Source organism: Rhododendron vialii, chromosome 8a (genome assembly GCF_030253575.1).
Source record: "Rhododendron vialii isolate Sample 1 chromosome 8a, ASM3025357v1".
Classification (NCBI taxonomy): Eukaryota; Viridiplantae; Streptophyta; class Magnoliopsida; order Ericales; family Ericaceae; genus Rhododendron; species Rhododendron vialii.
Genome location: NC_080564.1, coordinates 32770399 through 32833179, shown reverse-complemented (window position 1 = coordinate 32833179; position 62781 = coordinate 32770399). Strand labels below are relative to the sequence as shown.

Sequence of the window (62781 nt, the reverse complement as noted above, 5' to 3'; positions counted from 1 at the left end):
CGGAGTTCACTTGCTCACTTTGATAGCATAGAGCATGAAATTCTATTGAAAAACATGATTCTCTTTAAAATATATTCATGTTATGTTTAAGCTTTATGCTATCATTTTGGTGTCATTCTTACTTCTCTTTCAATTTCAATGAAATTCCATGTTATACTTGAGCATAATACTTTGAAAATTTCTCTATTCTGTGTGCTTGATTTTTAGAATGCTTTTGGATGCTTGCATGATCATATTTTATTTGGGCATTTTAGTAAGGGGGAGTCTTGTTGCGAGGGGGAGTAATTAATTGTTGTGTCCCTTTATTTTCTTTTCTTTTAGTCTTTATGCCTTAGTTTAATTTTGGTGTAGGCATTCATTTTATTTACTCCTGTTGTGTTTATAATTCTGAGAGTAAAGGGCCTCCTTAGGGCCTTAGGAGAGCAGGCGCCCTCTCTAGCAGGTTTTAACTTCATTTCCATTTTCGAAAGATTCTGAGAGTGGGGCATTAAGAGGGCATTAAGAGAGCAGTTGCGCTTTTCAGCAGGATTTGGGACTCTCAAACTTCTGAACGTAAGGGCCTTTGTAGGGCCTTAGTAGAGCACTTGCTCACTCTAACAGGTGAATTTTTCATTATTCAGAGAGTTGGGGCAAGAGCCGTTCGATCAGCAACACGTGTTGGTCCCCGTACACACGCGTTTGTTGCTCTTAAAGTTAGTGTGTTTGCAGTGCTCTAGTGGCGCGCCTTCCCCAGCTAATCACAGCCGTCGATTGCGTGACACCTGTCTTGCGTGTACCCCTTTCGTCAGCCGCTCTCCATTATCTTGCGTCACCTGTCCCGTTCCTCCTTCTCGTAGCAGCAGCGAATCCCAGCTCATTAGCTCCCTTCCTCGCGTGTTAACGGCGCCTCTATGGTGCGCTGATATGCCTCCCACATATATACTTCCGGCCAAATTTTTTTTTTATTCATTTGACCCTTATCCACTTTTCACTCTTTTTCCTTGAGATGGCTTTTCCTACCTGAGACAGCAGCTGCCGTTCTTCCTTTGGGTTCCTCATCTAGGGCCTCCCTTCGGCTTTGAGTGATTTATTCACTCTCCGGTACGTAATTTCTTCCCATTCTCGTAGAAAATCTCAGCTTATTTACGGTCATGGCTGGTGGTTCCTCGTCTCGTGCAGCTCCTAACGGACCTAAACCATGGCGACGCCCATCCGAGTCCCGAGTCGGCTACAAGTTCTTTGTTAATGATGCAGCTCGTGCTTCGTATACGGAAACCTATTCTCAAAAAGCTGCAAATCTGTGTGAACGAAATGTTAATCTCTCGGATCTTGACTCCATGGGTTTTGATGCTCAGTTTAAGGCTCGTGGTTGGACTGGTTTGTGTTCTGGTCATGTTTATGCTAATCCTGAAATGGTGCGTGAATTCTTTAGTAATATTGGTGATGTTAACTCTGAGAAGGGGTATTTCTTTACCACGGTGCGCAACGTTAAGCTGCGTTTCTCTATTGAGTCGATTTGTGCGTTGCTCAAAATGCCTCGTGTTTTCGATGCTCAATGGCCTTTTGATACCTCTCTTACTCCTCCTCGCTCCGAAGTCATTCGTGAGCTCACCGATGGCTTGATAACACACATAGATGACATTCCTTCCGGTATCATGTCTCCCCACTATCACATGCTTAACAAAATTGTGTGCTCTCTCATAGAACCAAATGACCATAGTCACGGTGTGAATTTCTCTCGGGCTTGTCTTCTTTATGCTATCGGTCAGGGTTACTCTATTGACTTGGCTTCTAAGATTTGGTGGCAAATCTATGTGTATGCAACTCGTGCTCCGGGCACCGCTGGTCTTCCCTTCCAATCTTTGCTCACTCGGTTCCTGCTTGACAAAGATGTCCCCGAGCTTGATAATGAAATCTCCTTTACTCCTAAGGGTGCTATTTCTTCTAAAACCGCACGTCTCTTAAAAGCTCAAGTAACCTTTTTGGCCAATGCCAAAGCTCCAAAGTTCATTCCCACACCTGAGTATCCTCCTCTTGAAGCTGTTTTTGCTCCTCTCCACCCTCCTCCGGGGTATAATCCACCTTGGAATGTCAATGTTCATGCTCCTGCATGTGACACTCCTTTTTGGCTTGCTCCGACGGCTGTGGAAGCTCCTGCCCCACCAATGGTGGCCTTGGCTCCTCCTCCTCCTCCACCTGAGTGGATGGAGTCTCTCCAAGGTCACTTTGATAAGGTGCATCTGAAGTTGGATGAGTTTGCGACCCATTTTGAGGCTTTTGACACACAGCTTTTAAAGATTGATGACTATAATGCTCAGTTTTCGGGGAGTTTTTCGGGGTTGCGCAATGACATGACTTACTTGGCTACTCAGATCAATGGGATGGCAGCTCAAATCAAGAGGTTGGAAACTCGTTTGGAACTTGATTACTCATCTCCGGCCGATGACATGGAGGCCGATGATGAGGAAGGGTCTGATTCTTGAAGTGCTACCTTGGCTTTCCTCCAAATTTTGGGATACTTCTTTGATTCCCGGGACAAAAAGGGGGAGAAAGATCGGTTGCTTGTGTGGAGAGCCTTTGTGAGGTAGTTTGGTAGTTCGGCGAGGTTCATATTAGTAGCTACTTTATCTATCTTTTTGTTTAGCTCTTGCACGGGCTAGTTCGGCGAGGTTTATATTAGCATCTAGTTTACATATCTTTTTATTTAGCCCTTGCGTGGGCTTGGTACTTAAGTTGGTACGTTTGCTCTGTTGCATGATAGTGCCCATGGTAGGGCATATGGTTTATGTTAATATGCGCGACCGTGGCTAAGGTCGTTTTATCTCTACCTTAAATGCCTATATTGCTCTTTCTCTTCCATTAGCATTGCTTTAAATATGATAGCTTCTCTTGGTAATTTGATTTCCGTTGCGCTAAATCCTTACTGTTGTCATATATCTATGCATGCTTGTTGCTTTGGTTGAGTTATCTTTTGCAGGATCATTTTGATTTATATGGAAGCGTTTGGTTTCTAGGTTGTTAGAGTTTTTAGAAGGTTCTCTAGCATTCTAGAATTTGTTTCCTTGTAATGAGTTTTTGTTGGAACGGTTTTGTCCCGGAAATGCCAAAGGGGGAGATTGTTAATGTAATTGGCGATTTCCGGATGCGACAAACCGTTGGAGTCTGTATTTATTCTTTTTCCATTTGGGTTGGGAGGTGATTTTATTTTGTCTAGATTAGATACTCCGCCCGTTGGTTCAAGAGTTGATCACGAAGGCCGTGCCGTGCATTTTGCTTGGAAAGGTATATGCATCTCATGTGCATTTAGCTTAATATTTTTTCATGCATCATTAAAGCTATTCGGTGTCTTAATCTTTTATGAAATATCATTTATGCACTAACCTTATATTATTGGCCTTGTTTTATTTGAAGGGAAATTTTGTCTAAGGCCTTTTTAAGTGCTTGCGCCTTAATAGCGCCTTAACAGCGCCTTACCAGACTAAGGCCCTTGCACGCGTGTTAAGAGAGCCTTAGTAGTGCCTTAGCCGAGTAAGGCCCTTGTACGCGTGCTAAGAGCGCCTTTAGAGGGCTCTCCAGGATTTTTCTTGCTTGGCCATATATAAGCTTGATTTTCATTTTTCTAGGCAAAGAAGAGATAGAATAGCCCACTTTAGAGAGAGAAAGCATTATCTTCTTTGCTCTTGTGCCTTCATTTGCATTTGGATGAGTTGAATCTAGAATTCACTCATCTTTGTTCAATCTAGAGAAATACTTTAATGATCCGTGTATTCTCTCTAGATTGATTCTTTTGCATAAAAACCTTCACTTTACAAAATCCATACTTTCATGCCTATGATACTACTTGGCCGGATGATACCGGAGCCGTGGTGAATGGAGATCGAGGTGTTGGACTCGTGGTGGCTATGGGATCAAGAAGGAGTTCGGGGAGCTACATCAAAGTGGTGGAGTTAGGATAAGCTTTTGGGGTAAAGTTGTTAATCCTCTCTTAGCACTTTGTAAACCTTTTGATCTATAGCAATTTTGGTAGTTAGGCCGTGGTTTTATGCTTAGGGTGCGATTGACCCTAAGTAGTTTCCACGTATATCTCGGTGTTTGTGTTCTTTAGATTAATTGCCCTTAACTTATATTATTAATTTGGATAGCATTGGCATGGAGTTTGGATAGTAGCTTGAATTGTTGGTTGCTTTAAATTTAAATTGGTCGTCCTATTCACCCCCCTCTAGGACTTTGTAGCGCATTAGATTATTTCAATTTTTTGAACACTCAATTATAATAGTCTTGAACACCCAAGCCCAAAATAATTGAACACCCAACACAAAAATAATTGAACACTGAGCCACAACCCAATTACAACCCAATAATCCAAGCAATTCGTATTTGAACACCTAACGCAATATTACATGCTCACAATCATAGTAAAAAAAAAATTGCAAAAAAAAAAAAGAGAAAAGGAAGAATACATTGGTGTAACTATCATACTCGATCTGCTTTCTCTCTCCATGGTCTATATATTGCGGATAGTCTAAATGTGTTAATTTCTTGTTCATGACATTAACTACTTTTTTTTCCTGTTTGGTTAGCTTATAAAATTAAGTTGAACAATATTCTTTCAAATTTAGGACTATGACAAAAAATCACCTCATATCATCCTAAACATAGCATACTTTTAAAGAGGTCGGCCCCAACTATTATCCACAATTTCTTTCAAAGGGGTATTAATGGATTAAGATGTCGGTTTAATGTTTGCACAAATATTATAACTTGTCTAGAACATAATTAAAATCTTACTCCCTCCATTCTCAAAACACTATCCAATATGCAATACAAGAACTTTAGAAATTTTTTTTTTTTACAAATACATATATGTATATATAAGTTTTCATTTTGCATAGTAGTCTAGTAAATAATTTTCTAAGAATAAATGTTATGTATTTTTTACCGCACTATTCATACTAATGTATGAAATTTGTACATATATTGTTGATTATAGATCAGCTAGTAGAGTTAAGGTAATTTTCTGAACACCCTACTAAAAATTTCTGGAGCCGCCAATGCACCCCGGATCCAAAATACTAATAGAAAATAGTCTTCAGTCTTCTGTTCTTGGACGGAGGGAGAATTGTCTATCATTACATTACTCCATCTAAGAAAACAAAACAGGAGTAGGAACGCATTTTTTCCCGAATCCGTGAATAAGTTAGAAACGGAACCCGTGTGATTTTATCCATCCATTTCGGCAATCAATGGTCTAGATTTTAAACAAACTTTTTCGGGAAAGAGTTAATCTAGACCGTCCAAAACACTCTTGAACGCTTGCGATTCACCTCCATAAAAAACTATTCCCCTTTGTGGAATTGGAAGGCACTGGTGAAATTAACACAGTATCAGAGGGATCGATGACAACAAAGATTAATTCGATCAGGTCAACTAGTTAATGAAAACCTCAGCTTAGGAAGCCACGTTTAGCTGTTACTAATTAGTAATTAGTAATTAAGTACTAATTACTTAGTAGTTAAGAGGCGTAGGCTAGGAAGTTGCGTCACAGCTGCCTAGTAGAAAATATTTAGTGAATCTCAGCCAAAGATTTAGATATGTTTACTAAAACGAGCCAAAAATTTGAGCTTGGCTCAAGCTTTAACGAGACGAATCCTTAATGAGCCGATGTTAGTCATTTTTTAAATGAGTTTCTTTAATGGAGTCAAGCCTCCATTAACGAGGACCTTTTGTTGAAACTCGGCTAGTTTGGTAAAACATGATTCTCCAATCGGAGATGATCCATGTGGCTTAACCGGTCGTGAGTTCCAGAATAATCATCGGGCCCAACCCAAATCATCCGTAAGATACCGTACCATTAAATTTTTGGCTCCCCAACATAAATAAAAAATATACTAAAAGAATTGGAGATCTGTAAAAGTAATTTAGTATAGGATTATACTACTAATTGAGTGGCAAATAAAACAACCATAATTTCTTGCTGACCCTGAAAGTACGGCGATAGAAACAAATCAGTTTTTTTTTTTTTCATCTCGATTAATGTTTAGCCTACTTTTAAAGGGATGGAGAAGGAATACCGCTAAGTGGCATACGGGTGGGGCAAGCTCAAAGAGCATCAACCACCATTCGAAGCACTCACACTCCTGGCGAGAATCGAACCATCACCTTCCATATGAAAGAGATGAGAAAGTGTCATTAGGCTACAACTACAACAAATGTTCCAAGTTACGAAGCTAGCACATGTACTCTATGAAGAGTCTGATATGTATTTCATGAACCACAGCTCAATTAAACCTCTTGTGGTTTAACACTGGAGAGATACTTATTCATGGCGGGACCGTGAATAAGTTCTTTATAGAGGAAATGAATCACGACCGTTCAAAATTTTTTGGGATAGTCACGATACACCTCCGTAACCAGAGTTAACAATTCGAAGAGTTGACATTGCTATTAGCCTTGCAAACTAAATTTCAGATGTCGTACCATTTTGGACTCGAATAAGAGGTCAAATTACAGTGACAAAGCTTAAGCTATTATGCGAAGAGATCCCAACATTATTATTTTAAGAGGTTTTTAAATATTCATCCCGATAAGTTATCCCATGTAAGTATTCATTCCACCCACTTTTTTGAGTTATGTTTTCATCTTTTTACTATGTGAATTACATACCTTACCCTTTTACTATGATATCTATCCATATACATAGAAGTATATTGTTTCCTAATTTTCTTAGATTCAACCATTTTCTAATTAAGTGGGATTCATCCATTTCCTAATTTAGTGGATTTTTTTTGGCCATTCGTTAATCATATTCTAAACTTCTTAGGGGACTTGGGAGAGTGGGATAGAGCTTACGGGGATCGAACCCTACCCATGTGCATGAGAGTATGTAAGGGACGCCAACTACACTCGACTTGCAATTTAGTGGTTTTCAATCACAATAAATTTAATTATGGGAGATAACAAGAGAGGATTTCAAAAATTCATTAAAAAAAAACGAATCCCACCTAGTTTATTTCCTTCTTTACTATTTCATGCTTAATTTGTAAATTCAACCAACATTCATGGTAAATTCGAAACCACACAAACATATTTCATGATTATTTATTCAAATTTCATGGTAAGTTTGCATATGATATGTTAATCTGTTCGGAATTCATGATAGATTTCAAGTTGAAACATGTTTCATGGAATATTTTTGCAAAATTATCATGGAAAATATTTCAAAACATGATGGATATTTAAATCGATCATATTTTTTATAGGTTATTTCTGCAAATTACCATGAAAATTGTTGTCGCTATCCAATATATATATATATATATATATATATAGAGAGAGAGAGAGAGAGAGAGAGAGAGAGAGAGAGAGAGAGAGAGAGAGAGAGAGAGAGAGAGAGAGAGAGAGAGAGAGAGAGAGAGAGAGAGAGAGAGAGAGAGATGAACCATCACCAAAAATGAACCATTAGATTTCTATCCACACCATGCCCAATTTTTAAATAGAAACAATTTCAAATACTCCATTCTCTATGATGTCTAAAAGATACCGTAAAAGAATTTCAGGGATAAGCAAATCATGATGATTGATGTAGAAATTCTCAGTTTGTCTTCGATAACCGCATTTAATTATTATCTTGAAATAGTATAGATCATTCGAGTGCTAGGCTCTTTTGCGGACAATTAATATCGGGGAGCCTTTTTTATTCGGTCTGCAGTCGGGTGACGTGAATTATATTTTAAAATGTGGGGCTGAATGCACCTCACTCTAATACCTTAAAAAAAATAGAGAGAGAACAAGAAGCTGTAGATCTTTTGACTAACTAAATGCATATTTTTGTCATTCCATAGTTGAAACTAATCCAAACTCGATCCGTCCTAGAATTGTGTGTTTGATCAGAGGGCCGGATCAAATATGTCTCAAGGAATGGAGGGAAGAATTTGTAGTGGGAGCTATGCTAAACAGTTGTTTCGGAGTAACCGATTCATCCTTGTGTTCTTGCTAATCACTTCCTCGACTTATGCCGCGTTCTATCTCCAGTACTACTCTCGGTCGTCTCCCAACGGTGAAAACGCAGCTTTCCTTGGCCATGAAAGAATGCCCAAACAAGATGATGATCGTGCAAACGCCGATAAAAAAGAAGAGGATGATCGTGTAAACAAAGCTGTATCCGAAGAGAACAAGCCTGTAATTCCGAAGGATTTAGTTGGTGAATTGAGTAGAAATAGTACTGCTGCTGGATTGATAGTGGGTCCATTTTATTCGACAGAGGACAGGATTCTGGAGAAGAGACCGACGGGAGGCTGCGACGAGAATGGGGATTTTGCAAGGGTGGTTCGGGGGAGGAAGTTCGTAGTGGTAATGCACGAGCTCTCGATGACTGGAGCTCCGATTTCGATGATGGAGTTGGCGACGGAGCTCTTGCTCTGTGAGGCCAACGTTTCTGTAGTTGTTCTTGACAGAGGGGGCGGCTTGATGGTGGAGCTCAAGAGGAGAAAGATCAAAGTTGTCAAAGATAAAGGGATTGTCAGCTTCAAAACTGCTGTGGAGGCTGATCTTGTCATTCCTGGATCAGCCGTCTGTGCTTCTTGGATCGGTGAGAATCCATTTTCTCCATTTTCGTTCATTTTTGTTATCTCGTCGAGATTGTCAACCATAACTAATTGAGGTCTTGGATTCGACTCTTGTTGGCCTTGTGCACTCTCTAATGAGAGATTAAAGGATCGAATTTTTCCGAAGTTAAGTGTTATTATTTCAAGGTCATATTCGGTCTAACCTAGCTTGGTTGTCGGTGGGTTACTCCCACAGGATTGAGGCCAGGAGAGGTCATAATTTTGAGTTGTGTTAACGATGCCTTAAGATCTTGTGCTCCAATTCTCGTCTACTGGTCACTTGCCTTTGCTAGGTCCGGTAGTTGTTATGGCTCTTTTGTTATTTTCGGACTCCGTTACAGATCTGGAGTCCAGGGCCGACTCTACATGGTTTCCAGGGGATTCAAGTGGATCCTCTCGATTCAAAAAATATACTGACAATTTTGTATTTCTTTTATATAATTGTATTTTTTTCTCGATATTATCAGCACTAAATCATTCAAACAGTCAAAGTAAGTGAAAAATCAAAATGTATATATATGTGCATTCAACATAGAGCTTTGTATACAAAAATTTCTTTATTTTGTCACGAACTAAAATTTTGGAGTCGCCGCTTCTAGAGTTCATATGCTCACGCCTAAGGGAAGGTTGTAACTTGCGCTCGCCCTTCCTCCATCCTTTTTATTAACAAAATTGATGTGTAGTTGTAAACCTTGTAAAGTGGTGTCCTGTCATTATAGGGAATGATTTTGTGTCCCCGGTCATTTTGGGGACACCGTAACTTTTGGCATAACAAAACCATTATGAGTATAACCAAAACCCATTATGAGTATAACCAAAACCATTATGAGCATAACAGAATCATAGTAAGGCATAACTTGTTTGTTATGCAGTGGTTGGGTTTTGTTATGCCTTGATTGGTTTTTTGGATATTTCTTGGTTATGCCTTGTTTGGGTTCTGTTATGATTGTAATGGGTTTTAGTTATGCTCATAATGGTGAAGTTATGCCAAAAATTACGGTGTCCCCATACCTGATTGAGCATTGTCATGGTTGCAGAGCAATATAGGGCCCGTTTCCCGGGAAGCCAAAGCGAAAATATTGCGTGGTGGATAATGGAGAACCTAAGGCAGTACTACGAAATGTCGAGACATGTTCTAAACAGAGTGAAAATGTTGATATTTCTGATTGAACCACAATCCAAAGAGTGGCTAGCTTGGTGCGCAGAAGACAAGATCAACCTCGATTCTCAAAAGATTTTGGTGGCTCCCCTCTCCGTAAATGACGAACTGGCTTCCGTAGCAGGGTTTTCTTCTTCATCAGACACTTCATCTTCTTCTGGCCCTGAAGTTATGCTTGACAAGAGAAAGGAGTTGAGAAAGGCAGTTAGGGAAGAGATGGGATTGAAAGACAGTGATGTGGTTGTGATGTGTTTGGGGAGCATTAATGGTGTAAAAGGCCAGCTTTTGTTTCTTGAATCTGCTGCTCAAATGGTGGATGGAAAAGAACTTTCTAGGTATGATTCTGGCTCACTGTTTGCATGCTTCTTTTCTAGAATAACAACGTGCACTCTCCTCACAATCACAACTTAGAAATCAATGTGTTACTCCCTCTGTCCTATATTGCTCGTCCACTGGGAGAAACATAAATTTTGAAGGGGACATGCAATTTTTAATGCATGTGTTTCTTAAAAGAAAAGTCAACATAACAGAAGTGGTATCTGAGAGTGACCCTGATGCTGTGATCTTTGACAGAGAAGCCAACATAACAGAAGTGGTATCTGAGAGTGAAGGAGTACTGCAGGAACAGACACTCAAAATTCTTATCGGTTCGCTTTGGTCTAGGAGCACTGATTGGGGTTATCTCGAAGCAATGCTCAGAATTATATATCAGCATCCAAACCTATCCAAGTTGGTGTTGTGGACTCCAACAGCTACACGAGTTGCTGCACTTTACACTGCCGCAGATGTTTATGTAACCAACTCCCAGGTAATGGGGTTCTTCCTAGTTTTTACATTTGCACAATGGTGATGATATACATTGGATGATCATTTTGTAACTTTTGTCGGTCTCAAGTAAATTGCCCTTAACGCATCAGTAGAATAGACCCCAGGCTTTCACATACTTTTATACACATCTACCGGAGTCTCGCTCAAGGATAGTTGAGCCGTCTTTCACCCTGATGCTCACCATTATTATTTTTTTCTCACCTATTACATCTCTATTTTTTCTCTCACATCTCTCTTCCCCATTTTCATGGGTCATATATGGCTACTTATAGGCCCAAAGAATCCCAATTTCCATACGGTTATTAAACTACACACACATCAGAGCACAATAGATAGCTCATTTCTACTGGAGCATCCAAATGAATCCAGAGGCTAAACCAATTATATATAGAGCTGAACTTTTTATGTCTTCGATTTTATCTTTGGACAAGTAGATAAAATGCACTTTATCGTCTCTGTTAACTAATAGTGGACTGAACAGGAGAACGTTGGGGAAACATTTGGTAGAGTGACGATTGAAGCAATGGCATTTGGTTTACCGGTACAATTCCAACCCTACTCAGTTTCACCGTTGTTTCTCATCCTTGTGTTTATATAATAAATCACGATATTAAAATACGAAAGTCGTATCTTTTTTCTGTTGTAATTCTTCAAGAGCGCGTGTGCTACAGGTCTTAGGAACTGATGCTGGGGGCACAAAAGATATTGTTGAACATAACAAAACGGGTCTCCTACATCCCCTGGGGCGCGAGGGCAATCAAGTTCTTGCTCAGAATCTTCAATTTTTGCTTGAAAACCCTACAGCGCGGCAGGAGATGGGGGCGAGGGGAAGAGAAAAGGTAGAGAAGATGTACCTGAAACGTCACATGCTTGAGAAATTAGCAGGTGGTATATCCAAATGCATGACCACAATCTAAGTGTCTAATTGCTATGAACCATGGATACTGGTACACATCTATTATGCAGTTACGGATTCATGTATACATGGGTAACACATATTCATTTGATATGAACCTGGAAAAGAGTTGTGTTTGATCTGTTTGAACACAAGCCGTTTGAGATGCTCTTACAAATGCACCAAAGTCACTTCGTAGCAAATGATTTCATCTGTACTTTTACTTTTGGGGATTTTTTTTGGAAAATTATAATGCCACGAGCATTTTCTCTAATGCCACGAACATTTATTGCTCTGGCTTGTAGAATGACTGACTTGTCCTATTGTGATCCCAAAACGAGCCCATACCCCTCTCTCTCTCTGGCTGAACTTCTCACTCTTTCTTTCTCATGCCAAAAATGGCAAAAGTTGCAGAGAAATTGAATTTTTCCACTCGAACACGGAATCTCCCTCTCTCTCACCGATAAAATCACAGAGCCAACTACACTTTCGCTCTCTCTCCTCAAACACACTTTCAAATCTCTCACCCTTGTTCTTTAACAAATTTACCACTTGATTATTTTCCGGTCTTAGCATAATAAATAACTTGGAGAAATAGACCCATAAAACAGAGCATTAGGAACTCAAACTATTAATCAAAAATCAAAAGATCAGATGAATATCTACACGGAAATGAACTCTTAATACATCAACAACTCAAGTTCCTAGGCCATGAACACATTAATATACTCTCGTAATATATTTCTAAAACAACTTTTACCATGGTCTTGACCAAAAAAAAAAATCTTGACACAAAAAAACTTTTACCATGGTCATGTTGTTAAAGAGAAATGCACGGACTGAACGAAGAAATCGAGCTTAAAAGCTTGGCTTGATTTCTTCACTATCTAGCCATGAAATTCTTTGAAAATAACGATGTTGGAGTTAAGCTTTGCCAATAATCGTGGCCCTAACCGGTCATCGAACACCATATCTGTGCTTGCTGGGCTTCCTGCAGCTAGATATATAGCTGAACATTCTTCTTATCACCATTGTTCGCAGTTTCTGTAGCGGGTAAGAAGAAAACTGTTGAACTGGGAACTTAATCCGTGGCGTCCATGGTGGACGGCGGTGCTCGGAGGCGGTGGGTGGCATCCTTCGTGGTCTATGGCAGTGAGTACTGAGTAGTGGGCTATGAAATTTTATCCGGGAGAGAGAGGGAGAAAACTTTCTCTGCGAATTTTGCCCCTTTTTGGCAAGAGAGAGAGAGAGAGAGAGAGAGAGAGGGGGAGCGTGGGATAGTTGGCCCCCTTTTTGCAACGTTTGTCGCATCTCTGTGAGATTTGTGCTTAGGCTGACAGCTTTTGACCACGTGAGGGCAAATGAGCCTTTTTACACAACAGACCATTCAATGCTCGTGGCATTAGAGAAAATGTTCGTGGCATTAGAGGCTTTCTTTTTTTTTTTGATATTTGATGTCACGCTTACATTTTTTGGAGGATAAAGGATTCCAACATATACAGAGAGCATCACATACAAATTACACAACTCATATAACCAACAATATCAAAATCTATAAGATAATGACACATGATTAAGAGAATGCGGTTGAAGTTCATTATGGTTGTCAAAAGTTCTCCGGAGAAGACCAGATCAATTCCACCCACAACAGTATTTTGAAAGAAACCATTGCTGAATTGATAGTTAAAAAAATTATGAAGGATATGACGAGGATCGCGAGCTCTCAAATCTCTGGCCCTACACACAAAAAAACTCAGATTTTGTTAAAGAGTTTACCCTGCACATAAACCGTGTCATGACCATCTAAGATTCCATTGCCAAACTGATTCCCAGAGGCTGAATATAAATACCATTGTGTTAAATTCAATTGCCAAGGTCTCTCATATGAAAACAGGCAAAAAGAAAAGAGAGTAAAAGGATAAGCTAAGGTCTCTCATACAAAAAACCAGCGTTATCAACCGCAAGGGCAATTATCGCATAACAAGAGGATCGACAAGGGAGACCATGAAGTCGTAGTGTTCAACTCCTACGTTGGCCAAGAGATGTGCAACTTTGTTCCCCTCTCCCAAGGTATGGCCAATGAAGCTATTGCTCTTGTCAAGAAGATATTTGTATCAATCAGATTTCAACGAGGATGGTGAGGTAGGGCAACCATTTTTAACCAGGTTCACTGCCTCTTCTAAACCCATCTCCACTTCCACGTTACAATTCTTGCTCCAGGATGTTGAAGAGACCTATTTTCAATCCTCTCAGCTCTTCCTTAAAGCTGGAGCAGTCTTGAATCCTTCCATAGAAGCCCGCCAGCCAATTGCCCTCTGAATCTGGCTTTTCCCTCCGGAGCATCCATCTGTATTAAGTTTCAGAGATCATGTCATTGGAGGATTGCGTTTGATTTGTCTTATCTGCCTAAAAGTAGCTTCGCCAATTTCATTAGCACGTAAACGGGTATTCTTAAGAATAGACTCAATAGGCCATTTAAGGATATCAGAATTGCGAAGATACTAAATCTTGCAGAAGTCGTCTTAGTTATCCTGATAATGAGTATTAAAATGTCTAAGGTAGACAGCAACTGGTCAATAAGTGAAAATACAAAATAGAACACTTTTTTTCAAACACTCTTACTATGTGTATAAAATAGAACACAAGTTACTCAGCAAAAAAATAGAAGAAAAGTTAAGCAACTTAATTCCCCTATTAGTCCATAACCATTTACCTTAACATGGCCCAAAAATTGGTATTTCAGCACCAAAAGACGCAGATAAATAAGCACATATATATTTTACCTTACATTGTTTTTGCAAATCTTCTTTGTCACATCTAAACAAACTGAGCCTGACCTCAAACTAAAAAAACCACCAAAGAATGTAATACTATCCACATTTGAAAAGTGAAATTTATGAATCAGAAGAAGCAGAAGCATTGAGATGAAGAACTGACCTTTATAGCGGCAATCACTGGGCTATCCATTTTCTAATTATGCTTTGCAAATTCACAACCTCCTCGAATGGAGGGATTTTCAAACTTGCCATCTATGCAACTGCCACAACTCAAAGTGGTGTCAGTCGCCACAAACAAGTACAAGTCCAAAAGCGTAATCCAAATCCACAACAGAAACTCACAATCAAGTGGCAACACCGTGTTTTTTACACTCTGCCTAACCAGATAGTCAAAGCAATAATCATATAATTAGTAGTCACCTTTTATCTTGGGGTTTGTCTTTTTTCTTTTTTTCCTAAGCTAACATTATGAGGGATGTTAGTAAGACGTTCGTGTTCACAAGTCACAAGTATAGAGGGTAGTTAATTATATTCACTCTTAACTCAACAGCTAGACATCCGACTTTGACATGTAATGGTCCAATGCATATCTAATGGATCCCACATTTGATTTCTTTCATCCGTGATCAATCCCTCGGGTTGATTAGCAGAAACAAGGTCTGACAAACCGAAGTATAGTTATGCATATCCATAGACAGTAAGTAGGATGATAGATTTTAATTAACAGAGGAACTATACTTCCTAAAACCTATAGCAATTGAGAGAGCAACTTATTCCTCTTTCCCAGTACAAAAATGTCCACATCTCGAAGTTTTATTCTCATTCATAATCGTCACTCTTCTCTTAAAGACAGAAAAGCACACAAGAAGAGCAGTCGTCACTCTTTGACGGATGGAACCAATTATTTTGAGCCTAAGTTTCACAAAATGGGCTTTGTTGGAGTACATCTGATAAGACGATCACATTAAATAATAATTTAAGGAGAAAATAGGTGGATAATATGACTCATAAAGTAGTGAGTGAGATGATTACAAACCTCTGCTAGCAAATTCTAGTAGGCTATGAATTCAGTAGCAAAAGATCTGAACTTTATAGTCGCGTGCAACCCAAAGCGAAAACATAAACTGTGGTTATACTGAAATAAATTGTTTTTGTCTCACTGAGGGTAAAATGGTCACGTCTCTTGATATACGAATGATTTTTTTTTTATCCAAACTACTTGGGTTAGAAAGCAAATTGAACAAACTTTTCAATAGTTCAAACTACGCGTAAATCGGATTTCAGGAGTGTCTGTATCAAGCTTTCAAGGTCTAACATGTTTTAGAATGTAGTAGGATGTGCCTCAGGAGAAACAAAGCTTCAAAAGACGTCAAATTTTGAAGGGTTGCACTAGATACTCCATAACTCCAATTTGCGCGTGGTATGAACAGTTGAAAAGCTTGTTCAATTTTCTTTCTAACCCAAGCATTTCGGATAAAAAATCGTTTGTATATCAAGAGATGTGACCATTTTACCCTCAGTGGTTGAAAAAAATAATTCATTACCGTAAAACGCTCGTATGTCCCTCGCTTTAAATCGGATCAAAACCCATTATATATCAACAGATACAGTTTTTGAGGTACGTACAAAGAGATGATGGAATCCAACCATAAGAAAATTCAAGTTTCGCTTATGAAAATTTGGTAGAAAGAAGACCACTTCAAAAATCGTGAAGGCCACCAAGACTAAAACACGTTCTAGGTTTCATTTGATGATCAAATCCCTTGTTCGTAAGTATATTTTCATTGCATAAGTGTTTCAAAGAGTTCATAGAGCGTCTACATTTCAACGAAGCGTAGGGAAATTCGTTTCAAAGAGTTTTTACATTGTGTTGGTAGTCTTAACTTCCAATATTTGGCTTCGAAACTATATAAGCCCTGCTTTCGGCGAATGACGAAATAGTTTTTCCTACGGTTCGATGAAGTGTAAATTATTTATAAACTCTTTGAAATTCACTTAACCAACGAAGAAATACCTACGAACAAAGGATTTGATTACCGAATGAAACTTAGAACATGTTTTAGCCTTAGTCACCTTGACGATTTTTGAAGTTGTTTATTTCTACCCAATTTTCATGAATGAAATTTAAGTATTTTTATGGTTGGATTGCACCATCTCTTGTTACTTTAAAAACTCTAATTATTTATATATAGTGGTCTCGATTCAATTTAAAATGTGGGACATTTGAGCGTTTTTCGAAATGGATTATTTTATTGAACCATTGAGGGAAAAATAGTCATATCTCTTGATATACAAATGATTTTTTTATCCAAACTACTATGGTTAGAAAGAAAATTGAATAAAATTTTAAATGGTTCAACCTATGTGAAAATCGGAGTTCGAGAGTGTCCAAGGCACACAAGATAGAATTCAAAGAAAATTTCACTCTATATAAATTACAAATAAAAAGTTACAAAAAACTCTCCGGGCACCAAAACCGACTCACCACCAGAAGCCACACCGGCTCCCCACTCTACCTCACCCTCTCAGCTCTCACATTGCTACACCACCACCCCTAACTTTAGACAACATCAGATTATATAAAAAACCAAGGGAGCTTTGTCAAACGCCAAACAAAGATATGGAACACAAAATAACCAAGGCTCCTCTTCAATGCACTGCAATCTAATCCTTACAGGCTCCGGCTGCAACTGAATTCCGTAGCTTTCATAAACCCTTTTTTTGTGAGTCAATCCTTGACAATATGAGAGGTTAAAAATGTGTCCTCCAACACCTGATGAATTTTCCCCTACACTCGCAACTCATTCCACATGGGTAGAATTCAACAAGATGGACGGACAGACGTGGATATGTAGAGAGAGATGGACATTTATTAATGGAATAAACAAACAAACCTTGATCATAAGTCAAAGCTCGATGCTTATTGTGCTTTGATTCAACGGCCTCTCTGCACATAGGGATAAGGCAGCGATGCTGCATTGGTGACCTAGAATCCCCAGTGGCAGGATCCTTGTGCACTAAGCTGTCCTTTTGTTGACTCATTCTGTGATTGGCTAACGTTGACGACTTGCTCGAGATAGACTTGCTAGATGTGGCTGCGTTTTGGTTATCATTATCATGGAATTGAACATGAATTACGTACCTATATATCCAGCTAACTTTGTTGTTTGAAACCAACGAAGTAAACGAAACTAGAATTTTTTAATGATTGTATTCCATCATCTCTTAGTGCTTTAAAAACTCTAATAATTGATATATAATGGGTCTTGATCCGATTTACAATGAGGGACTTATGAGCGTTTTACCGAAATAAATTATTTTTGACCCACTGAGGGTAAAATGGTCACATCTCTTGATATACCAATGATTTTTTTTTAATCCAAACTACTTGGGTTAGAAAGCAAATTGAACAAGCTTTTCAATGGTTCAAACCACGCGCAAATCGAATTTCAGGAGTGTTTGTATCAAGCTCTCAAAGTTTGACTTGTTTTGGAATCTAGGATGCGCCAGGGGCGCATTTAACGTGCGCCTGGGCGCATAGAATTGTGCCTCAGGAGCAATAAAGCTTCAAAAGTTGTCAAACTTTGAAGGGTTGCTCTGGACACTCCCGAACTCCAATTTGCGCGTGGTTTGAACCGTTGAAAAGCTTGTTTAATTTTCTTTTTAACCCACGCAGTTTGGTTAAAAAAGTCATTCATATATCAGGAGGTGTGACCATTTTACCCCTTGTGGTTCAAAAAAACAATTCGCTTCGGTAAAACGCCCGTATGCCCCTCACTTTAAATCGGATTAAAACCCATTATATATCAACAGATATAGTTTTTGAGGTACAAAGAGATGATGGAATCCAACCGTTAAAAAATTCAAGTTTCACTTATGAAAATCGGGTAGAAAGAAGACCACTACAAAAATCATCAAGGCCACCGAGACTAAAACACGTTCTAGGTTTCATTAGATGAATAAATCCCTAGTTCGTACGTATTTCTTCATTGCTTAAATGTTTCAAATAGTTCATAGAGCGTCTACATTTCATCGAAGCGTAGGAGAAATCGTTTCAAAGAATTTTTATGTTGTGTTGGTAGTCGTAACTTCCAAAATTTGGCATCAAAACTATATAAGCCCCGCTTTCGGTGAATGACGAAACAGTTTTTCCTACGGTTCAATGAAGTCTAAATTATTTATAAGATCTTTGAAATTCACTTAACCAACGAAGAAATACCTTCGAACTAAGGATTTGATCACTGAGTGAAACTTAGAACATGTTTTAGCCTTGTTCGCATTAACGATTTTTGTAGTTGTTTATTTCCACCCAGTTCTCTTGAACGTAATTTAAATATTTTTGTGGTTGGATTGCACCATCTCTTATTACTTTAAAAACTCTAATTATTTATATATAATGGGCTCGATTAGATTTAAAATGAGAGACATTTAAGCGTTTTTCGAAATGGATTATTTTTTTGAACCATAGAGGGTAAAATAGTCATATCTCTTGATATACAAATGAATTTTTTTATCCAAACTACACGGGTTAGAAAGAAAATTGAACAAGCTTTTAAATGTTTCAAATTATGTGCAAATCAAAGTTCGGGAGTGTCTAGGGCACACACACACGATAGAATTCAGAGAAAATTTCACTCTATATAAATTACATATACAAAGTTCAAAAAAACTCTCCGGGCACCAAAACCGGCTCACCACCGGGAGCCACACCGGCTCCCCACTCTACCTCACCCTCTCAGCTCTCACAATGCTACACCACCACCCCTAACTTTAGACAATATCAGATTTTATAGAAAACAAGGGGAGCTTTGTCCAACGCAAAATAGGATATGGCACACAAAATAACCAAGGCTCCCCTTCAATGCACTGCAATCTGATCCTTACAGGCTCTAGCAGCAAATGAATTCCACAACTTTTAGACGTGGATATGTAGAGAGAGATGGACATTTATTCATAGAATAAACAAACAAACCTCTATCATATGTCGAAGCTCGATGCTTACTGTGCTTAGATTCAACGGCCTCTCTACACATAGGGATAAGGCAGCGATGCTGAATTGGTGACCAGAATCCCCTGTGGTAGGATCCTTGTGCACTACGCTGTCCTTTTGTTGACTCCGTCTGTGAATGGCTAACGTTGACGACTTGCATGAGATAGACTTGCTAGATGTTGTTGCATTTTGGTTCTCATTATCATGGAATTGAACATGAATTACGTACCTATATATCCAGCTTACTTTGTTGTTCGAAACCAACAAAGTAAACGAAACTAGAATTTTATTATGATTGTATTCCATCATCTCTTAGTGCTTTAAAAACTCTAATTATTGATATATAATGAGTCTTGATCCGATTTACAATGAGGGTCATATGAGCGTTTTACCGAAATAAATTATTTTTGACCCACTGAGGGTAAAATGGTCACATCTCTTGATATACCAATGATTTTTTTTATCCAAACTACTTGGGTTAGAAAGCAAATTGAACGAGCTTTTCAAAGGTTCAAACCACGCGCAAATCGGATTTCAGGAGTGTCTGTATCAAGCAATCAAAGTTTGACTTTTTCGGGAATGTGGGATGCGCCTGGAGCGCATTTGATGTGCGCCTGGGCGCATAGAAGTGCGCCTCAGGAGCAATAAAGCTTCAAAAGACGTCAAAGTTTGAAGGGTAGCCCTAGACACTCATAGTTTGAACGGTTGAAAAGCTTATTCAATTTTCTTTCTAACCCAAGCAGTTCGGATAAAAAAAATTGTTTGTATATCAAGAGATTTGACCATTTTACCCACAGTGGTTCAAAAAAATAATTCATTTATGTAAAACGCACTTATGTCCCTCACTTTAAATCGGATCAAAACCCATTATATATCAATAGATAGAGTTTTTGAGATACAAAGAGATGATAGAATCCAACCATAAAAAAATTAAAGTTTTGCTTGTGGAAATTGGGTAGAAAGAAGACCACTACAAAAATTGTCAAGGCCACAAAGACTAAAACAAGTTCGAGGTTTCATTCAATGATCAAATCCCTAGTTCATACTTATTTCTTCATTGCTTAATTGTCTCAAAGAGTTCATAGAGCGTCTACATATCATCGAAGCATAGTAGAAATCGTTTCAAAGAGTTTTTACATTGTGTTGGTAGTCGTAACTTCCAAATTTTGGCTTCAAAACTACTCCCTCCGTCCCTTTTTTTGTGTCCAGTATTCCATTTTGGGCTGTCCCTTAATAAGTGTCCATTTTGTAAAGTTAGGGGGGGTAAAAGTTGGTGTATTGTCTATTTTGTCTCTAAAAGTAGATTTTATTTTGAAAAGTTAGTGAGTAAAAATGTAATGATGATGGATAAGTAGGAAAAGTGGAGGAAAAAGTTGATGTGAAAGGTGTAATGATGATGTCTTTTTAATAAGTTGAAGTTACGAAGCAGGACATTTAAAAAGGGACGGAGGGAGTATATAAGCCCCGCTTTCGGCGAATGACGAAACAGTTTTCCTACAGTTCGATGAAGTGTAAATTATTTATAAACTCTTATAAATTAACTTAACCAATAAAGAAATACCTACGAACTAAGGATTGGATCACCGAGTGAAACTTAGAACATGTTTTAGCCTTAGTCGCCTTGACAATTTTTGTAGTTGTTTATTTCTACCCAATTTTTATGAACGAAATTTAAATATTTTTTTGATTGCACCACCTCTTATTACTTTAAAAACTCTAATTATTTATATATAATATGCTCGATTCAATTTAAAATGAGGGACATTTGAGCATTTTTCGAAATGGATTATTTTTTTGAACAATTGAGGGTAAAATAGTCATATCTCTTGATATACAAATGATTTTTTATATCCAAACTACTTGGGTTAGAAAGAAAATTGAACAACCTTTTAAATGGTTCAAACTATGTGCAAATCGGAGTTTGGGAGTGCCCAGGGCACACACACGATAAAATTCAGAGAGAATTTCACTCTATATAAATTACATATACAAAGTCCCAAAAAACTATCCGGGCACCAAAACCGGCTCACCACCGGGAGCCACACCGGCTCCCCACTATACCTCAGCCTCTCAGCACACACATTGCTACACCACCACCCCTAACTCTAGACAATATCTGATTTTATAGAAAACAAGGGAAGCTTTGTCCAACGCCAAACAAGGATATGGCAAACAAAATAACCAAGGCTCATCTTCAATGCACTGCAATTTGTTCCTTACGGGCTCCAGCTTCAACTGAATTCCACTGAATGGCTAACGTTGATGACTTGCTCGAGATAGACTTGCTAGATGTGGCTACGTTTTGGTTCTCATTATCATGGAGTTAAACATAAATTACGTACCTATCCAGCTTACTTTGTTGTTTGAAACCAACAAAGTAAACAAAACTTGAATTTTTTTATGATTGTATTCCATCATTTCTTAGTGCTTTAAAAACTCAAATTATTGATATATAATGGGTCTTGATTCGATTTACAATGAGGGACATATAAGCGTTTTACCGAAATAAATTATTTTCGACCCAATGAGGGTAAAATGGTCACATCTCTTGATATATGAATGATTTTTTTTATCCAAACAACTTGGGTTAGAAAGCAAATTGAACAAGCTTTTCAACAGTTCAAACCACGCGCAAATCGGATTTCAGGAGTGCTTGTATCAAGTAATCAAAGTTTGACTTGTTTGTGGAATGTGGGATGTGCCTGGGCGCATAGAAGTGCACCTCAGGAGCAATAAAGCTTCAAAAGACGTCAAACTTTGAAGGGTTGCCCTAGACACTCCCGAACTCCAATTTGCGCGTGATTTGAACCATTGAAAAGCTTATTCAATTTTCTTTCTAACCGAAACAGTTCGGATAAAAAAATCAATAATTTATTTTGGTTCTCATTATCATGGAGTTGAACATGAATTACGTACCTATCGTTGAACATGAATTACGTACCGATCCAGCTTACTTTGTTGTTTGAAACCAACAAAGTAAACGAAACTTGAATTTTTTATGATTGTATTCCATCATCTCTTAGTGCTTTAAAAACTCTAATTATTGAATATATAATGGATCTTGATCCGATTTACAATGAGGGACATATGAGCGTTTTACCGAAATAAATTATTTTTGACCCAGTGAGGGTAAAATGGTCACATCTCTTGATATACTAATGATTTTTTTTATCCAAACTACTTGGGTTAGAAAGCAAATTGAACAAGCTTTTCAATGGTTCAAACCACGCGCAAATCGGATTTCAGGAGTGTCTGTATCAAGCAATCAAAGTTTGACTTGTTTGTGGAATGTGGGATGCGCCTGGGGCGCATTTGATGTGCGCCTGGGCGCATAGACGTGCGCCTCAGGAGCAATAAAGCTTCAAACGACGTCCAACTTTGAAGGGTTGCCCTGGACACTCCCGAACACCAATTTGCGGGTGGTTTGAACCGTTGAAAAGCTTATTCAATTTTCTTTCTAACCCAAGCAGTTCGGATAAATTTTTTTTTTTTGTATATCAAGAGATTTGACCATTTTACCCTCAGTGGTTCAAAAAAATAATTCGTTTCGGTAAAACGGTCGTATGTCCCTCACTTTAAATCGGATCAAAACCCATTATATGTCGACATATAGAGTTTTTGGGGTACAAAGAGATGATGGAATCCAACCACAAAAAAATTAAAGTTTCGCTTATGGAAATTGGGTACAAAGAAGACTACTACAAAAATCATCAAGGCCACAAAGACTAAAACACGTTATAGGTTTCATTCAATGATCAAATCCCTAGTTCGTATGTATTTCTTCATTGCTTAAGTATTTCAAAGAGTTCATAGAGCATCTACATATCATCGAAGCGTAGTAGAACTCGTTTCAAAGAGTTTTTACGTTGTGTTGGTAGTCGTAATTTCCAAAATTTGGCTTCGAAACTATATAAGCGCTGCTTTCAGTGAATGACAAAACAGTTTTTCCTACGGTTTGATGAAGTGTAAATTATTTATAAACTCTTTGAAATTCACTTAACCAATGAAGAAATACCTACGAACTAAGGATTTGATCACCAACTGAAACTTAGAACATGTTTTAGCCTTAGTCGCCTTGACGATTTTTGTAGTTGTTTATTTCTACCCAATTTTTAAGAACGAAATTTAAATATTTTTATGCTTGAATTGAATCATCTCTTATTACTTTAAAAACTCTAATTATTTATATATAATGGGCTTGATTCGATTTAAAATGAGGGACATTTGAGCTTTTTTTGAAATGGATTATTTTTTTGAACCGTTGTGGGTAAAATAGTCATATCACTTGATATACACATGATTTTTTTTATCCAAACTACTCGGGTTATAAAGAAAATTGAACAAGCATATAAATGGTTCAAATTATATGCAAATTAGAGTTCGGGAGTGTCCAGGGCACACACATGATAGAATTCAAAGAAAATTTCACCTTATATAAATTACATATACAAAGTTACAAAAAACTCTCCAGGCACCAAAACCGGCTCACCACCGGAAGCCACACCAGATCCCCACTCTACCTCACCCTCCCAGCTCTCACATTAATCCACCACCCCATACTCTAGACAATATCATATTTATAGAAAACAAGGAGAGCTTTGTCCAACGCCAAACAAGGATGTGGAACACAATATAACCAAGGCTCCTCTTCAATGCCCTGCAATCTGATCCTTACAGGATCCAGCTGCAATTGAATTTCACAGCTTTCAGAAAGCCTCTTTTGTGACCCAATCCTTAACAATCTGAGAGGTTGAAAATATGTCCTCCGACACCCAATGAATTTTCCCCTACAATCGCAACTCATTCCACTTGGGTAGAATTCAACAAGATGGACGGACAAACATGGATATGTAGATAGAGATGGACATTTATTCATGGAATAAACAAACAAACCTCTATCATATGTCGAAGCTCGATGCATATTGTGCTTAGATTCAATGGCCTCTCTGCACATAGGGATAAGGCAGCGATGCTGCATTGGTGATCCAGAATCCCAAGTGGCAGGAGCCTTGTGCACTACGCTGCCCTTTTGTTGACTCCTTCTGTGAATGGCTAACGTTGACGACTTGCTAGATGTGGCTGTGTTTTGGTTCTCATTGTCATGGAGTTGAACATGAATTACGTACCTATCCAGCTTACTTTGTAGTTTGAAACCAACAAAGTAAACGAAACTTGAATTTTATTATGATTGTATTCCACCATCTCTTAGGGCTTTAAAAACTCTAATTATTGATATATAATGGGTCTTGATCTGATTTAAAATGTGGGACATATGAGCGTTTTACCGAAATAAATTATTTTTTACCCACCGAAGGTAAAATGGTCACATCTCTTGATACACGAATGATTTTTTTTTTTTATCCAAACTACTTGGAATAGAAAGCAAATTGAACAAGTTTTTCAATGGTTCAAACCACGCACAAATCGGATTTCAGGAGTGTCTGTATCAAGCTCTCAAAGTTCGACTTGTTTTGGAATGTGGTTTGCGCCGGGGCGCATTTGACGTGCGCCTTGGCGCATAGTATTGTTCCTCAGGAGCAATAAAGCTTCAAAAGACGTCAAACTTTGAAGGGTTGCCCTAGACACTCCCGAACTCCAATTTGCGCGTGGTTTGAACCGTTGAAAAGCTTGTTTAATTTTCTTTCTAACCCAAGCAGTTCGGATAAAAAAAATTGTCTGTATATCAAGAGATGTGACCATTTTACCCTCAGTGTTTCAAAAATATAATTCATTTCGGCAAAACGCTCGGATGTTCCTCACTTTAAATCGGATCAAAACCCATTATATATGAACATATAGAGTTTTTGAGGTACAAATAGATGTTGAAATCCAACCATAAAAAAATTCAAGTTTCGCTTATGAAAATTGGGTAGAAAGAAAACCACTACAAAAATCGTCAAATCCACCAAGACCAAAACATGTTCTAGGTTCCATTCGATGATCAAAATTCTACGTTTGTACGTATTTCTTCATTGCTTAATTGTTTCAAAGTGATCATAGAGCGTCTACATTTCATCGAAGCGTAGGAGAAATTGTTTCAAAGAGTTTTTACGTTGTGTTGCTAGTCGTAACTTCCAAAATTTGGCTTTGAAACTACATAAGTCCCGCTTTCGACGAATAACGAAACCATTTTACCTGCGGTTTAATGAAGTGTAAATTATTTGTAAACGTTTTGAAATTCACTTAACAAATGAAGAAATACCTACGAACTAATGATTTGATCACCCAATGATACATAGAACATGTTTTAGCCTTAGTCGCCTTGACAATTTTTGTAATTGTTCATTTCTACCCAATTTTCATGAACGAAATTTAAATATTTTTATGGTTGTATTGCACCATCTCTTTTTTTTTTTGGGTAAATCAGCTTGAAATTGAAAAAGAAGCTAACCAAATATACAGCATACAAGGGTTATACCCCAGGAGGAAAAAACAGAAAAAACAAAACAAAAGTAAAGAAAATTACCTACGCCAAGTGGCTACATGGGATAAATGACATGCGAGGTTTCCAATCCATCTGGTAAGAGGGAAAGAAAACAATGCCTTAAGGAATGTCAAAGCCAGTGCTTTGACTCCTAAGCATTACACAAGTGACATGGAAGTAACGGCAGTAACCAAAGTGACATGGAATGTCAACAAAACTGTATAGTTGCTGGACTGAACTACAGCAACCGGATACCACAGCTTAGACCATAATTGAGTAGCACATAACAGCAGCAACCAAACTGATCAGATGCAGAACTGAATACCATAACGGCAGCAGGATATAAAACAACAAAATACCATTGCTGGATCTTAGCTTCAAACGGCCATAAGAGAAAGCCACACAACAGCAGCAACAGAAGTATAGCAACAGATTGTGGACCTGGGCAAATTCATAACAAGCAGAAACAGCACAAAGCTGACTGAAAACCAAAACAACCATCCTGGAGGACTGCACATGAGCAGTAGCTTTAACAAAAATGGCAGCAAAATAGCACCATCTTGATATGAGTAGGGTAGCTAGCAGCCAGGGACATGCCCCCTAGAAAAGCATAAACACTCCAAGGGACAACCCCCCAAGGATAGGCCAAACTAAATGAATAATAGCAATAACCTGTTATAGAGATCATAGTAGCATTTCTGCTAGCTGAAAACAGCAGAAAACAGTAGTCATTCCTGCTTTTCATAACAACAGCAGCAGCCGTAGTAGTCACAACAGTTAGAATAGAGATAACTAGAGTGGAATTCATTTCTGGAAGCAGCAAAACAACAACCATTACTGCTGATCAACACAATAGCAGCAGCCGTAATATCAACAATAGCTACAACAGAAAATAGCGACTATCACATAGGCCACCAAGGGAATACAACAAAGAACTAGAGAATACACAAAGAACTAGAGAGCTACAGAGCCTATTGATTTTATCAGCTCACTCTACTACTCCCTCGAAGCCTAATTCACCAACCATCTAGAAGCAATAGGGCGGGTCTCAACTCCCTCACCTCTCCCTCACAAAAGGCCTCCTACTAATTATTACCTCCACTCACAAGAAGATTGGGGCTCAAGCACACATCTCACGGCTCACACATATGCTAGCACACTCAAATCCATCTGAGAGCTTTTAGATAGGAGTAACAACAAGTATGGACCCTCCAATATGATGGTACAAACAAATCCAGGTGAAGCTACCTTCAAGGATATGCCAATACAAAGAAAGTAAACAACTGAGATGCATGAGATAATTTCCAAAAACATTCACCAACAAAATTATTAATCATTAATGTTCCACTCATTCACACCCCGTCTGCTTGAAATGATTGTCGATTGGATAATGATAGAAGTCTTGCTCTAACCATGGAATAAATTTTGTGAACAACTACCTCACTAGGACAAGATTGCCCTTGAAATTTCCTCATATTCCTCTCGATCCACACATGATAAACACTGGCAGTAAATACCAATTTGGTAATGACTGCTTTAATCAACTTGCCTTTTATGTTAGAGAGAAAACTGACCCAATCAGCCCAAGCTCTAGAGGGCCAGGAAACATGAAGTTTGGAAAGGATAGTGTCCCATACCTGTTGAGAGAAGGAAAAATTGAAGAAAAGATGGTCATGGCTTTCACTCATAGAGCAGAAGCTGCACTGTTGAGAGTGATTAAGGCCAAAAAGTGCCAGCCTATCTGCAGTGGATAACCTATTCTGAATAGCTAGCCAAGCAATAAAGCTACATTTTGGATGTTGGCTGAAAACCACACCAATTTATGCCACACAACCTTTGGAAATGGAGTTCTCAATTTGTTCCAAAAGGAGGCAATTGTGAACTGGCCATTAGGATTGAGGGTCCATCTAATGCGGTCAAGCTCACTCAATCTGGATGGAATTAGAGGAGGCAAGGTTCTTCTGATCTCATTGAGCTCCACAGATTGGGTAATGGGAAAAGCCCAATTTGAATTGAGGATGATATGGGACATTGAAGCATCTCTAGGGATGCCAAAGTCAATTGCAAATCTGGGGCTGACCTTGTCTATCAAAGGGCCAAGAGGATGCCAGTTATCGTACCACAGAGAAGTGGAATGGCCACTACCAAGAACACTAAAAATAAAGGGCCACTACCAAGAACACTAAGAAAACTATGTGCAAATCGGAGTTCGGAAGTGTCCAGGGCACACACATGATAGAATTCAGAGAAAGTTTCACTCTATATAAATTATATATACAAAGTTAGAAAACACTCTCCGGACACCAATACCGGCTCACCACTGGGAGCCACACCGGCTCCCCACTCTACCCCACCCTCTCAGCTCTCACAATGCTACACCAACACCTCTAACTCTAAACAATATAAGATTATATAGAAAACAAGGGGAGCTTTGTCCAACGCCAAACAAGGATATGGCACACAAAATGACCAAGGCTCCTCTTCAATGCATTGCAATTGATCCTTACAGGCTCCAAGTGCGACTAAATTACACAGCTTTCAGAAAGCCTTTTTTTGTGAGTCAATCCTTAACAATCTGAGAGGTTAAAAATGTTTCCTCCGACACCCAGTGAATTTTCTCCTACACTCGCAACTCATTCTACTTGGGTAGAATTCAACAAGATGGACGGACAGACGTGGATATGTAGAGAAAGATGGACATTTATTCATGGAATAAACAAACAAACCTCGATCATCTGTCGAAGCTCGATGCTTATTGTGCTTAGATTCAACGGCCTCTCTGCACATAAGAATAAGGCAGCGATGCTGCATTGGTGACCCAGAATCCCCAGTGGCAGGAGCCTTGTGCTCTGTGCTGCCCTTTTGTTTACTCCTTCTGTGAATGGCTAATGTTGACGACTTGTTCGAGATAGACTTGCTAGATGTGGTTGGATTTTGGTTCTCATTACCATGGAGTTTAACATGAATTACGTACCTATACAGCTTACATTGTAGTTTAAAACCAACAAAGTAAACGAAACTTGAAGTTTTTTATGATTGTATTCCATCAGTTCTTAGTGTTTTAAAACTCTAATTATTGATATATAATGGGTCTTGATCCGATTTAAAATGAGGGAAATATGAGCGTTTTACCGAAATAAATTATTTTTAACCCACTGAAGGTAAAATGGTCACATATCTTGATATACGAATGATTTTTTTTTATCCAAACTACTTGGGTTAGAAAGCAACTTGAACAAGATTTTCAACGGTTCAAACCACGCGCAAATCGGATTTTAGGAGTGTCTGTATCAAGCTCTCAAAGTTTGACTTGTTTTGGAATGTAGGATGCGCCTGGGGCACATTTAAAGTGCGCCTGGGCACATAGAATTGCGCCTCAAGAGCAATAAAGCTTCAAAAGACGTCAAACTTTGAAGGGTTGCCCTGGATACTCCCGAACTCCTATTTGCGCGTGGTTTGAACTGTTAAAAAGCTTGTTCAATTTTCTTTCTAACCTAAGCATTTCGGATAAAAAAATTGTTTGTATATCAAGAGATGTGGCCATTTTACCCTCAGAAAGTTAACACATTCGTGTCCTAATGAAATAGAAACTTGGGAAGGATATTTTGAAGCTTCTTCACCATATCAAAACTATTATTTAAAAAAAGGCTAACTAAGTATATTTGGAAGCAAGCACACAGTAAGGGGACAAAACTACCTTTGTAGAAGCTTTCACTTACCGTAGTGGGTCTTCATGATCTAGCTGCATAAAATTTCTACAGTGGTTAGCATTTGAAAAGCACGATAACTATCCGTGTAGGTATAAATAAAATACCCAAAATATAGTTTCGACAAATCAAAAAGGAGTGGGCAAAAACAAAGAGAAATCTCTCACAAACCTAACAAATACAACCACCCAAGAAGAAAGATTAGCTCACAAAAAAATGAAAAACAGACTATCCACAGGCAAACCTATATTAACTTCAAGGTACATGTACCCAAACTGAAAGACAAAAAGAATGTTTTAAGTTTGCTTGTTTATTCTGTGGATAATCTGATGAAAACCCAAGAACAAATTGAATCAAGAAGAAGGAAAAAGCAGAGGTGGATAGAGTAGTTAGTGAGCTTGATGTACCTGATTGGTGCTCGTGCTTTGGGCAAAGTAGAACTCGGGAATCAACTGCAACAGTCGCAAAAGGAAAACCAGACACAAAAGGTAAACAATTCAGCCGAAGGGTACGTGCACCCTTGTTTGGCTTCTTGCTAAACTCGGAGTGGGGTCTTGGATGGGCATAGGATTATTCTTAGCCTTGTTGTTCTGATGGGTCTTGGGTTAGGAATATGACGTCATCACTCTTTGTTCCTATTAATCTTTGTATCATTTTTAGCTCAAACGCTGCCACACAAAGACGATTTGTGCATAGATTTCGCTATAGGACTCACCACAGGCCCTACTTAAACGATTCGAGCCATTCATAAAACATAAAATATTTTTTCAAGAGTTTAATCCCTTGTTTGGTTGATGGTTTCTGGGGCCAATTCAAAAAATTAGCTCAATCTGATACTTATATATGCTCAATCCAATCATCTAATTTTTCATTCAGATTTTAGGACAATGAAAAGTTAGATCATTAAATCGAGTATCTATAAGTATCAGATTGAGCTGATTTTTTGGTTGTGACTTTGAAAAATGTTTTAAATTTAATAAACGATTCAAATCAATTGTGTGGGCGTGTGACTTTGAAAAATGTTTTAAATTTAATAAACGATTCAAATCAATTGTGTGGGATCCATAATATGTCCCATATTAAAATCTGTGCACAAATATCTTCTGTGTGGACAGACTTTCTGAACCAGACAGATATGGAGGAGACCAGAAGTGATGTGCTAGTCTGGGACCATTGATCCCCTAAAATTGTTGGTTTCCTAGTTCAGTTGATGATTTCCTCCAACTGGAAGGGCTGGTCCATTTGCCCTGGCCCAAGTTGCCACGGGCCCAAAAGTAATAATATTGGGGGCCACCATCCCAACCCTAGCTAGCGAGAAATTTTTGGGTGGTACCATGTCACCTGGCTGACGTGGTACCCAAGCGACACATCCGAGCCGTCCAAAAGTGTATTTGACAGATCGGATTGAACCACTCTCTCTCTCTCTCTCTCTCTCTCTCTCTCTCTCTCTCTCTCTCTCTCTCTCTCTCTCTCTCTCTCTCTCTCTCTCTCTCTCTCTCTCATGTTTCTCCTCCCCAAATGGTGTGGTGCATTCAAAGATACAACCAAAGGGCAAGCACCCAAGTCTCCGTCGAACACCACCGTCTCATAAATGTCCACACCATTCACTACCCCGTTGTGGCCATACGTTTCAAAAAAGTGGTTGAATGTTACTCTTAGAATTTATGGAAACAACCAATGATAGCAACACGAAGTCCTCGTCACTCTTACCATCCCCGATTGCGACATGCTGCTGAAACCCCCAAAATATCCCCATGCTAGGATCCAAAAAAACGAACATGTAAACAAGAAAAATGACACAGAGGGAACAATCATAAAAGTCTGCCAAGGCAATTTCGGCAATGCAGAAAAACGCGTGAATAGACTGATTTTGCCCCTCAACAATGTTGACGTGTATCAAATTAAAGGATTTGATTGGAAAAATTGAGGAAAGTTGTCCTTTGGATTCCTTCTTCTTATATGTCCATCAGCAGGATGATAGCGACACAAAGTCCTCGTCACTCTCACCATCCCCGATTACGACATGTTGCTGAAACACCCAAAATATCCCCGTGCTAGGATAAAAAAAAACGAACATGTAAACAAGAAAAAGGACATAGAGGGAAAAATCATAAAAGTCTGGGAAGGCAGTTTCGGCAATGCAGAAAAACGTGTGAATAGACTGATTTTGCCCCTCAATAATGTCGATGTGTATCAAATTAAAGAATTTGATTGGAAAATTTGAGGAAAGTTATCCTTCGGATTCCTTCTTCTTATATGTCCATCGGCAGATGGATATATCACATATGTTTTCATGAATCTACAATTACAACAAAGGATACAACCATTAAATTAAATAAGGCCAGACCAAACCAGAGGTCCACAAGAACTATACAATCCCACTTTTGAATTTGTAGGTTGTAAGAAGCTTACGGTACTTCTAATCAATTTCTAATTGGAGAAAAAATTATTCACGGTGGAGCCGTGAACAAGTTTTTTTTTACGGAATTGTGCAATCGTAGCCATTCGTTCAGGCAATTAATGGTTGAGATTGTTTTTCAATTTTGACCAGTAACAATTAGTTCTTTTACCGGTCAAAATTGATTTTCAATCCAGACTGTCCAAGAACAGTTTGGACGTAGGCGATTGAGCGCCGTAAACAACTATTCACGGCTCCGCCATTAAAAAGATTTTCTCTTCTAATTTAATTCGAAAAGCAAATAGAAGTTGAATTTTGATTTGAATAAACTAAAACTAAACTATAAAGCGATTAAAGGGTTTGATCGATAATTCCCAAAAATATGCTCAAGGCTCATATTCGTATAGCTTATCTCAACATGGTACGGATCGTCTCACTAGATATAACCAACGGCACGACCCGTCTCCCGTTATACAGTCTATCTCAGAACCTATTCCGAAACAATGAAAACGATTACATGACGGTGCTTGATATTATAAATATAAACATAAAAGATAAATTGGAAAAGAGTTAACTTTCATAAAAACTATCAATTATCCAAAGTCGAACAATTAATTGTTGAATAAAAGTCCTAAAAATCTAAACAATCACATTACTTGTAGATATATCCTCGTTACCCTAGCCGAAGCTGTTTAGCCGCTCATGCTCCGAGATTGTGCGTCTGTGTCGGCCTCCTCCGATCCCCAGAACCCTTCTGATGCCTCATTTCTTCATTCCCTAAAAAAACAATATCAATATTATCTACCATAAAGTAAAGAAATAGTAAGAATTTTCCTAAACTAATCACTTCTTTTTTCTCTACCGTCGACATACCTAATTCCCTTTTAACATTAATTATTTCCTTGGGCCTTTTCTAACCTCGTTACCCAGGGCCTCCACATTAACTTTCTTACTTGGCCCACAAGCCGATTGTCCACGGAAAATTCCTGGCCGGTCCCATATTTTATTTGGGATTTCATGCGGACGCTTTTTGGTAGAGCTATTCTATTCAACCCCTTTATAATATGCTTTTATTATTTTGTCCTTTTGCAAATTTGCCTTTTTACAGAATTCTTGCGGGTGTGAAATTCTTGGTATGAATTCTTAGTCTGAATTTTTTGGGATATGAATTCTTGGTGTGTAAATTCACGCACATTTGTAGAATTCACACCTTCCAAGAATTCACACCCCTTTGCAAGAATCTTCACACCCTTGAATTCACACTTCTTTGCAACATTGACACCCCTTTGCAAGAATTCACACTCCTATGCACAATTCACACCTCTAAAATTCACACCCATTTGCACTATTCACACTCCCAGAATTCGCACTCCGTTTCATTCTTGGGAGGTGTCAATTCTGGTGGGTGTGAATCCTTGGGACTGCAAGGGTTCCTTTTCGCACATTTTTGCAAAATTCACACTTCAATTCACACTTCTCAAATTACACAATTCACACCCCTCTTTATTGTTCTGTTGGCTTCTCAAACTATCCGAAGAAAAAGCTGAGACAGCAGTATACGTATACAAAATATATCTACATACATACAGACCGGTAAATGACTTGGTTGGATGGCATTTTGAAAAAAAAAATTCAACTAAAAAAGAACTCATTATTCCTACTTCCAATCATTAATATCATTTCTGTCTCATCTCTCCAATCATTATTTTCATTTATCTTTCTATCTCTCTCTACTCATTACCCCTGTCTCAACCATTACCTTATTTTCTCTCTCCACTCATTACCCAAAAAATCAAACTAAATTTTTTTCAAAACATTATCCAAACAAGGCATTTAAACCACTGAAAAAACACTTTATACATACGCATATATAAATATATTTGCAGATATGTATAGATATGTACATGTGTATGTGAATAGCTGCTCGATCGGGGTTAATATATTTTGGAGACTATTCCAGATATTGCCAATTAGTTTTAGGTTGGAACCCTCTAAAAAATCTAACATAGTATTAGAGCTAGGTCTTGGGTAACCTCACTTCACGTGGTAGAGTCTCCGTCGTTCGAGTCAAATCACATTGTCTCCTCAATTTGTACCTCCATATACATCTAAGCCATCCAAACCTTGTTTTTTTTTTTTTTTGGTTGAATTAAGACACCCAAACTTCGTCAATATATTCTAGAATCTAGAGGCTATTCCATCTATTGCTAATAAGTTTTAAGCTTGAAAGCCTCTGATAAGTCGTACAGGGCTGGTCAAGTATTGTATGAGGCGATGCCTCAAATTATTGGGTAAATGTTGATAATTTGACAGTGTCATAATGTTGGAAGTCATAGCTTTTTTTTTTCCCCTTAAATTTGTGGTGCAAGTATTAGGAACGGATGCTAGGGGCACAAACGATATTGTTGAGCATAACAAAACGGGTCTACTCCGGCCACCCTTTAGGGTGCCCAAGAGCTCAAGTTCTTTCTGCGAATCTTCAATTTTTGTTTAAAAACCCTTTAGCACGGCAGGAGATGGGGATGAGGGGAAGAGAAACGGTAGAAAAGATGTACTTGAAACGGCATGTGTACAAGGAATTCGTAGGGGTTCTATCCAGATACATGGACAGAATCTAAGTAATTATTAACTCTCCTCAAGAATGGATACCATAGATGATAATACGATACAATATAGATACACCACTATGAGAAAATCTAAAAGTTGTGCAAATTCGGTTAGAATACATTAGACAAACAAGTAGTTTTGTAATTTTTTCACACAGCATACAAGAAAGATAAGAAACCGTTATATTCTTCTTTAAGTAGAAATGTTGTGCACATTTTTTCTTAGGCTCCGTTCCGCTTAAAAAAATAAGTATTTATTTTTTGAATTAAATGTGATATATTGTAAGAGAATGATATGTCTCGTAAAACGGAAAATAATTACTTAAAAAATAAAAATCTCAACGGAACGGAACAGGGCCTAGTTTTTTTTTTTTAATCCACACGGGGCCTAGTTTGGTGGGTTTAGTTCTCACCACACTCACCTGGCCACCAGAAAGGACTAGTTGTGAAAAGAGATAAGGTGGATAAATGTACAACCATTCATGGGTTGAGTTTTAGAGCTTCCATTTTCTCTTGTTTGTCCTATTCAAATGTGCACGTTATGTTGCAGATTAGATACTAACCCCGTCCTCTTGAACTTAACTTAAATTTGGAAGTTGTCCTTATTTGAATTTTTTTTACATTTGTTAGTTTTGCTTCAAACTTTTATGGGTTATTGATTCGTCTCTACGAGAGGAATTGGAAAAGTAATTTTTTTTTTACTTTTACCCTAGTATTTTGAGAAATAACCACTTGTTTAGCGCAAAAATGTCTTGGCAAAAAACTAACAAAAGCGAAAAAAATTCAAATAAAAACAAAATACTCAGATTTAAGTTAAGTTCAAGAAAACAAGGCCTAAGGCCTAGTTTGGCATTATAAGCCAAATGACCTTTTTTTAAAACTTGAAGAATTCTACACAAATAGCTTCTTTGTAGAGTGGCAAAGTGCTATGTTGTATAGTTCCTTGAGCCAGGGTTTGAAACCCTTGGCATCCCCTCTCTCTCTCTCTCTCTCTCTCTCTCTCTCTCTCTCTCTCTCTCTCTCTCATGTTGCACAAGTTCTTACAAGATTTGTAATTTTTCCCACAAATCGGAAAGGAACGTGACCCATTTGGAAATTAAATTTTTTCATGACTCATTTGAACACATAATTTTGTTTGTGGACTAATGTGGTTCAACTAGGTATTTACGAGTATAAAAAAAAAACTAATACTTAATACAAATATTGTAAAAAAGCGCACAACATAACCTAATTATACAACTTCACACTTCTTTTTATTTTCATATTTTTTCGCATAACATTAAACTAGATTTTCATTGAACGGTGTCACCCTCGCGTCCGAATCCTGGCTCCGCCCTTGGCCGCAGCAAACAGTTTCCCTCATCCCCTCCCTCACCCCTAGGGTTTCTACCCTAATCGGGGGGGGGGGTGGTTTCCCCTCTCTCTCTCTCTCTCTCTCTCTCTCTCTCTCTGTTGTTCGGTTTATTTTCTCTGTTAGGAGAAAACCCTCAAATTGTTGTTCGGTTTATTTTCTCTGTTAGGGGAAAACCCTCAAACCCAGATCTATTCTGCATTGGAGCCACTACAACACGAAAGGGTTATGGCGAGGAAATCTGGTGAGGAAAATGAATTTCATCACTGAAAGTACATTATCTGCAAGGAAACAGATTTCCTCGCCAAAAGCTTACATTTGGCGAGGAAAATCAGATTTCCTCGCCTTTTTTACGACTTATTAATTTTTTTTATAGATATAAATAATTATTAATTATGTTCATATGTATTTGTAATATCACATTGGTAAGACATAATCAACTACATAGATCAATACTATTATCAAATTTTTTAAAATAAAAAAGTAATAAACGGGAAAAAATAGTTTTCTCGTCAATCGCATTGAATTGGTGAAAAAATCTCATATTTGTCACTTTTTTTTTTCTAATTAGCAATGAAAGATATTTATAAATAATTATTTTCTCTGTTTACTTTTTGAATTTATTTTAGCTCGCCAATTACTGTTGGTAATAGTAAATTCACAGCCTTTAGCGACGAAAAACTTCCTCGCAATTGTGTCGGAATAGGCGAGGATTTTTTTTTTTTCCTCGCTAAAACCTTTTGCGACAACTTTTAGGCGAGGAAAACTAGCGAGGAAATTTTTCCTCGCTAATACATTTTGCAAGGAAATCAAGTGCTTTGACGAGGAAACTAAATCCTCACTATAGCCCTTTCATGTTGTAGTGAGCTCAGTGCCGGCCTCAACTGGTGCTTGCAGTGATGATGCAGGATGTTGCGGCGGCGGTGACGATCGGCGATGGTGTTAGCGTTCTTCTTCCTCGGCTGTCTCTTGGCCTTCGGATTGTCTTCTTCATGCTCTCCATAGGCGGCGGGGTTGGCGTGGTCTCTTGGCTTCCGATCATGTCGATTGTTGTGGTATGATTTTGTTGGGATTTGTTTATTTTGGTTTGTTTTGTCCATGTGTCTCTCCCCCTACGGGAGTCTTCCTCACCCTCCATTCAGGGGTGTTGTTTTTTGGTGTTAGTGTGCGTGAGTTGGGCTATATGATATGTAGTAGTTGGTGTATGGTGTCGCATTGATGCATTCTTATGTGCGTGTATGGGGTTTGGAGGTGTAGGTCTTTGGATTGCCTACCCGCTTGTTCGGCTATTTTCTCTCTCGGAAAGACTATGCCATAAATTGTAAGCTCTTTGTTATCAATGGAAATCCTAAAATTTTGGCTATATATATATATATATATATATATATATATATATATATATATTCAAGTAAAGACCTTATATGCGGACCTCCTCATTTTTCACCTTTTCCGATCGAATTTCGATGATCCAAGCCGCTCAATGTGTTCAGAACGTGATTTTAAGGGTACTCATGAGAAATCGGCAAAAAAAATGACCGGGAATGGCTTGATTTGAGCAGTTTTTATTTGAACCGTTCGATAAAAAAATAAACAAAAACTGCTCGGATGAAGCCCTTTCCGATCTTTTTTTTTTGTTGATTCCTAGCCAAGTATCCTTAAAATCACGTTCTGAACACATTGAGCGGCTCGGATCGTCGAAATTCGATCGGAAAAGGGAGGTCCGCTCTTATAAGGACTACCTTATTTTAATAAAATGCGGACCTCCCTTTCCCGATCTAATTTTGATGATCTGAGCCGCTCAATGTGTTCAGAACGTGATTTTAATGGTACCCGCGATAAATCAGCAAAAAAAAATACAGAGAAGAGCTTCATCCGAGCAGTTTTTGTTTGTTTTTTATCTAATGGCTCAAATAACAACTGCTCAAATCAAGCCATTCCCGGTCTTTTTTTTTCCGATTTCTTTAGGGTACCCTTAAAATCACGTTCTGAACACATTGAGCGGCTCGGATCATCGAAATCTGATCGGAAAAGGCAAGAAATGGGAGGTCCGCATATAAGGTCCTCATTATATATATATATATATATATATATATATATATATATGGGGCTAGTTCTAAGTTTTAACATAGATTTCAACCATTCATTTCAATGGCTGAGATTAAAATACACTCCCTCCTCCCTTTCCATCTCCTCACCTAATCCTTCATTCTCTCTTTTCCCACCACAAGCCCCACCTTTATCACACCCAACTCCGGCCGTCTCTCTCTCTCTCTCTCCCTTCCAAAGAAACAAAACGAAAAAAAGGGAAAAGAAGCTCCACCATCAGCAGCAATCGGGGAAGCCAGTAGATTTGATGTAGTTCGAAATCTTCCGACTAATTTTCAGAAATAAAAACCCAGAAAACAGAAACAAAACCAATATTTATTTTGGTTTTTTTTTTTTTTTTAACTTTTGCCGTGGCTGTTAGAGCATCTCCAGCCTTGACCCATTTTAAGACTCAAATTTAAAAATGGGGCAAAAACCACAAAAATCTCTATTCAATCTTTGACCCAAACCCTTCCCCATTTTGGGTTTTACCCATTTTTTTGCCCAAATCTGAGACAACTTTTGCCTTGACCCATTTCTCCAATGGCTAGTTAGAGAAAGAGAGAAAGAGGGAGATGTTTAAAATTTGAGTTTGATGGTTGGATATATGTCTACCCAAATAGGTTTTTACCCAAAGTTTGACTCAAATTTGAGGAAAAATATGGTTGAAGGCTGGAGATGCTCTTAGTGATGATTAATAGGTTCCACACTGACTAAATCAATCCAAATTTTGTCGTGCTGGTTATGGGGTCGCGGGAGATAGAGGTGCAGGAGATGGAGGAGTGCGTTGCAGTTGGTCTGAGAAAGGTGGGGCGTGTTGGGGAAAGAGAGGAGGGATTAGGTGAGAAGATGTAGAGAGAGGAGATAGTGTATGTTAATCCCAGCCATTGAAATGAATGGTTGAGACCCTGAGTTAAAATCTGTGTTAAAACTTGTGTGGGTAGAACTGGCCCCTCTATATATATGTGTGTGTGTGTCCTATATTGTAAGCATTTCGTTATCAAGTCGCATTACAATGTCGTTGTCTTTAAGACAATATTCGCCCCCCACCAATTTGAGAGAATTTGGTGTGCACCGAGTTACAATGAAACCGTTTCCAAGATAAAATGAAGCCCAGTCTTAAAAATGTTGTCTAACTGCATCGTGCTCTAACGAAGAAAGATCCGAATACCTTTGAATTTGGATGTGTGTGTGTGTGTGTGTGTGTGTGAGAGAGAGAGAGAGAGAGAGAGAGAGAGAGAGAGAGAGAAGATTTAACCAAAAAACAAACCATGTTACCAATTCCATTATCAATTTAACGGAATTGGACAGAAAAGGTCCATTTGAATAACAAAAGATAGCTTTGGGAGTAAAAATGATTGTTTTTGAAAATTTGGGAGCCTAATAAAAATTGTGTGTAAAGTTTGGAGGGCATTTTGGCTTTTTTTCCTTTTAAAAATGTGGGCCTGAATGCTCCCGTGATACCATATAAAAAAAAAAAAAAAAGAGAGAACAAGAAATCTAGATCTTACCGGCTAAACAAATGCATAGTTTTGTCATTCCGAAGTTAAATCAATTAGAGATTAAATTATATACACCTGCGGTGTAAATATTTATTTTCTCCAAATCAATTACATTACCCCACGTCGTCAAAATAGTGGTTCCAATTAATAAAACATGATGACGTGACGCACTGTAATTGATTTGCTCTCCAAAAATTAATCCAAACTCGATCCGTCATAGGTATCACCAAACCAACCAACTTAAGCCTCCCCTCCATACATATATACAGGGAACCTATTCTGACCCATTGAGGATTGTGTGTTTGATCAAATATGTCTCAAGGAATGGAGGGAAGAATTTGCAGTGGGAGCTATGCTAAACAGTTGTTTTGGAGTTACCGATTCATCCTTCCGTTTTTGTTAATCACTTTCTGGGCTTGTGCTCCATTCTCTGTCCGGTACTACTCTCGGTGGTCTTCTCTCAAGGGTGTCAACGAAGCTTTCCTTGGCCGTGACCGAATGCGCAAACAAGATGATGATTGTGTAAACGCCGATCAAAAAAAAGAAGATGATCGTGTAAACAAAGCTGTATCCGAAGAGGAAAAGCCCGTAATTCCGAAGGATTTAATTGGTGAATTGAGAAGAAATAGTACTGCTGCTGGATCGATAGTTGGTCCATTCGATTCGACAGAAGACAGGATTCTGGAGAACAGATCGACGGGCGGCTGCGACGAGAATGGGGAGTTTGCGAGGGTGGTTCGGGGGAGGAAGTTTGTAGTGGTAATGCACGAGCTCACGATGACAGGATCTCCGATTACGATGATGGAGTTGGCGACGGAGCTCTTGAGCTGTAAGGCCACGGTTTCTGTGGTTGTTCTTAAAAAAAAGGGCGGCTTGATGGTGGAGCTCGAGAGGAGAAAGATCAAAGTTGTCGAAGGTAACGGGATTGTCAGCTTCAAAACTGCTGTGGAGGCTGATGTTGTCATTCCTGGATCAGCCGTCTGTGCTTCTTGGATCAGTAAGAATATTTTTCCGTATTCCTTTTTTTTTTTTAATCTCGTCGATGTTATCAACCATAACTAAAATTGAGACATTTGTTAGTTATGGTCCGCTAGTCTGTAAGCCTGGTCGCGTAGCAGCCTTTTGGGTGAGGTCTTGGATTCCACTCTTGTTGGCCTTGTGCACTTTTTAATGAAAATTTGAAGGGTTGAATGTTTCCGAAGTTAAGAATTTATTATTACTTCAAGGTCATAAAGGATCGAACCTAGCTTCGTCGTTGGTGGGTTACTCCCACATAGGCTTGTCAATGGGCCGGATCCGATCCGGATCCGACAGATTCGGTCCTGATCCGATCCGGATCCGACAGATTCGGTTCGGATCCGGATCCGATAAGACCTAATTCGATCCGGATCCGATAAGACTCAAATTCGATAGTAGTAATCCGGATCCGAATCCGAAAATCCGAATCCGATCCGGAAACTTTTTTTACTTCAAAAATTTTAGCAAAAACTAATAATATATTTTTCAAAAAAATACAATTTTTTTTTCAAAAAAAATATTTTCAGAAAAAAAATTTAAAAAAAAATAAAAATACAACTTCTTAAACATTTTTTTTTTCAAAAATTTTTTTTACTATTTTTTAAAAAAAATTTAAAAAATAAAGTTCGAATTCGGATTGATAACGGATTTAATCCTATCCGATCCGGATCCGTATTGAATTACCGGATTCGGATTATCATATTGACGTTATCGGATCCGGATCCGGTCCATTGACAGGCCTACTCCCACAGGATTTGGGCCCCATAGAGGTTAAAATTTGGAGTGGTGTCAACGATGCCTCTAGATCTTGTTCTCTAGTACTTCTCATCTACTGGTCACTTGCCTTTGCTAGGACCGGTAATTGTTATGACTCTTTGTTCTTTTCGGACCTCATTACAAATCTGAAGTCCCTATGCTCACGCCTAAGGGAAGGTTGTAAATTGCGCTCACCCTTCCTCCATGCATCCTCTTTTAGGGTGCATTCTTTTTAACTTCATTTTCTTTTTCGTTTTGTGTGTTTGTTCGTCTTTTTTTTAATTTTTATTAGATTCTCGTGATATTTTTGGATTAATCATCTATCTCGATGAGAGGAGAATTATGATTGAAAGCAAAACAAAATTTACTAAAGACGAAAAAAGTATCAAACAGTTGTCTTATTTGTCTTAAGTGTTGTCTTATTTGAATTTTTTCAACATCGGTCCATATAAAATTTATTTCCAGACTTGTGAGTTAAAAAAAACGCAGCCACTAAAAAATTGATAATTAATCCTCTTCCATAAAAATTTATTTCTTTCCCATATAGCATTACTTCCCGGATTGATGTGTAGTTGAAAACCTTGTAAAGTGGTGTCCTGTCGTTATAACTCTTCAAATGTAATTCTCTGGTGCCCAAAAAAATTACCCCACACTTGATTGAGCATTGTCATTGTTTCAGAGCAATACAGGGCTTATTTCCCGGGAAGCCAAAGCGAAAATATTGCGTGGTGGATACTGGAGAACCTAAGGCACTACTACGAAATATCGAGACATGTTCTAAACAGAGTGAAAGTGCTGATATTTCTGATTGAACCACAATCCAAAGAGTGGCTAGCTTGGTGCAAAGAAGACAACATCAAACTCGATTCTCCAGAGATTTTGGTGGCTCCTATTGGCGTAATTGATGAACTGGCTTCCGTAGCAGGGATTTCTTCTTCATCAGACACTTCATCTTCTTCTGGCCCTGAAGTTATGCTCGACAAGAGAACGAAGTTGAGAAAGGCAGTTAGGGAAGAGATGGGATTGAAAGACAGTGATGTGGTTGTGATGTGTTTGGGGAGCATTAATACTGTAAAAGGCCAGCTTTTGTTTCTTGAATCTGCTGCTCAAATCATGGTTGAAAAAGAACTTTCTAGGTATGATTCTGGCCCACTGTTTGCATACTTCTTTTCTAGAATAACAACGCGCACTCCCCACAACGACAACTTAGAAGTCAATGTGTTACTCTCTCTGTCCTATATAGTTCGTCCACTGCGAGAAACATAAATTTTGAAGGGGAGCAATTTTTAATTCATTTTTTCTTAAAAAGTTCGATTAGATTCTCACACCATCCCTTTTTCTCTATATATCTAAAAGATACTTCAGATCTTCCAATTAGCGAAATGCCTAGCCAATTAGCTATTCTATTGGAGACACCAAACAATTCTTCAGTTAGCTAAAATAGCCTAACATGCCTCTTTTACCAGCTTGTTGGAGTTGCTCAAATTGGCTTTTCTAAATTTATAAAGGCTACTAATTTTGCCACTCATTTTTTTGTTTACACCACTTCCCTGCAACTGTATTGAAAATACACTTGCAGAGGAGTACACTTGCAGGGGAGTGGCGTTAACAAAAAAGGGAGTAGCAAAATCATTTCCCTTTACAAAATACTATGTTAGACACGCAACACCTAACTTGTTGGAGCTGCAAAATGATTCTTCATCTAGCTAAAATAGCCTAACATTCTTCCGCTAGCTAAAATAGCCTAACAGACCTCTTTTACTTTTCTAAATGTATAAAATACCATGTTAGATACATGGCCTTTTCTAAACGTTAAAAATAATACCATGTTGCTCCTTGAGAATATATAAATAAATCAAATTGCTCCTTGGGATTAAAAAAAAGTAATAATACCATGTTAGACGCTTGACAACTTTTGACACTCGTTTCCGAGTTCATGCAACATAAATCAATCGCAACATGTTTTGATGACCCTGATGTTGTGATCTTTGACAGCGAAGCCAACATAACAGAAGTGGTATCTGACAGTGAACGAGTACTGCAGGAACAGACACTCAAAATTCTTATCGGTTCACTTTGGTCTAGGAGCACTGCTTGGAGTTATCTCGAAGCAATGCTCAGAATTATATATCAGCATCCAAACCTATCCAAGTCGGTGTTGTGGACTCCGACAACTACCCGAGTTGTTGCACTTTACTGTGCCGCAGATGTTTATGTAACCAATTCCCAGGTAATGGGGTTCTTCCTAGTTTTAACATTTACATAATGGTGATGATATTTGATGATCATTTTGTAACTTTCGTTGGTCTCAAGTAAATTGTCCTTAATGCATCAGTAGATTATACTACTTTTATACACATTTATGCACATCTACCCGAGTCTCGCTCAAGGATAGTTGAGTCGTCTTTCACCCTGATGATCACCATTATTATTTTTTTCTCACCTATGCTCACCATTATTATTTCTTTCTCACCTATAACATCTCTATTTTTTCTCTCACATCTCTCTCCCCCATTTTCACCGGTCACATATGGCTATTTATAGGTCCAAAGAATCCCAATTTCCTTACCGTTATTAAACTATGCACACACATCAGAGCACAATAGATAGCTCATTTCTACTGGAGCATCCAAATGAATCCATAAGCTAAACCAATTTCTAATATAGGACTGAGCTTTTTCTGTCTTCGATTTTATCTTTGGACAAGTAGATAAAATGAATTTTATTGTCTCTATTTACTAATAGTACGTTGACTGAACAGACAAAGTTTGGGGAAACATTTGGTAGAGTGACGATTGAAGCAATGGCATTTGGTTTACCGGTACAATTCCAACCCTACTCAGTTACACCATTGTATCACATCCTCGTGTTTATATAATAAATCGCGATATTGAAATACGAAATTCGTACCTTTTTTTTGTTATAATTCTTCATGAACGCATGTGCTACAGGTCTTAGGAACAGATGCTGGGGGCACAAAAGAAATTGTTGACCATAACAAAACGGGTCTCCTACATCCCCTGGGGCACGAGGGCAATCAATTTCTTGCTCAGAATCTTCAATTTTTGCTGGAAAACCCTATAGCGCGGCAGGAGATGGGGGCGAGGGGAAGAGAAAAGGTAGAGAAGATGTACTTGAAACGGCACATGCTTGAGAAATTAGCAGATGGTATATCCAGATGCATGACCACAATCTAAGTGTCTAATGCCTATGAACCATGGCTACTGATACACATCTACGATACGGATACGGATTCATGTATACATGGGTAACACAGATTCATTTAATATGTTTGAACTTTTTTTATGCAACTTTTTTTTCGTGCGGAAGGTTTTGGTTTAATAGTGGTTCTTTTTGAATTAAATTGAAGGCGTGTTAAGTAGGTGATGTAATGGCTTTGTTGTTAATCTTTCTGTCCATCTTGAATAGGCAGTACACTTCATATAAATCTTCTGTTCTTTCTCTCATCTCATTTCTTTGTGTGGTGAGCGTTTTAGCTGCGCTTCAAGCTTCGTTCATCTTGTTTGCTAAAATCTAGTTTATTTGATTACTCTTCTAATGCTAGGGTCTTTTGTGTTATTGTTATTGATCTAGACCATCATTTGTGTTACTATTGTTATTGTTTTGGAAAATTACAGAACGTTAAAGGTTCAAGCACCTAAGTCTTCTGCATCTCCTACATCTGAAAGAGGAAGGAGTGATGCCATTCAAATTATTAGAAAGAATCCACAATCACTTCTTTTAAAGAGGCAAACTTGCATATATAGATCAATCACACTCAACAGCTTATTTTGGCAAAATACTTGCGAGCTGTTCTGAAAGCTTCTTTCTGCTAATGCGGTAGATTTCTTTCTTTCGGAGGATATGCCATCAGAGTATGGCAACTACATTCCATTACATGAAGGCCCAATCTGCTAAAACCGTTCAAACCATTTTAGCAAAAACTCAATTCAAAAATTCAACAACAGATATAAATATGTTTAACTATGAATGATATTGGGAAAAAAGACAGTACTCCTACAGGCCACTAATTGGCTTTTACAAAACCATATCACACTGCCTTGTGATTGACATAAAGTGACGTTGAATCCCGACCAATGAAGATGTTTGGTAAGCTCTTGAAGGACTAAATTCTAAACAATGAATGCGATCACAGACCACAAAGAAAACACACCAGGCAAACCATGCATGCAACAGGACAGAAACTCTGAACTTTTGATGAGAGTGAGGATAGACATAGAGGTGGCGTACGTGAGAATGGAGGCCAAATTCTCAACGGTATCCCCCTGTAAAGGCACAGAACCTTTTGATCTAGATATTAACAGATCCGGAGGAACAGCAGAAGGAACACTCCCTCCAAGAACAAGTGCTGTTTTGGTCCGATTGACTCTAAGAATGGGTTCATCAGATGGCTCCATAGCCATGACCTGAGGAAATGAACCACTACTTCATAAGAATCTGTCGTCTGAGATATTCTTGTGAGCATGCTACACAATGAGCAGGGAAATTGTGGTATTCACCTTGAAGTAGATTATGTCATCACTGCCTATTTGCATCTTTCGGCTGCAAGAAACAAAGACTTGCAACTCCAATTGATGTCGTGGAGACAGAAAACATCACCTCTGGTAAGATATCGATCCTTTTCAAAGTACTTGTGCAATGCCATATCAATCATCGATCTCTTGACGATCTTCAGCCTCAATAGATGAAGTTCCTTCAAGAGATTCAAGGGTACCACATTCACGCGGGTATCTTCACAAAGGAAATCCTCACATGTGAAGCCTATCTTGGCAATTCAGCATAAGGTTTGTGTCTTAAACTGATGAACGAGAGACTTTGAAGCATGACACATGCACGCCAAGGTAAAAAATGCCAATAGAGGAGATAAATAGGCGCGCAGCTTCTCTGTCCAATGGAAAAAGGTGGGATGGGGGATGGTTATACGAAGGAAAGACAAGCATTGCTGTGGAGATCAGGTTAAGGGCAATTTATTCTCAAAAAAATATTCTTGGCTTACTGGAGGATCTAGAACGAAAGCTTGACCGATCACACATTGCTCATCTAAGTCACCCAAACTTGGTTAATCGTTTCTACACAAAAAATTATAGTTTATAAAGCTAGGAGTTAACTACTACTTCGTAGAATATTGATTAAGACCGAGATCATTCATGGGAAGTAAAAAGCTAAGTTACGGTACTTCAAATCAATTTCTAATTTAATTCGAAAAGTAAATAGAAGTTGGGTTATGATTTGAGTAAACTAAAACTTAACTCTAAAGTGATTAAAGGGTTTGATTGATAATTCCCAAAAATATGCTCAAGGCTCGTACTTCGTATAGGCTATCTCAACACGGCACGGATGTCTAATACTAGCGTCTTTTCTTTTTTTGTTATTCTTGACCATCAATTGTTTTGGAAAATTACACAACGTTAAAGGTTCAAGCACCTAGGTCTTCTGCATCACCTACTTTTGGGATGTGAAGAAAGGGGAAGGAGGGATGCCATTCAAATTATTTACTAGAAAGAATCCACAATCACTTCTTTTAAAGAGGCAAACTTGCATATATAGATCACACTCAACAGCTTATTTTGGCAAACTAACTGTGGCTGCGAGTTGTTCTGAAAGCTTAATTCTGCTAAAGCGGTAGATTTCTTTCTTTCAGAGGATGCCATTAGAGTATGGCAACTATATTCCTCTACATAAAGGCCCAATCTGCTAGCAACCTTTTGATCTAGAAATTAACAGATCCGGAGGAACAGCAGAAGGAACACTCCCTCCAAGAACGAGTGCTGTTTTGGTCCGATTGACTCTAAGAATGGGTTTGTCAGATGGCTCCATAGCCATGACCTGAGGAAATGAACCACTACTTCATAAGAATCTAGTGAGCATGCTACACAATGAGCAGGGAAATTGCGGTATTCACCTTGAAGTAGATTGTGCCATCACTGCCTATTTGCATCTTTCGGCTGCAAGAAATACAGACTTGCAACTCCAATTGATGTGGAGACAGAAAACATCACCTCTGGTAAGATATCTATCATTTTCAAAGTACTTGTGCAATGCGATATCAATCATCTCTTGACGATCCTCAGCCTCAATAGATGAAGTTCCTTCAAGAGATTCAAGGGTAACCACATTCGCATGGGTATCTTCACAAAGGAAATCCTCACATGTTAAGCCTATCTTGGCAATTCAGCATATAAGGTTTGAGTCTTTAAACCAATGGCAGACGTCTCACTTCCCTTCCCATTTGTACCCTCATCCACTTTAAGTTCAAAAAGTGATGCCAAAGTCTCTTTACCTTGGTGAACGAGAGACTTGAAGCATGATACATGCAAGCCAAGGTTAAATGCCAGTAGAGCAGATACATAGGCTCGCAGCTTCTCTGTCCAAAGGAACAAGGTGGGATGGCAGATGGTTATACGAAGGAAAGACAAGCATTGCTGTGGAGATCGGGATAAGGGCAATTTGTTCTCAGAATTTTCCTGTGGATGGTTAACTGAATAAATCATCAACAACCGGAAAATACCAAACTTTCAGTGTCTTTGTTGGTTAATAATTACAGTAACAATCTTACAAACGCACGAAGGAGAGAATAGAGTGTTCCCTCATCTCTATAGAACGAAGAAAGTAGAAAACTCTCTCTTTTCAGCAGCCATGATGTTCAATTTTTTGCATCAATAGACATGCATCATACTCAAAGAATAGAGACATTATATTTTAATTGGGATGTTTATAAAGGCGGTTGGTCAATTATTCACATTCTTTTTTCTTGTGTTGTGTTAGTTGCACTTGAGACCTCTTAAAGTAGCCTGATTGGGTTTGGTACACTTTATCCCACATCGCTCATCTCACTCATCTAGGACTTGGTTAATGGTTTTTTTGTTTCTGTACCAAAATTATAATTTATAAAACTAGGAGTTAACTACTACTCCCTAAAATATTGATTAAGACCGAGATTGCTCACAGGAGTAAAAAATTAAGTTACTTCCAAATCAATTTCTAATTTGATTCGAAAAGCAAATAGAAGTTGAATTTTGATTTGAGTTAAAGGGTTAGAAACCAAGAGAGAGAAGGGACTAGTATTTCGATTCAACCTCCCTTTGTAACATAATTGTTATGAGACATAGGGTTCATTTTCAACATATAACCACACCACCGTTAGAGTAGCAATTTCTATCGATAATCTCCAAAAATATGCTCTCAAGACTTGTACTCTGTACAGGCTATCTCAACACGGCACGGATCGTCTCACTGGATCACTGGATTTAACCAATGGCACGACCCGTCAAACGTCATATAGTCTATCTCAAAGCCTATCCCGAAACAATGAAGACGATTGTAAGACGGTGCTTGATATTATGAATATAAACACAAAAAATAAATCGGAAAAAGTGTTAAACTTTCATAAATACTATCAATCATCCAAAGTCAAAAAAATTAATAGTTGAATAAAAATCCTAGAAATCTAAACAATCACATTACTCGTAGAGATATCCTCGTTACCCTAACCGGAGCTGTTTAGCCGCTCATACTCCGAGATTGTGCGTCTGTGTCGGCCTCCTCCCCAGAACCCTTCATGCTCAGCCGTGTAATATCTGTATCTGTGAAGTAAAGAAATAATAATGAATTTCCCAAACCCATTAATCACAATTCCCCTTTTAACACTAATTATTTCCTTGGGCCTTAACAATTCTAACCTCGTGAATTACCCTGGGCCTCCACATTTAACTTTCTTACTTGGGCCCAAAAGCCGAGCTTCGATTCTCCAACATTTGAATCACCAGCCCATATTACATTTCGATCGAATTGAAATTTTTTTTTTTTTTTGAAAAGAAAATTGAATTTGATTTCTAGGTGAGCCATCACATGAAATAATTCTCAATTTAGCTCCATGTACCATTTAATTGCTCTGTAGGCCCTAAAACGAGCCATGTTCGGCTTTCTCAAATAAGTACTTAAAAAATAATGACTTATTAAAATAATGAACTTACAAAAATAAATTTTTTTTTTTGCAGGGTTTGATAGATTTCGCTGATATCTATCAAATAAGATCCATACTGTATATTTTTTATTTCAATAAACCTACTATTTTTAAGCTTTAAAATTGCAAATAAGTGCTTATTTTTTAAGGAGCAAAAGTGGAACGGGGCTTTAACACGCTAAAAGGACGTAACGAGCCTAAGTTGGGGGTACTTACGCACTTATTGATTAATATATTTTAGAAACTACTCCACATATTGCTTATTGAGTTTAGGTTGAAGCCTTCCAAGAAATCTAACATGATATTAAAGCTAGGTCCTCCTTAATTCGTAGCTCCACGTGAGGGAGAATGATAAGACTTTATTCCATTTTGCTCATCTAAGCCACCCAAACTTGATTATATTCTAGAATCTTAAGGTTAGTACTCCACCTATTGCCAATTGGTTTCAAAGTTGAAACCCTGCAAGAAATCTAACAGGGTTGATCATGTATGGTCACTATGTGGCAATGCCTAAGTTGTGCAGCAAATTATTGGGTAAATGTCGTCGGACAAGGATAATTTGCCGGTATCATAATGTTGGAAGTCAGAGCTTTTTTTCTTGTCAAATTTGTGGTGTAGGTATTTGGAATGATTGTTGGGGGCACAAAAGATATTGTTGAACACAACAAAACGGGTCTACTCCACCATTTAGGGTGCCCCGGAGCTCAAGTTCTTTCTGCGAATCTTCAATTTTTGTTTGAAAACCCTTTAGTGCGGCAGAAGATGGGGATGAGGAGAAGTTAAAAGGTAAAGAATATATACGTAAAACGGCATATGTACAAGGAATTCGCAAGGGTTCTATCCAGATGCATGGACAGAATCTAAGTACTAGTTATTAACTCCTCTGAAGAATGGATACCATAGAAGATACGATACACAACAGAGATACAGCGATACGATAAAATCTAAAAGTTCTGCAAATTCGTTTAGAAAACATTAGACAAACAAGTATTTTTATAATTTTTTCACACAGCAATACACATGCAAAAGTACAGGAAAGATAAGAAACCGTTATATTCTTCTTAATTAGTAGAATTGTTGTACACATTTTTCCTTTAGTTTGGTGGGTTAGTCCTCACCACACCCACCTGGACCACTAGAAAGGACTAGGTGTGAGAAGAGATGAGATCGATACATGTACGATCATTGAATAATTCACAAAAATTTGGTGCAAAATTAACAAATTCGAAAAAAAAAATTGAATAAGGGCAAAACATGCACTTTTTTTAAAAGTAAAAAAAAAAAAGTGCTAGTGGAACGGGGCAAATGTTGTGGTCCGCTGCTTAATTGGGGTGGAGTGTTGTGTCCCTAACATTATTTCTTGTGGAATTGAGAAGCACTTGGAAATTAACACAGTATCAGAGGGGATCAGAATAACTTATTCACGGCTCCTCCGTGAATAAGTTATTTACGGGCAGTGCACAATTTCACCCGTCCGTCTCGGCAATCAATGGTTGAGATATGTTTTTAAACTTTAATATAAACCAGTAATAAATATCTCCGACCAGTAATAGTTTGTTTTTAATCCGGACCGTCCAAAACACTTTTGTACGCGCGAGATTGAGCGCCGTAAAACTTAGTTTATGGAGCCTCCGTAAAAAAGTTTGGGATGTTGACAATCAGATTAACTGATTCAGGTCAACTAGGAAGTTTTGTCACCTGTGGTTATTAAATTGTATAAGATAAGATGCGTTGCATATAAGTTTTAAGAAAGCTTGATCGACAAAGAGAGAAAAGGCAAAATTTCACTTAAACTTTTGTAATGGTTAAGTTATCGGTTATCACGTATTGAAATTGAAACCAAAAGTAGTGAAAGAATTAATAGGTAGGAATTAATCCAAGTTTACATGTAATAGAAAAGACACTTATATTAGGGGTTCAAATATGGAAAAAGTGATTATAGAAAAACATCCATGTGACATTAATTCAAAATTACAACAGATTTCCGTAAATCATTGTATTTTTATTTTTATTTTTTTTTGAGAAACGAAATTAAGTAATTTCATTCATCCATAAGGTACAAAAATGAAATCAGCGTAATATAACAGTTAGAAAAAAATAATCATTGTATTGTTGCATCCAATTTTATTTTCAAAAAAAAAAAAAAAAACAGAGGGAATGTGGAAAAAGAAAAAAGAAGGAATCAATTGGACACTTACCCAAAAGGGAAAAAGAAAAAAAGAAGCAATGATTTGGATGGTGAATTAAGAAAGGTATAAATTCCCCTTTCAACTGTCATGTCATGTTAAACAGTTAAAGTAAGGAATTATCACCTGTGGTTATTGACTAGAAAATACTCTTTCCGTCCCGATTTGTTTGTCCATTTTTCCTATTTGGGACCTCTTACAAAATTGTCTATATGTTTCAATTTATAATATTTTTTATATGCAATATGAATCTTGTTTGATGGATCTCAATTAGATTTAAAATGTGATATTTTCGAAATTATCTAAAACATTATAGAATGTGAGATATAGACAATTTTTTAAAAGATACGTATGTCAAAATTGAACAAACAAACTAGGAGGGAAGAGTATTTTGTAACGTCAGCCAAAGATTTAGATAGTATGTTTGATTTGTTCTTGGTGAAAGTACCACATTTTTTTAAATGTGTTAAAAATACCTGACGTGATTAATAAGTATGCAAGTTTCAACAGTTGTAAATTTAAGTAAATGGATTTAAATATGTTTTATTTATTCTTGGTGACAGTACTGTATATTTTAGAACCAGTAAGTCTATGGGTACAGCAGATTGGTACAGATTTTGTGCACATATTTTCTGTGAGACCCACTCCGGGTTCCACATAAATGATTCAAGTCAATCATTAAATGTAAAACATTTTTTCAAGGGCTCTCGCAAAAATTCAGCTCAATTCGATACTTATAGGTGTTCAATCCAATCATCTAATTTTTCATTTAGATTTTAGGATATGAGAAAGTTAGATGATTGGATCGAATATTTATAAGTATCGGATTGAGCTGAATTTTTGCGAGAGCCCTTGAAAAAATGTTTTACATTTAGTAAACGGTTCGGATCATTTGTGTGGAACCCGTAGTGGATCCCACAGAAAATCTGTGCACAAAATCTGTACCAATATACTGTAACAATAGACTTAATTACTGTTATAGAACTGACATACCCGAGGTGATTAATTAAATTATACGTAATTAAATTGAAAAAAAATGTAATTAAATTATCGAAGTCGAACACGATTCTCCAATTGGAGATGATCCATGTAGCGTAATCGTGAGTTTCAGAATAATCATTGGGCCCAAATCATCCTTAAGATACCATTAACATTAAATTTTTTGGCAGCCCAACATAAATAAAAATATAAAAAGAATTGGAGATCTGTAAAAGTAATTTATGAGATTATAATTTTTTGAGTTGTTTTAATTTGCTGACCCTGAAAGTATGGTACTCAAAAAAACAAATCAGTTAATACGGGGAAATTTTATCGTTTTTTTTATTTTATTTTAAACAAAATGAATAGTTCATATTACACTATTCTATTCATAGTTTACTCCGTTAAAAGAGTATGACACTGTCGTCTCACAAAGTATGGAAGCATGAATAATTAAGTAACGGTGGCCGTCACCCGAACGGTTTTAAAAGCTTATTTATTGGACTAGCAATTTTTATTTTTTTTTTTTACTGTCGAACTTTATCCATTCGTCGCCTCTAAGTTTTTGATTACTAGAAAACTAAATTGTAGGACTTCCTTCCTACAACATTAGTTGCAAAAAGATCATCGACTAAAACAATTTGAAGAGTTAACTTTTTTTTTTAAAAAAAGAAAAATGTTGACTCTTTTGGGTTCAGTTATCACGGAGCCTTTTTTTTAGAAGAAAAACAATTTGAAGAGTTGACATTGCTATTAGTCTCGGAAACTAAATTTCATACGCCGTACCATTTTGGACTCGAATAAGAGGTCAAATTACAATGACAATGTTGAAGCTATTAGGTGGAGAGATCTCAATATTATACTAAGTGATCACCCATTTCAATTCTGAGAAATGTGAGGTCTGTCCATTATAGGACTTGCTCTCTATATTGACCATGGTATTCTCCATTGCTCTTATTGCTAAACATTAGATTTCTATCCACTTCATGCCTAGTTTTTAAATAGAAACAATTTCGAATAATCAATTATTTGTGATGCATGTCTAGAAGATAAAAAAAAATTCCAGGGATAAGCAGAAGTTCCCGATTTGTCTTTGATAACTGCATTTAACTATCTTCTTGAAATAATACAGATCATTCGAGGTGTAGGCTCTTTTGGGGTCAATTATCGAGGAGCCTTTTTTATTCTGTCTACAGTTGTGCAGCGTACATGGATTGTAAAATTTTAAAATGTGAGGCTGAATGCGCCCCGCTCTAATACCATAAAAATAAAAAGGGCAAAGTCCACTTTGATCCTATGTGGTTATTGTCATGTGCGGATACCCACCTCATGGTTCAAAACTGACCACATAACCTACCTGTGGTTTTGAAAATGTGCGGATATACCCCATGCTGTCATGTTTTTTATCCATATTAACGGACACAACATTAAAAGACCGATTTACCCTCATCTTGTCCCTTAATTCTTCTTCTTTTTTAAATTTAACCACATCATCTCCTATACAAAAAATTAAATTCAAACTGTTGATATTATAAATTTTGACGATTACTACATCTATGCCAAAATTCAAGTCAATCAAAAAATGAAAAGCTCATGATCGAATCGATTTTATTATGAAATTAAAATTTCAAATTTGGATTTTCTAAAAATTAAATCACTGGGTTATTGATGCCTGATCGAGATGATTTTTAAAAGAGATACTCTATTCTTCATTTAATATATTATGAACGACTCAGATTACATTTTAAAGACGTGTGAGATACACCTCCATTAATATAGATGAAAAATATGATGGCAGGGGATCTATCCGCATATTTTCAAAATCATAGATAGGTTATGTGGTCAGTTTTGAACCATGAGGGGGTTTCCGCACATAGCGATAACCACCGGGGGTCAAAATGGACTTTGCCAATAAAAATAAAAAAACTAGAGAGAGAACAAGGACTCTATATCTTACTAGCTAAACAAATGCATATTTTTGCCGTTCTTTAGTTAAACTTAATCCAAACTCGATCCGTCCTACGTATCACTAACCAACTTGAGCCTCCCCTTCAAGCATATAGGCAACCATATTTCACCCTTGGAGGAATGAGGATTGTGTCTTTGATCAGAGGCATTAATTCCAAAGGAATGGAGGGAAAAATTTGCATTGGCAGCAATGCTAAACAGTTGTTTCGGAGCAACCGACTCATCCTTCTGTTTTTGTTAATCACTTTCTGGACTTATGCTGCATTCTATGTCCAGTACTACTCTCCGTCGACGTCTCGCAAGGGTGACAACGAAGCTTTCCTTGGCCGTGAAAGAATGCGCAAGCAAGATGATCGTGTAAACAAAGCTGTATCCGAACAGAACCATCATAGACAGTGCGTAATTCCTAACGAGAATCCTTCGGTTGTCTTGAGTGGAAAAGGTTTAATTGATGGATTGAGAAGAAACAGTACTAGTTATGGATTGGTAATGGGTCCATTTGATTCGACAGAGGACACGATTCTGGAGAAGAGACCGACGGGAGGCTGCGACAAGAATGGGGAGTTCGCGAGGGTAGTTCGGGGGAGGAAGTTTGTAGTGGTGTTGCACGAGCTCACGATGACTGGAGCTCCGATATCAATGATGGAGTTGGCGACGGAGCTCTTGAGCTGTGAGGCCACGGTTTCTGTAGTTATTCTTAACAAGAAGGGCGGCTTGATGGCGGAGCTTGTGAGGAGAAAGATCACCGTGGTCAAAGATAAAAAGATTGTCAGCTTCAAAACTGCCGTGGAGGCTGATCTTGTCATTCCTGGATCAGCTGTCTGTGCTTCTTGGATCGGTGAGAACATTTTTCCATTTTCGTTCTTTTTTTTTTTACCTCGTCAAGATTGTCAAGGTCCGCTAGCTAGTGTGTAAGCTTGGTTGTGTAGCCGCCTCTTGGGTGAGGTCTTGGATTCAACTCTTGTTGGCCATGAGCGCTCTCTAATGAAAATTTGTCGGGGTCGAATTTTTCCGAGTTAGAAAATATATTATTTCAAGGTCACAAAGGGTCGAACCTAGCTTGGTCATCTGTGGGTTACTCCTACAGTCCTACAGAATTTGGGCCCGAAGAGATCATAATCTCGAGTCGTGTTAACAATTCCTTTAGATCTTGTCCTCCAGTTCTTGTCTACTGGTCACTTGCTTTTTTCTGGGCCCGATAGTTTTTTTTTTTTATTTAAAAACAAGGCCCGATAGTTGTTATGGCTCCTTTGTTCTTTTCGGGCTTCATTACAAGTCGAGAGTCCCTATGCTCACGCCTAAGGAAAGGTTGTAACTTGCACTCGCCTTTCCTCCATCCTCTTTTATTAAAAAAATTGATATTTAATCCTTCTCTATACGAGATTATTTCTTTCCCGTAGTATCTTTACTTCCCGGATTGATGTGTAAATGAAAACCTTATAAAGTGGTGTCCTGTCGTTATAACTGTAATTACACCATACTTGATTGAGCATTGTCATGGTTTCAGAGCAATACAGGGCCTATTTCCCGGGAAGCCAAAGCGAAAATATTGCGTGGTGGATAATGGAGAACCGAAGGGAGTACTACAAAATGTCGAAACATGTTCTAAACAGAGTGAAAATGCTGATATTTCTGATTGAACCACAATCGAAACAGTGGCTAGCTTGGTGCGCAGAAGACAACATCAACCTCGATTCTCAAGAGATTTCGGTGGCTCCCCTCTCCGTAAATGACGAACTGGCTTCCGTGGCAGGGATTTCTTCCTCATCAGACACTTCCTCTTCTTCTGGCCCTGAAGTCATGCTTCACAAGAGAAAGGAGTTGAGAAAGGCGGCTAGGGAAGAGATGGGATTGAAAGACAGTGATGTGGTTGTGATGTGTTTGGGGAGCATTAATCCTGGAAAAGGCCAGCTTTTGTTTCTTGAATCTGCTGCTCAAATGGTGGTTGACAAAGAACTTCCTAGGTATGATTCTGGCTCACTGTTTGCCTGCTTCTTTTCTAGCTAGAATAACAGCACGCGCTTCCTGCAATCACAACTTAGAAGTCAATGCGTTAATCCCCACATGTGTTGATGACCCCTGATGCTGTGATCTTTGACAGCGAAGCCAACATAAGAGAAGTGGTATCCGAGGGTGAACGAGTACTGCAGGAACGGACGCTCAAAATCCTTTTCGGTTCGCTTTGGTCTAAGAGCAACAAGCAGGAATATGTCGAAGCAATGCTCAGAATCATATATCAGCATCCAAACCTATCCAAGTCGGTGTTGTGGACTCCGACAACTACGCGCGTTGCCGCACTTTACTCTGCTGCAGATGTTTATGTGGCCAATTCCCAGGTAATGGGGTTCTTCCTAGTTTTAACATTTACACAATAGTGATGATATTGGATGATCATTTTTTAGCTTGTGTTGGTCTCAAGTAAATTGTCCTTGACGCATCAGTAGTAGAATAGACCCCAGCCTTTCACATACTTTTATACACTTCTATATACATCTACCCGAATCTCGCTCAAAGATAGATAGTTGAGCCGTTTTTCATCCTGATGCTCACCATTATTATTTTTTTCCTCACCTATTACGTCTCTATTTTTTCTCTCACATCTCTCTTCCCCATTTTCATATATGGCTATTTATTGGCTCAAAGAATCCCAATTTCCATACAAATCTCTATATTGTATTGTCTCTGTTTACTAATAGTACATGGACTGAACAGACGAAGTTTGGGGAAACATTTGGGAGAGTGACTATTGAAGCAATGGCATTTGGTTTACCGGTACAATTCCAACTCCACTCAGTCTCACCGTTTTATCTTGTCCTCATGTTTATATAATATAAATCACCATATTGAAAGACGAAAGTCGTAGCTTTCTTTATTTTATTTTTTTAATTTTTTGAGCATGTTGTGCAGGTCTTAGGAACAAATGCGGGGGGCACTGCAGATATTGTTGACCATAACAAAACAGGTCTCCTCCATCCCCTGCAGCGCCCGGGCAATCAAGTTCTTGCTCAGAATCTTCAATTTTTGCTTGAAAACCCTTTAGCGCGGAAGGAGATGGGGGCAAGGGGAAGAGAAAAGGTAGAGAAGATGTACCTAAAGCAGCACATGCTCGAGAAATTAGCAGGTGCTATATCCAGATGCATGACCACAATTTAAGGGGTTGTTCAGACAAAAAATTAAGCCCGGCTTATTGGCTTAACCTAGAAAAAGCCAAGGTCGGCACCCAGGGTGGGAAATGATGTTGACAGGCTTTTTGATAGTTTTGATCTCTTCTCATACCAACAAAATTACAATAATGCCCTTACACAATAATTGCAATACAATGGAATGTTTCCAAATAAGAACTTTTGTCAAGGTATTTTGGTAATTTTCCCTTCTGCAGGGGGCCTACGTAGGATGCTCTGTTCCGTTTTCAGTGTGGCTTTTTTAGGCTAGTTTATTTAGCCGAAGCAATGTGGCTTTTTTAGCCTAATTTAGCCCTAATTTGGCAGGAAAGCTGGCTTAATTTTTCAACCAAATAGCCCCTAAGTATCTAATGCCAATGAACCATGGATATCGATACACATCTACAATGCCGATACGACTATGCGAGAAATTGTTGGAATGGAATTTAGAATAAGTGATTATGTTAAGTACATGGGTAACACAAATTCACGTGTTAGGTACATAGAAAGAGGCCAAGTGTGTTTGATGTATATCCGGCGTACATGTATTATGTATCTTCATAATACAGAGGTTAATATGGTTAATTTGTAGGAGCCTAGAAGTACGTAAGACCACTCTATAAAGGGTCATTGGACTGCCGATAAAAAAAAAAAAAAGGGTCATTGGACATTTTTTATTTAAAAAAACCTACTATACTTTAGAAAACGTATAAAAGTATATTGTGAAGAATGCTTATTTACATGGTCATTAGTCAATTTTAGTTTTCTTTTTGATCTTTTCAAGAGCAGAAATGCTACTCCACCGCTAAGTTCCACCCCTCCACCCACCGCTCGCCTAAGTGAGGTATGTCCCACCTATTTTTACGAAGAAAAAAAAAAAGGAAAGAAAGAAAGAGATAAAGGCAGAACAATATCAACGCTTCAACCTTTCAATCGACGCCCTCCTGCTCCCAGCCACCGGCTTCCTCAGCTCAAAAACCAAGTCATCTCTCTCATCGCATATCGCCACACCAATTCCAACCAAATCCACCATCTCCTCGCTCACCAAACCCATGCAGTAAACCCTAAACGTCGTTGCATCCGCACCACTGCTCGACCCCTCCCCGTATGGCCTCGCAAAATTATCCCTGTACTAGTCCCACTCGTCCCCCGACATCTAATTGATCTCGGCCGCGGAAGAAGCACCAACACCATCCCTTCCCACGGAAGAACTAGTTCAAAAACAAGGTTGGTCGGGTATGGTATGAGGCAGTGCCTCAAATTATTGGGTAATTGAGACACCCACCTGTCTCAGTTGGTTAAGGCGGTTAAGGCTTGGGGTTTGCTCTTCAGGTCCCTAGTTCGAGACCTGTATTATTTTATTTTTTTAAAAATTCAGAAATTTTACAAAAAAAAATTCAAATCGGATCGGATTTGGATTTTCGGATCAGATCCGATTTTTTCGGATTCGGATTACTTCTATCGGATCCGAGTTTTGTCGGATTCGGATCAAATCTGGTCCATTGGTCCATTGACAGGTCTAGCTCATTTCTATTGGAGCATCCAAATGAATCTATAAGCTAAACCAACAGAAAATTACCTCAATTTTTATTTACCTCCAAGTTATTTACCTCCAAGTACAACCTCAGGATGAAGATTACCCTTTTACTCTTTACTAAATACAACCATCATCTCCCACCTCCACCCCACAACCACTTTCGACCGACGACCACAAATTTGCAATGTTTTTTCTTCCGGCCGGCGACCACAAATTTGCAATGTTTTTTCTGGCGACTTCAACAAATTCACTGTGTTCTTCCAGCGACTTTCACAAATTCAGCGTGTTTAAGGTGACTTTCACAAATTTGCAGTGTTTTTCCAGCGACTTTCACAAATTCGCAGTGCTTTTTCTGGCAACTTTCACAAATTCGTAGTCTGAAAAAAATCGCTGTGCTTTTCAGACTGCGAATTTGTGATTTTCATTTTTTCCGGCGACTAAAAATCTCACAACATGAAAAGAAGGGAAATCTAATATATACAAGTATACGTATACAAAATTTAGTAAATAAATTTTCAGTACCAAATGGAGTATTCCCCAACCGTGTCAAGACCCAGTCCGACTGAGTGGACTCTCCGACTCTTACCTCATTCCTGCGCCGTGGTTCGTCTCTCCGGACTGTACCGACTGTGCTCGTGACTCCATTCATGTCCCAGGAACGTCTTCGCGGCATCCAAGCTCGGAAAGTACGTCGGCTCCAGAAAGATCTGAGCCAACAAATCTCTCGAATCGACGGTCACGAACGCCTGATTTCCTTTAGCCTCCAAACTCCCCATCATGAGGCCGCCATGGTCAATTCCCTCGCTTCTCTGTTCCGGAGGTGCCGGCGACGGGGTGGCGGCCGGGGCTGGACAGGAAGCGCGTGGTGTCGTGGAGGGGTGGAGGTAGAGACTGCATCCGATCGTCGGAGATACCACTGTGTGGAGTCCGCTAGATCCGCAAGGCGAGAAGCGAGATAGAAAGAGTTGCAACTGGAGCAGGAGAGAAGGGCTTTTTTGGGGTGCGTGCATTTTTAGAAGTGACCTGGACTTGCACAAGGATTGTGTCCAAAATATGGACCGGCCCGTAAAAAGCCCCTAAACCAATTAGATATAGGGCCGAACTTTTTATGTCTTCGCTTTTATCTTTGGACAAGTAAACAAAATGAACTTTATCCTCGTTTTGTTTGGTTGATATTTTAGTTTAGTTTAGTTTAGTTTAATTTAGATAGTGGGTAGAGAGAGAAATAATGTAATGATTGAAGAAATGAGTAATGATTAGAGAGAGATGATAAAGTAATAATTAGAGAAATATGATAATGATTGGAGAAAAAATGATAATAATTAAAAAACAAAACAAAAATGGTAACCGAACAAAGCCGTCTCTGTTAACTAATAGTGGACTGAACAGGAGAACGTTGGGGAAACATTTGGTAGAGTGACGATTGAAGCAATGGCATTTAGGCTGGGTTCCACAACGCCCATAATTTCTTATTTTTTGTCCAAAAAGAACCCTGTTCCAGAAAGTCTGTCTTCTTATTTTTTTTAAAAGTAAGACCATGTAGGGGCATTTTGGCTGGCTGGCTGTTTTCATTCCTCCAAATGGCCTCTTCACTCTTTCCCCATCCATGTAGGGGCATTTTGGGCATTACACAAGTCACCTAATAAGAAAAGGGCTTATTATTTGGGATTTTTGGAACAAATGTTCTTATTTTTGAAAAAGAAATGTCAAAATAAGTACTTATAAAATAAGAGGGGTTCCGGAACGGGGCCTTAGTTTACCGGTACAATTTCAACCCTACTCAGTTACACCGTTGTTTCTCATCCTCGTGTTTATATAATAAATCACGATACTGAAAAACAAAAGTCGTACTTTTTTTGTCGTTGAAATTCTTCGTGAGCGCATGTGCTGCAAATCTTAGGAACAGATGCTGGGGCACAAAAGATATTGTTAACCATAATAAAACGGGTCTCCTACATCCCCTAGGGCGCAAGGGCAATCAAGTTTTTGCTCAGAATCTTCAATTTTTGCTTGAAAACCCTATAGCGCGGGAGGAGATGGGGGGGAGGGGAAGAGAAAAGGTAGAGAAGATGTACCTGAAACGGCACATGCTTAAGAAATTAGCAGGTGGTATATCCAGATGCATGACCACATTCTAAGTGTCTAATGCCTATGAACCATGGATACTAATACTATGATGCAGATACGGATTCATGTAAACATGGGTAACACATATTCATGAATACATGAACTTGGAAAAGAGTTGTGTTTGATATTTTTTTTATGCAACTTTTTTTTTTTTTTCCCCTTCTTGCGCAAGCTTTTGGTTTAATAGCGGTTCTTTTTGAATTATAAATTGAAGGTGTGTTTGTAAGTAGGTGATGTAATGGCTCTGTTGTTAATCTTTCTGTCCATCTTGAATCGGCAGTACTACAAGTCATATAAATCTACAATTACAACAAAGTATACAACCAATAAAATAAGATGTTGGGAAAAAAGACAGTCCTACTACAGGCCACTAATTGGCTTTTACAAAACCATATCACACTGCCTTGTGATTGACATAAAGTGACGTCGAATCCCGGCCAATGAAAATTTTTGGTAAGCTCTTGAAGGAGTAAATTCTAGACGCTTTATTGCAATCACAGACCACAAAGAAAACACACTAGGCAAACCATGCAACAGGACAGAAACTCTGAATTTTGATGAGAGAGCGGATGGACATAGAGGTGGCGTACGCGAGGATGGAGGCCAAATTCTCAACGGTATCCCCCTGTAAAGCACAAAACCTTTTGATCTAGAAATTAACAGATCCGGAGGAACAGCAGAAGGAACACTCCCTCCAAGAATGAGTGCTTTTTGGTCCGATTGACTGTAAGAATGGGTTCGTCAGATGGCTCCATAGCCATGACCTGAGGAAATGAATTACTACTTGATAAGAATCTGTTGTCTGAGATATTCTTGTGAGCATGCTACACAACGAGCAGGGAAATTGCGGTAATTCATCTTGAAGTAGATTATGTCATCACTGCCTATTTGCATCTTTCGGCTGCAAGAAATACAGACTTGCAAACTCCAATTGGAGACAGAAAACCTCACCTCTGGCAAGATATCTATCCTTCTCAAAGTACTTGTGCAATGCCATATCAATCATCTCTTGATGATCTTCAGCCTCAATAGATGAAGTTCCTTTAAGAGATTCAAATTTCAAGGGTACCACATTTGCGCACAAAGCAAATCCTCGCATGTGAAGCCTATCTTGGCAATTCAGCATATGGTTTGAGTCTTAAACCGATGGTCCTTCCCATTTGTTTCCTCATCCACTTTAAGTTCAAAAAGAGATGCCAAAGTCTCTTTACCTTGGTGAACACAAGAGACTTTGAAGCTTGATACATGCAAGCCAAGGTTAAATGCCAGTAGAGGAGATACATAAGGAGCACAGCTTCTCTGTCCAATGGAACGAGGAGGGATGGGGGATGGTTATATGAAGGAAAGACAAGCATTGCTGTGGGAGATCGAGATAAGGGCAATTTGTTCTCACAAAAAATGTTTTTGGCTTAATGGAGGATCCAGAATGAAAGCTTGACCAATTCTCTGTACGTTTATATAGTATATCATGTTGGAAAAATTGGCCGCTGCAATTCTGTACTGTTGGCGAAATCTCCACCGAATCTGAAATACGCTTCGAATCACGACTATGTCGCTTTCCTAAAGACAGTATTTGCCCCCACCAATACCGGTATGCAAAGGGTTACAACAAACCTGCCTTCAAGATAAATCGAAGCCCGAACTTGAAGTTCTTTCCGTTTTCGTTTGCACTAACGAAACGGACAGAATATCTGCTTGAACGAATACAAGAACCGAGAACCACTGTGTTCTATTTTCTGCAGCAAAACAGAACGCAGAATGAA

At 38.3% G+C, this 62781-nt stretch overlaps 3 protein-coding genes and 1 long non-coding RNA gene across 10 annotated transcripts; 3 read left to right on the top strand and 1 right to left on the bottom strand.

Annotated features, from left to right (window-relative positions):
• Positions 1 to 7756: 7756 nt before the first annotated feature.
• Positions 7757 to 11667, top strand: LOC131335479 (uncharacterized). The gene is made up of 5 exons (XM_058370852.1): positions 7757 to 8566; positions 9620 to 10076; positions 10315 to 10549; positions 11051 to 11110; positions 11241 to 11667. Exons 1-5 carry the CDS (start codon positions 7885 to 7887, stop codon positions 11484 to 11486), a joined length of 1680 nt encoding a protein of 559 aa, XP_058226835.1. The 5' UTR covers positions 7757 to 7884; the 3' UTR covers positions 11487 to 11667.
• Positions 11255 to 46666, bottom strand: LOC131335484 (uncharacterized). Of its 6 annotated transcripts, none has more exons than XR_009202530.1 (4): positions 45598 to 46665; positions 45252 to 45504; positions 44881 to 44991; positions 11255 to 11423 (listed from the first exon to the last, which is right to left on the bottom strand). It is a non-coding gene; the product is annotated as an uncharacterized LOC131335484 (long non-coding RNA). The 6 variants fall into 6 exon arrangements; XR_009202526.1 differs by having other exon boundaries at positions 44881 to 44988; positions 45598 to 46664; XR_009202528.1 differs by having other exon boundaries at positions 44881 to 44988; positions 45329 to 45504; positions 45598 to 46664.
• LOC131335481 (uncharacterized) lies at positions 39386 to 49959 on the top strand. 2 transcript variants are annotated; one of them, XM_058370854.1, is made up of 5 exons: positions 39386 to 40301; positions 41757 to 42213; positions 43073 to 43307; positions 43839 to 43898; positions 49680 to 49959. In XM_058370854.1, the coding sequence occupies exons 1-5, from the start codon at positions 39617 to 39619 to the stop codon at positions 49842 to 49844; spliced, it is 1602 nt and encodes a 533-aa protein (XP_058226837.1). In that variant the 5' UTR covers positions 39386 to 39616; the 3' UTR covers positions 49845 to 49959. The 2 variants fall into 2 exon arrangements, with proteins under 2 accessions (XP_058226837.1, XP_058226836.1); XM_058370853.1 differs by lacking the exon at positions 49680 to 49959 and adding an exon at positions 44029 to 44525 and having other exon boundaries at positions 39394 to 40301.
• A 4234-nt stretch (positions 49960 to 54193) lies between these two features.
• Positions 54194 to 57481, top strand: LOC131335478 (uncharacterized). The gene is made up of 5 exons (XM_058370851.1): positions 54194 to 55031; positions 55701 to 56157; positions 56295 to 56529; positions 56906 to 56965; positions 57101 to 57481. The coding sequence occupies exons 1-5, from the start codon at positions 54314 to 54316 to the stop codon at positions 57344 to 57346; spliced, it is 1716 nt and encodes a 571-aa protein (XP_058226834.1). The 5' UTR covers positions 54194 to 54313; the 3' UTR covers positions 57347 to 57481.
• Positions 57482 to 62781: the final 5300 nt, after the last annotated feature.

Excerpts from the sequence above, each read along its gene's own strand:
- LOC131335479 (XM_058370852.1), top strand. The coding sequence starts at position 7,885 with ATGTCTCAAGGAATGGAGGGAAGAATTTGTAGTGGGAGCTATGCTAAA. Across the intron at positions 10,077-10,314 it reads GATGGAAAAGAACTTTCTAG|AGAAGCCAACATAACAGAAG; the intron begins GTATGATTCTGG and ends GATCTTTGACAG. Across the intron at positions 10,550-11,050 it reads TTTATGTAACCAACTCCCAG|GAGAACGTTGGGGAAACATT; the intron begins GTAATGGGGTTC and ends TGGACTGAACAG.
- LOC131335481 (XM_058370853.1), top strand. The coding sequence starts at position 39,617 with ATGTCTCAAGGAATGGAGGGAAGAATTTGCAGTGGGAGCTATGCTAAA. Across the intron at positions 42,214-43,072 it reads GTTGAAAAAGAACTTTCTAG|CGAAGCCAACATAACAGAAG; the intron begins GTATGATTCTGG and ends GATCTTTGACAG. Across the intron at positions 43,308-43,838 it reads TTTATGTAACCAATTCCCAG|ACAAAGTTTGGGGAAACATT; the intron begins GTAATGGGGTTC and ends TTGACTGAACAG.
- LOC131335478 (XM_058370851.1), top strand. The coding sequence starts at position 54,314 with ATGAGGATTGTGTCTTTGATCAGAGGCATTAATTCCAAAGGAATGGAG. Across the intron at positions 55,032-55,700 it reads TGTCTGTGCTTCTTGGATCG|AGCAATACAGGGCCTATTTC; the intron begins GTGAGAACATTT and ends TCATGGTTTCAG. Across the intron at positions 56,158-56,294 it reads GTTGACAAAGAACTTCCTAG|CGAAGCCAACATAAGAGAAG; the intron begins GTATGATTCTGG and ends GATCTTTGACAG.